Source organism: Rhipicephalus microplus, chromosome 9 (genome assembly GCF_043290135.1).
Source record: "Rhipicephalus microplus isolate Deutch F79 chromosome 9, USDA_Rmic, whole genome shotgun sequence".
NCBI classification, from domain to species: domain Eukaryota; kingdom Metazoa; phylum Arthropoda; class Arachnida; order Ixodida; family Ixodidae; genus Rhipicephalus; species Rhipicephalus microplus.
In genome coordinates this window covers 126,317,237-126,389,325 of record NC_134708.1, presented here as the reverse complement: position 1 = coordinate 126,389,325, position 72,089 = coordinate 126,317,237, and the positions used below count along the sequence as shown (strand labels likewise).

Genomic DNA, 72,089 nt, shown 5'->3' with positions numbered 1-72,089 from the left:
ACGGCCATCATTGCGTTCTGATTGATGGTCTGCCCACCCACCTATTTGTGCACTACTTATTGTAAGTAAGACGTTTTTGTTTACGTGTACACATAAATTAGATAAGAATAAAGAGCAGAGTTTGTTTGAATGTTTTATTGCCTAAACGTATGGTTTATGCAGTACAAATACAACTTGAATGTTTTACGCTTTTGGTCGCATACAAAAGTGGACAGCACCTGCCAGCATGCTAATAACCTAGTATCAATCCAGTGCACATTGCCACACATACGTATATACAAAGACAAAAGAAAAACAGTAATAACTATATACAAGTTCACAGCACGTATCCCGATATAAAATCATCCCATGAGTGGGACAAGATAATACGGCACACCGCAGACTTAGGATGCTAGAGGAAATGATACAAAAACCATAAGGTACCGGAGTTAGACAATGCTACATTTTTTATTCAGCATCAGGTTTCTTTATAAAAGCTGAAGCAAAAATTTACAAAATACTGAAGCCACTATAGAGTGTTCTCATAAAATAACACGAAGGGTTTATGCTTTCTTCAGCGTAACATACCTATATTGCTTAATGAAAAACACAAAAACAAAATACAAGCAGATAAATAGTACACACACATGTCCGCTTCAGAGGCAGAAAATGGTGACCTCAGCTATAGAAGTAGCGGTGACTCAAAAATATGGAAGTAGCGCCTACTTTTGCGCATATGTGTGTCTTTTTGTCGTCCGTGTTTTCTGAGCGCTCAGATTTTCAAGACCTCAAATATGCAAACAGAATCCTAAAAGTTACAAAAACTTCCGCATTTTTCGTGCTGCAGTAGATTTTCTGGTGCGCTGATTAGCCAAGGAGATGTTCACGAAGCGAATATGCCACAACAGGCGAATCCTTGCAAAGAGGTGCACAAAGGCTTTCTTGCATTCTTCAGAGCAGAATTTTTGCCTTCCCATACAACTGTGCAAAATGCCTGCCAAAACTTCACTCACATTAGGCAGGTGCGCCACAACACCGATATATTTCAAAAAGCAAGCTTCCATGGCCTTAATATCCTGAAAGCAATCGTCAGAAGGCATTGTTACATTGCCAAATAAATCTGAGGAGATGTTGCTTGCCTTAAACATAGCAAAATACTGGTGTGATGCACAAAGCTGGCGGTCGGCATTCTTCAAAAGGGTGTTGCACACACAGTGAGGAGGCCTGTGCAACAAAAATTGCCGTACGAGATATCCCCCAACATAGTAGAGAACGTTGTCCTCTACTATATCATGGCTAACGGGCTGTTCCTCATCAGGAAGCATATCGACTGTTGGTGCTGCATCACAAGTAGTAGGAAGCGAATGAGGTGGCTCTGACATTTGTGACAACACAGTGCTGCGATCCTGTTCACAGTTTCCTTCTGAAAAAAGGGCAACCAGTTTGCCAACAGAAATGTGTTTCAGACCTGATGTGAACTGAAGCACATTTGGGTTGTCATTGCAGCCATGCTTTAGCCTAAGAAGCCCGAAAAGGTTCTCCAGGAGGTCCTGCTGTAGCCAGCGAGTCAAGAGAACACGAAAATCAAAATCTTGGAAGAGGTCGTCCCAGAGGAGAAGGATAGCCTTTAAGGTGACCGACCTTCCATGCCACAACTGTGTGTGGTTGCCGAGGCCCGTCAAATTTCCACCTTTCAACCCATGACAGGCACTCCCGCAAAAAGGCTAGGTATTCGGACCCTTCCGAAATTGCATAACGTAACTTGTCACTGGCTTTTTTTTTTTACAGAAGAGCTATTCAGACAGTCGAATAACTTATCTATATTCTCGAGAAAATCAGCTGTTGGTTTGGCGGATGCAGGCAACACGCCAAGAGCAATGAATACATCAATGGCCACTGAGACCGATTCGCTCATCACCTGGCTGGCATATTTAAATTTCATGTTATTGAAAGGCTTCCGGTAAATGTGGTTGTCGGTTAGTTTCTTCGCCAATTTGAGTTTGAGAGGATGCGAGCTTTCGTATAGTTGCGTAATGAAAGACCAATCCACAATTTCTTGCCCGATATGGAGCTTGTGAGGTGCGCGGAGATTATTCCTTGTGCATTTAAGTAAGTGTGGTGTGTCATATAGGAAATAAATCTTGCGGCCTTCAAGCACAAAAAACGGCTCTTCAGGCGTCACACCTAGCTTACTTGCCAAAGTGATGTTGCTTCCCCCCTGGTCGCAGATGAGCGCCTTCACAAACAACCGGGCTCCCTGCAGCTGCTTGATTAATGTTATGATCAGATGATGAAGAGTATCTGCGGGTGTTTTGGTCCTTGATACTGTGTAAGCAACAGGCTGAATCCACGTTTTGAAATGCCTGCCACAAGTATCAGGAGCGCTGAATTTGCCACGGCTGGTGTTCTTTGCCTACCGTCATCAGAGAATCCCATCACAATGTCATGCTTTGCATCATACTGCAGATGTTCCTTCTAGGACATTTAGTCAAATATTAATGTGCACGCATGATCTGTTAAATGCCAATTTCGGGTAGCTTCTTCGAGGGCTTCAATAGCGGTTGGAATAACTCCGGGAGTCATCGGAATATTTGATAACCACTGCTTTAGTGACCTCACAGTTGGCATGTCAAGCAGTCTTGACAGATGTCTGTACGCTTTCGGACCATGAAAGGATAAGTTTAAAGCAAACTGGCGGTGCTCGGGCGACCACCTCCATCCTCTACGTTTCACGCCATTAATTTTAACTTGAGTCTCAACCAATCTAAAGAATGTCTTGCGGACATAGGGCCTCATAGCATTCAACGCCTCGGACTGGGAAAGCTTTTTAACCTTTCTCTTGCCAATTCTTGACAGTGCCTTCCGAAGCTTTGAATTTATCTTCTCCAGGTTCTTCATTTTTCTGGCTGTCCTGGGCGAGCACCTAGAAGGATTGTGTTGTCGACCGGCTGGATTGAAACCTGAAAGATTGAGGAAAAAAGCTCATTTATACTGTGTTTTTGTGAAAGCTGACCATGATCTTTAAACCTAGTAAAAGTTCTAGCGGCTTTTAAAATTGAAGTGATTACTTCCATGAGTAATCAGTTGGTCATATTTAGTTCTCGATCCTTCACTTATTCAAAGTTGGGGCATTGGGAACAGGCCTCTGATAAGCACACTGCTGGGCATTGAGCCTACTAATGGCATGTATAAGCATCGTGGGCAACATGAAGCGTCAACTAATTTTTCCTAATCGTTAGCATACTCCTTGTTAACAAACATTATTGGTTATACGTTTAAAATAATATGTTTTGGAAAAAAACAACGAATTCATAGCCTTCTTTAAAAACACTAATCCCTCCTATAATATTAGTAATAATATCTGGGGTTTAACGTTCCAAAACCACGATATGATTATGAGGGACGTCGTAGTGGAGGGCTCCGGAGATTTCGACCACCTGGGGTTCTTTAACGTGCACCTAAATCTAAGCACACGGGCCTCAAACATTTTAGCCTCCATCGAAAATGCAGCCGCTGCGGCCGGGATTCGATCCCGCGACCTGCGGGTCAGCAGTCGAGCGCCATAACTACTAGGCCACTGCGGCGGGGCACTAATCCCTCTTAGGAGGCAACAAACAAGCAAGAAAGAGATCGGACAAGCACTCGTCTCGTCCTGCCTTTCGGTATACATCGCTCTGGTTCTCGTCCGCTAGCAATGAACTAGCTCGCCCAGCTGACACCGTAGTGCACTTTAGGATCTGTTAAATGGTACGTGACATTAAAACGATAGCTGCAGGGCAATAATTTATCTGGAATAGTTTTAAAGAGCTTAGAGAGCAATACAATTTGCGTACATGAGGGCTCAGTCTGTTGAACTTCTTCATCGGCGCTGTGAGCGGGCATTGCAGTGGTATTGGCGGGCCGAGGAGAGCCTGTGAAGAGAAATTGGCGGAGCACAGATTTCAGCGTGACATACATACAGCTGGTATAAGGCATCACATTAAATATTTGCAATTACAATCACTCAGGGCGTTTTCTCACTATTAATTGGTCTCCTCGCGTATTATGTCTCAGTATGAGTAATAAAAAAAGTGCAAACACACAAAAAGAGAACGCTACGTGTCACTCACTAAATATATGGGTATCCCAACTATCCTAAACCAATATTTTAAAAATCTTTATGTGATGTGCCTAGAACAGGTTAACATCGGGGTGCCCGTGATGAGCTAACGCGTAACCGAACTCTTGCCAATTACACTTATTTGGCCCATTGAAAATAAAAGTAATTTTGTAATAATAAAGCTAATAAAAATAAAGTACCTTTGGGATTATTAATTTTAAAAGTGACTTTGAACTAGGGTGTCGTAGAATATATATATATATATATATATATATATATATATATATATATATATATATATATATATATATATATATATTTAAAAGGCCAGTTCTGTTGCTCCCACTGTCAGAGCTATCGCGCAATTTTTTTTAACAGCGACACCAAGTTGGCCACTACTCACTCGCCATGTGCGAAATAGCTGATAACGCGCCACATGGAGTAGTCTCTCAAGTTATGAGGTCATTTTCGCCTTTTCCTGTAAAACGCTACGCCACGGGTAAAATAGCAGAGACAACTGAATCAGAATCGAGGAGGTTACATGTAGAGCATTCTGAGTGAGACGTTTGCTCTAAATTTAACGATTGTAAAGCCGGCAAATTTTTTACTTAGCTAGTTATATCTACCAGCAAAATCATGCCGGCGAATCCATGGATGCTGTGTACACCATGCGTTGGTATTGTTGGTGTAATCTGCGCGAGAATCTTAAAAATACTGAGTCATGATAACTCGGACAGGTACACATATCGAGTATTAAGGCATTTTTGTAAATAGATGTAGAGGCATGAAAGTTTGTGCTGTTGTATGATTACTTTACAGTATTCCCACCTGGACTTCAGACGTGTGTCTGCCCATCGCCAAAGATGGAAACTGTTGGCACAGCACATCTTAGCAGCCTTGTCTGTCCAGGGTCTGCGTAGTCTCTGCTGGTGAAATGGGCAGAGCACAGGCGGTAGCTGCTGTAGCTCTGACGAGGTGGTAAATGAGCCAGGTCCTGCCGTCTCGCATACTGAACCCAAGCGCGAGATCTGGAAAATCAATGTGTACGTGTGTAGTATTTGGGTTAGAATGGATTTATTTCTTTTTTCAGGCGTAGATGGATAGCTTTGAGTGAAAACTGGCATCTTTATTCGAACTAAGCGTTATTTGATACATTTCTCATCTTCCTTTTTTAATTGAATTTTTGTAACCAAGACGACTTGTGATAGCAATCCTAAAAGCAAACTTTAAAATAAAATCTGTCTTTATTATTAAGAGACGCGGATACATGCTTCTACTTGCGCGATAGTAATGTTTGGTGGCAACGACCCCAGCTTTCCTCCTAATTCAAAATATATTTTTGCAGACAATAGCAATCATCTCAAACCAAAATATCTAAACAACTATTCGTACATATATACCCTCGCGCACTGCGTATTCCTCGGGTGTTTCTCGCGCCCTGCTGCAAATCTTTCATAAAAACCTTATTAAAACCGGTAATAAATTAGTAGAACACGTAAGTTTACATTGTCCAATTAGTTATGGGCTTTTAGCTGCAATTGCATTCTTGTAAATATATCGTATTTGTACTTAAGGCTGAAACTGAAAACATGAAATTTAAGTATACATTATACATTATTACTTTATAAATTTATTGCTAAATTCCTCTGCAATATGCCGTGCATTTACGTTAGGCCAAAATGAAAACACACAATTGAAACGCAATAATGTAATAACATCCGTCTAAACTCGCAAGTGTAATAATTTATGTACTCAGTACTTAATTAACATAGTACTAACAACACATGCTATGAACGTATATGGACCCTCCCTTATAGCCAAAAGATTATGGGAATCGCCTTCCTCTAGCTATGGACATAAATAGGCTGATAATATTCAAGAATAATAATAACGCATGCAACGAGAACAGACTGAACGCAGGCAATCAAAAGGTAATAAAAAGAGTGCGGATAAGCTTACACTGTTCTATTAGTTACTGTATATGCTGCTACAAATACATTTGTGACATGCCTTGCATTGCCTTCAGCCAAAGTGCAACATCGAAATGCAATGCACGATTGAAACTCATAAAATTGAAAACGCAAGTATAAGCAATCGTGCGTAGCAAATGTATTCGCTGGAATAATTTCCAGATGCTCTGCTGTGCATGTCATGTATAATTGAAGCTGAAAAGCAGACAATCAGAATGTAATGAATAAATCATGTACGTGTAGCTCAATTAAATTACACAGCTACTGCAGCAACCGCATCCTGATATGCCGTGCAAGCGTAGAAAGACAAAACGAGCAGCATGCAGATCGTACCTTTTGTCCCCCGGGATCCGAAAGAATTTTATGCCGGTGTGTCGTGAAGAATTCCGACACCACTCAGCGCAGCACGATTTGTGATGACGGCGAGAATCCATGGATGCGTCTGTTTGGCTGAATCTTGCATGGGTTTCGCTAAAACAAACTTTACAGCGGTAAAAGCGGCCTTTGGGACACCGCAGGCTGTAGCATACATGGGCGCGCGAAAAGAAACGCCCCTTTTTCGCCGTGAGAGATAGGACGACTGCGCAGTTCCCGTTTTCCACTTTGGGTGGCGCTCTTATTTTCGCAATCTCGAACTGCAACCTTTAGGTTCACTTGTGTAGTAAAAACTCCGGAGTTAATGAGTAACCTAGTAATAACTATAAAATAGAACAAGAACGTTCATATAGGTAGTACAGCCCCCAAACGTTCGGATCGCTGTGGTCACGGGACAGAAAAACCGCGAAGTTTCACCCCCCTGGCTCGCCGTGAAGGTGGGTGACGTCACGGGTAATATGATGAGCCAGGGCTGGTTATCTCTGCTAGGAGGCCAGTGGTGGCAGCGTTGTTTATGGTCGCACAGACGCATCGCCCCAGTGCCCGAGCGATCTTGCGACGCGTCTGTTTGGGGTTTCGCGCATGCGCAATATCGCCGCGCCAAAGTCCTGGGTACGCAAGCCGCTTCAGTACCCAGCACTAAAACTCCCTATTATAACGGCTTTATGGTCGGTAGAGTGGTGGATCAGTGATAGGGTGCAGTGAGATGTTGGCAAGTACGAAGTAGTGGGCAGTTTGCAAAGATGGAACTATAGGTGGTCACGCACAAACAAGGAATGGACACTGTGAGACAATCTATGGTTCTTTAACGCGCACATGGATTCAAGCGCACGACCATGTTGCATTTCATATTGGCTACTTCCTAACTATATTTGCTTCATTGTCGGTTAAGTGGTGAATTGGTGATGGCGCATAGGGGGATGTTTGAAAGAGTGAAGTAGTGGGCAGCTTGGAAGCGGAAACAATAGGCGGCCACCTACATACATACATACATACATACATACATACATACATACATGCATACATACATACATACATACATACATACATACATACATACATACATACATACATGCATACATACATACATACATACATACATACATACATACATACATACATACATACATACATACATACATACATACATACATACATACATACATACATACATACATACATACAATGGATAGACAGACCCACGCCTTTGAAGCTTCGCCTCTAAAATGACATCCCCAGTATGATGACAGTACGTATTTGGCTTTGGTACACGCTGAGGATACTGGTACACGCTGATATTTACTGGTACTTCGCTCAGCGCACTGGGAAATAGCTGTGTCGCACTGGTAGGAACGCTGACTAAACCACTGCGACGCAGGTGCATACCGGGAAGCGCTGGAAGCACTCGAATTTTCACTGGCAAGCGCTGGTGAATACTGGAGCACGCACTGTTTCTACTAGCGCACCGTGCACATTTACGTAGTGTGTGCCATGGTATGATTCGCTGTCGTTGAATATAAAACACTTGATTTGGCGGCACGAATAAATGCTACCCTAACAGATCCGAAGCATACGAAATTTTCGCGGTGCCCGTGCGTATTGAAGCAAATAATGTGCCTTTTTTACATGCCCCCACGTATACCGACCAAATTTGCATCAGCCGTGTATTGCTGTAACGATTCCATGTTGCAGTGTTTATAGGCCTGCAGCTGGACACCACTCCTAAAAGAAACAAGAAACTGCTTATGCTGCCAAGTTGACGAAACGTAAATGAGCTCTCTCGTTGCAAGGTTTCCCAGCGGAGGCGAGAGAAACAGCTGTCGTTCGATTCCTCCACACCGCGTAAATGGATGTCTCACCATGCTTATCCTTCTACTTACTTCAGAAAGCAGTTAAAATTTTTCCGAAGCTCAAATGCAGACACTTCAACTATCCCAACTCATCGCGTCCAGAGTGGTCTTAGCCAGTGCCCGGCCCAACGAGCACTAGACATATCGTGCCGGCCGCGTCGGTTTAAAGGCTACACCGGCGCTTCTTGCTTCGTGTACACAGAATTTCAAAGTGCTGGAATAACTGAGCAATGTAGTTTGGACATCCATGAACCTAAATTGATTATTTTGCCTTGTGTCGATGTCTGGACATGAAGCGCTGATGATCGATGCATCACTCTTTCAGCTACGCAGGCTGTCACTGAAAGCTTTCGGCTGCACTTAGCTGGTATACTTCTCTGACTGATATGTAACAACACGCATTTGCAATTGATAATTTGGTACGCATTTTTTAACTGATCCCTGGCAAACGTTTAGAGTGAACTGCATTAGTATTTATTTGGGCGTTTTTTTAGTAGTTAGTATCCATATACCTGCAAATCTGTACACTGGTACGCCCATTGTATACTGCCAGCGGAAGCCAGAAAAACTGTTGTCGTTTGATATCGCCACTCCGGAAATGCATGTGTGGCAATTACTAAGCTTCTATTTACTCCAGTTTCAGTTTAGGTAACAGTTAAAAATAATGCGAGGCTCAAATGCAAAAAAAAACTTGGCAGATCCCATGTATAAGAATCGATGATATGCGAAGCCCGAATAAGAAATGTTAATATGTCACTTTAAAATCAGTACAACGTTACGAGGTGAAGGTAAATGATGCCGTACATGACTTCCGTGTTATGAGTATTATGTTTGGATGTGTCGTTTACCTTGGTTATCTATTCACCTCAAGTGACACCAAATTTAGTATTTCTTGAGCTAGCGAAACGACCGTGAGCACGCTGTGAGTATGGAATGTTGTCATGTTCTTACATGACGCAAATGTCAGGATTATCAGGTTTACGCCAGTCATATATTTTGTCATCAATTGACGTCAGGTAAAACCAGAATTGTATATGTAGAGCTAGCAAAACGGCCACGAACGCATCATGAAGGGCCCAATATACACGAATGTAGCGTTGACGCGCGCGCACGCTCGGCACAGCGATGCTATGTTCGCAAAACGCGAGCACTCTCTAGTCGGACGCCAGGCGCGACCGGCGCGACCAGCGCGACTAGCGTTCATTGGAGCAGCCCGACGGAAACTGGCGCGAAATGCGACGTACTGCAGTTCACGCCCAAGCCTTACCAAGACAACACTGTGTCTCCCTCATTTAATGGTCGAAGAACGTGGGACACGCTGAAGCGAGCATACCCTTACGGAAACGCCATACATGGCCCATATATAGGTTATATGTGGCCACATATAAGCATATATGGCAGCATATGTGGCCAGATATAAGCATATATGGATGTATATCTGGCGGAGTCGGTTCATGCATGGGGTTATACACGGCCATATATGACGCGGTTGGCCCATAAGGAGTCAAATCCGGCCAAATAAGGCACGGCCACACCATATATAACATATCAAGTAGATCCTTATATGTGGAAGTGCTCCCTTATTTGGAATGAACCACGTATAAATTTAACACCGTGATCACACTATTCGGCAGATTGTAATATATAACAATTTGTACACAAAGCTGGCCGGCTTATTTTTTATAATAATAGGAGTATTAATTATATGTGTTGTTTCTGCCATGCAAAACAAAACCGAAATTTCAGGTCAGCTTTGTGTACGTTATAGTTGCAACTCAGTTGAATGCATATATGCATGCATTCGTGTAATTTAACTTGTACATTTTTCATGGCATTTAGGTTTGAAACAATAAGCTGCAATTATTACGATGTAAATAATGTATACAAGAGCAGACTTGTTTTACGAGGAAGGAATCGTGTCAAGTCACAAAACGTATTGAAGCTTCCGAACCTCGCTATTATTACAGAGCAATCCTATATAGTATTATGTAAAGACAAAATGCATGCAACTTATATTGTTCACAGTAATTCATTGTTTAAAGTGGCACCAAGAAATAGTAATTTCAATGCACTTTTAGCTTCCACATCGGTGGACAAAATTTCTGATTATTTGAAAGTTTTGATGGCAATGTGCTCCCTTCATATAACAAGATTTCAATTAATCCTGTTGAGCCTTCATCGTTACTATAATTGCATGCGCAGTGCAATGTTTAAGGGAGTATTTTCAAAAACAAAAAAGAACTTATGTGAATGCAACTTGCAGGCACTATTATGATTACATTCAAGATGGAAGTTGTACTAATTTATTGCAAAAATACATCTTGCGTTTCCTTTGGCTACGCGTAATGTTCCTGGCTGTGCACATAGTAAGTTTATCGAAAATTTTATGATTGCACTAGTGAACAATTAATTTAGTGTAATGTTTGCAAGCGTGAAACAAATCTCACGTCATAGACATGTACGTTAAGAAAGGTGCAGCTGACTCACACGTGATACATCTTTAATGGACCATGTAATGAAATGCTGAAGCTTTATAGCAACATTTAACGTGGGCTGCCGAATTCACAAAACTTCTATTTTGTGTGGGTGTGTCATTACTTGGTCGAGGTCACTAATGCGCACGTGGCATCATCAGGATTAGCCTAAACATTGCCTTGCGACTACGAGTAGTATGACACATTTTTTGCGGGCTGGCGTGATACCTAAGCCAAACTCTACATTATGTAAACAGCCCCTTGCTGTGCAGGCGCGTAACGATTCAAACTGCTTGCGAGCATATCCTTTCAACACAAACATGGTAGTGCACTTGCTTATAAGATATGTATGCCGGCCGGTACATACCCACCAAACTGCGCAATTGCACACTCGCGTATAGAGATTCATGGGCACCCGGACACTAGCAATTCATTCAATGTGGCCAGATATTTTCGGCCATGTCGGAATGATATGAGTGTATTATTATTATTATTATTATTATTATTATTATTATTATTATTATTGTTGTTGCTGTTGTTGTTGTTGTTGTGTCTCGCAAAACGTACAACGTTTCAATTCCATATGCTGTCAATACTGTGTCGTTATGTAAGTTTTATGAGATCGGTTATCTTGGTGTTCTTTTTGATAGCATGCTGAACTTTTTCTACCTGCATTAAATGGGCTGCCATGCGAGGCATTCATTCTCTTCCTGTTGGCTCAACATCTCTCGAGAATCTGGTTCTCCTACAGCCTTCTACAAATTGTACACCGCGATATGTCGTGCTCAACTTGAGTACATATGCATATCTGATTTGGAATGGCCTTGCTAAATCCAGCAGTAGCGCCACTGAGTGAGTCCAGAAAAATTTCATGAGCATTTTCCCCCATCGTTTCACTAGAATCCTTTCAATACTGGGGAATATTATATTTGCCATCAGTTAACGGCCGGCGAAATTGCGCTGAGCTGTTATTTCTTTACAAGCTAGTTCAGGGTGAGATATTCTGCCCTTCTCGGTTGTAATAATTTTCAAACTTTGCGTAAGTTATCGAGAGAGAATCGACCGTTGCATGTACCTACCAGCTTCTTTCAACACTCTATCCTTTACAGAATACCGAGTCTCTCTAACGTCAACTTTCTTGATTCGTTATGTTTTTCATAGTCACAGTCATTTTTTTGTCAGTGAGGGCTGCCCCGTCCTAACGTAGATTTGAATATGCACAGATTCTCCCCTTTTCGGTCTTTCAGGAAGCCTTCGGCACGGTTGTGTATATTCCACATTATTTTGCAGTCCCATTCCATGAATATCTACACTTTTATTTGTTGTTTTCATTGTGCGTTGATTTTTTTCGACTGCTCAGTTTTGCTCTTTTCATTGATTTGATTTTCTGTGGACAATCTGTAATGTATTGTTTATTTTTGTTTTATTTTTGCGCGCGCCAGCACGAAAAACCCTGTGGTTGTTCTTGGATACGTTAAAAATGATTGATTGATTATTGGTTGATTGAATACTATTATTATCATTACAAATCCTTGCGAAATAAGATGAAAATTTGGCTGAAACGCGTCTTCGTAGCCAGCGTACACGAAACAGCGATTTGAGCTCCACGGAATGCCTGTCTCAAAGATCCTGCACGTGCAGCTTTCTGGGCCCGCGGGAGGAAGTTGAAGTCCATTGTCCCAAAAAACTCGACTGACTGCAAGGTTGCAAGGGGTGCGCACAGTAAAGAAATACAAAAAAGGGCGCCCGTCGGATGGGTGGAAAATTCGGAGAAAGTTGTTCGAAGGAGCGCACGTAGGCACCGTGAAGCCCTGCCGTGGCCTACACCAGTCAGTCGACAGAGCAGGAAAGAGAGTGCCGCGGCCCATTTCAAGTAACGACGAAGAAAATAGTTTGCACAAACATTCAGTCGTATGGTAATAACACTGCGTCAATAATTGTTAAAAATGAAACGTCGTTCGCCAATAAGCTCAGGAAAATTTAGTTCTAGTGGAAAGTGCGTAAACCATTGATCTCAAGGAGTAATGTAATGTTCAATGTGATGTTCATTGTCAAGCCTGCATGCACTGTATCCATCCACGCCATTGTTGCTTTTTTGCTCGCCGGAGTCATGGGTGCCATGCTGATCGAGTTTGTTAATTTTCATTCCTTTCGCTCTTATTTCGTGTTCAACTACTGCTCTAATTTACACAAGATAATCGCGCAGCTCTCAGGAATCTACTTCGCCTTACGTGGCGAAATTGTGGACGGACGTGGAAGTGTTTTTGTGTGCGTGTGCGTCTGTACGCTCCTAGATTGGCGATCGTCAAATTTCGTGCGAGAAAAAAATGGATACCCATGCTTGCGGGCAAGCATTCCTTCAAAACTTCTTCCTGAAGCAGTACGAATGGACGTGGTGGCTTTAAGGTGTGAATAGGTTATCAGGATTAACAGGCTCCTTGAAAGACAAGTCTCGGTTAAATGTTAAGGTAAGTTCATCATTTTCATTAGCTTTGCACGTTGTTCATAAATATTATTATAACTCGAAAACATAGCACATTGCATGATTGCTGAGTAAAAAACTTCATGCTAATCGTGGTTACGTCATTAGGCTGTTTTGTTTAAGCGATACGACAACACTTTCTTTTTTTTCACTTGATCCATACAGTACTGTATTTATTCAAAAAATCTACGCTAGGAAAATGTTTGTTTCGGGCCATTGTACTTTTCACAAACATATTGATGTAAATATACTTGTGTAGTATTTTTCTCATTTTAACGCTTGAAGAAAAACCAAGGATAAATTACAACTTGTGCAATTACAAATATAAAAATAGTTGCATATCTCCAACTCCAAGGGTGTCATGAGATTTATGAGCCCACGTTTGAATTTGTCTTGCGTTTGAATTTATCTTTCTTTGTCTACGTTCTACTTGTTTTTATATTTACGTGTGTTTTAATAAGGACATGAAGTTAAAATTTTGTTGCTAGTTTGATTCTTCAAAACAGGGTGCTATGTCACGGATCCAAGTGGAAAAACTGAATAGCCCGTAATTTTGTTTCCGCCATCTACATTCAGGGTGATATAAGAGTAAATTTGAGTGGAATGCATACATCCCAGGCGACATTATCGTTACTGATGTCGCAACATCGCGTGGTTATCTTGAGGAACTGCGCATACCCGCATACATAGTTACACAGAATAATGTGATGTCACGTTTTAATCTGTGAGCACTGTAGATAGTTTTACGCAAGCCGACAAGTAAACTGGTATGATGCATTAGGGCTTGCTACTGTGTGAAAAAACTGGGGGACCGTTAAGCTCCGTTTTTCATTGTTGAACGTGATAGCAGTATCGATCCTGTTTCTTGTGCGTAATTCAATCACTTACTGTGTACTCGTTATTGCATGATGGTACTTGAACAATTTTAATTGTAGAATAGTACTGTGTAAGTGAGAAGGTTGAAAGTGTCTCAATGAAGGTTTCGCACATGCTGCATTTTGTGTAAAAAAGGGGTAACATAGTTTAAAGAACGAGAAATATTGTGTAATTACTGAGTTGCGCGAAAAAATTGAAATACAAAAGGAAGACACCTAGACGCAGCACGCACTGACAACTGAAACAATGTTGGAGAAAACAGACATACGTATATATGCGGTTACGAGAACACGTGCGGTGAAAGAAAAGGATTAGATGAGCAGACCTCAGGAAAGCTACCTCAGTAGCACGCAACATAAGTGAGAGTTACGTGACACATGAATCCCCTGCTTTGTTTATGAAATACGCCTCTCCGATTTCCCGCGCAATACCGTGTCACTGAATCTATCTTTAACTACCGTATTCCAAACAAGGGCGCGCAGCCACACTCTCTATAATATGATGATTGGTTCGAAAATTGTTGTTCCGTTAGAGAAGCTTTGTGATCTACAATTATATAAATGAATTCTAAATAATACTTCCCACACGACAGCGCAGTGCCGTCGACCACGCGATGTCCACACTGTGAAAGAAAATGATCAGATGTCTGCTCATCTAATCATTTTTTTCCACCTCACGTGTTCTCGTAACCGCATACATATGTCTGTTTGCTCCAATTAAGTTTCAGTTGTGAGTGTGGGCTGTGTCTAGGGGTCTTCCTTTCGCACTTCAAATTTTTCGCGCAACTAAGTTAAGATGAAGTACCAACTCGCCCAGCAGAACGTGCTTCTCAATATAATGTGTGTAAAATGTTTTAGAACTTTATGCACTCACTACGCAGTCGTGAGAGAATACGTGCAGTAACGTGTGTGCCTTTTGTAATGGTTGGCTGTCTTTAGACCGCGAAGTCACGTTGGTAATAACGTGTTGTGATGCCCGATGACAATGCACGCTTGTATCATGCAATATAGCTGCGATATTAAATGTTGCGTTGTGAAACCTGTATGCAGGATACATGTATTTGTTAAGCATGACAGTTATTTTCCTTGCATTTACAACAAGAGGAAGTTATTCATGCTTTATTTCCAAGCAGATGCGTAGCTGTGTGGTAGAGCACTTGCATGCCATGCAAATTGCTTGCATGATTTCGATCACCACTCAAACCCGAAAATTTATAATCTTTGTTTTATTTGCATTCAATCAATTTTTGATCATTGACAAGACGATTTTTCACAGAGAGCCACCGATGCCTACGCCGGAATTTCTGCAGAATGAGCTCTTTACCACTGTTACGTGATTGATGCATTATTGGCAGAATGGAAAGTGGATTACGTTTACAAAGTACATTTTTTAGTGTCCCGTTGGCAAGAAATAATGCTAAGTGCCTCCGTTCACACGCGCACAGAGACCTATAGACACCACTTTTAGCAGTCGTTCTATAGGCCGTTAGTCACAATACTTGTACATAACAAACTTCCATACCAATCACTTCTGGCCGAACTCCTTAAAAGTTGATTATCAACTCATTTAAGTTATTCAATGCACACGCAGTTCATACGGTCAATATAAAGTCAATATTTCGTTTAGACTGACTATGGACGCTCAATTGACTCGCGAGAAAAGTTTTAAACAAACACACTGTGAAAAATATCTTTACAAAACTCAAATTGGGTCCTTTTATGCTATTTATTTTTGTCCAGTCGGAATCGATAAAGCGGAATATTTGCTTGCACCGTACTATGTCTCAGACCGTGTTGACCATAGGTTCAAGATAAGAAAAATCGCATGCAAGACTGACGTGTTTCAAAATAATTTTTTACCAAAAACATTACAAGATGGAACTCACTGCCTTCCGGCATTGCTTCTACACTCTCAAATAATTGTTTTATTCCATGTTAGAATTAGTGCGTTGCATTTTTGGGGTGTGTCACATTTTTCAATTTATGTATGAATTTCTCTTGCAGATTGTGATTCAAGTGCCTTTGATTATTTGTTTGGCTGACCATGTATTTTTTGTATTCTACTTTTCGTAAATTCTCCCCACAGTAATGCCAATTGGTGCTGTGCGTAATGAAATAAATAGATAAATAAAAAAGTGTCAATAAGCAAGCATTAAATTTAAGCACAAAGAATGTATCTCTTCAGAAAAAGTGGACTAACAGTGACATGTTCCCACCACAAACTTTAAATATGATGCCAAGTTACAATTTTAGCAATTAGTTATTGAGAATAACTCGAGATATAATGAGGATAACTTAAATAAACAACAATGTTCAGCGGGGTATGTACTGCCTTTATTTTGGAGATGATGGTGACGGCATGCAGACCTTTCAACAAACAGCTATATTTCTAGCTGAAGAGTGATTTGAGCAGCTATATTTTTTGCCGGCGACACAAGCTGAACTAATATAGATTAATCATCCGAATAGCTTTATATAAACGTATTCATATAAGGCCATATATGAAAGCATCCATATAAGACCTTATATGGATGCTTCTATATATAGCCATATCAGGCCATATACAGCAACACCCGTATATGGGTCTATAAGGCCCATATATGGCTATATCACGAATTAGGCATATGAGGTTATATTGGGCCCATATATGGGGATTCGATATAAAGCCAGATATGCCCAATCCTGATGTAGCCATATATGGGGATTTTTATATAAGTCCATATATAGGATTTTTGTAAGGGTGCGTCAAAGCAACGCAGCACGAAGCGGGTCTGCGAGTACTGGCTGGACCGGCGCCTGACGTGGCAACGCCGGCGGGACGAGACGAAATGAACGCCGGCGAGCACGCACACCACGTCACGTCGAAGTGTATTGGTATCTTGACTGTGGCATGTAGTCATGTTCTCACATGACAAGCTTCTCATGGTTATTATGTTTGCTCCAGTCACATACCTTGGTCATTCATTGGTGTCACGTAACACCAAATATGGCATTTGTGAAGCTAGCGAAACGGCCGTGAAAGCATCATCAACGTGGCATTTAGTCATGTTGACACGTGACACGTATGTCATGATTGTCATGTTTGGATGTGTCATTTACCTATGTAACCCGGTCGCGTCGCGTAATACCGAGTTTGGTTGATGTGCAGCTAGCGAAATGTCCGCACGCGCCTCATGAGCGTAGCGTGTAGTCATGTTGTTACATGACACGGACCTCATGTTTATCATGTTTGAACCCTTATCATACCTTCGTCATCCATTCACGTCCCGTAATACCAAGTTATGTATAGTTGAAGCTAGCGAAACGGCTGCCAGCGCATCATGAGCCTGGAATGTAGTCATGTTGTTACATGACACGCATGTCATGATTATAATGTTTGCACCAGTCGCATACCTTCGTCATCCATTCACGTACTGTAATACCAAATTTGGTATATGTGACGCTAGCCAAACGGCCACGAGCGCATAATGAGCGTGGCATGTATTTATGTTACCTGACACACATGTCATAATTTTCATGTTAGGGTTGGTCCCTTGCGTTCGCCCAGAAATCATGCGATACCGTACCGATTTTTCAACATGCCATGTGAACAAAACAACTGCCAGATTTGCAGGACAATGAATTGTAAATCATGACATTCATGACGTACATGTCAAGATTTTCATGTTATGACGAGTCAAATATGTTCTTCATACAGTCATGTTATGTCATAACAAGTTTGGTATCGATACCATTATCTAAAATTTCGGAAGAGGTAAAAGTCATAGGCCGCTAGATAGATAGATACTGTTGTGACACACGACCGTAGGCGCCATGCTGTCGCTGTGAAACGTAACCGGGTCGTGCTCCCACGCCCAGAACACCAGTTCCCTCGGAACCAGCGTCGAGCGGCGGTGAGCGACAAAAGAATTAGAAGACGGTCCGTGAGCCAATGTCCCTACCAGCAATTCCTCTGGGCCGGCTTGTTTAGCGAAACGGCGAACCAGAGCGATCGCAGAGGTCGCGTCTTCGTGATTGAAGTATCCATTCCTTGGTTGCCCTTCCTGAGAAAGGCGGAAGAAGCAACCCACCGCCAAATTGTTCCTGGAAGGAACCCCGTTTTCCCTCTTCTCAGAGCATTGCGTCTAGAGGTGCAATAACTTTTCGGCGGACCATGTGTTACTGACTGGTGCCCTGTGGGTGGCGTCTTGGTTGTGTGATTGGTGTTCCAATAAAGGAGGAGGAGCCCGACAAGGTTTATAACAATGCTGAAATGTGCTGGACGTTGCTCTTGTAGGGAACTATGCGAACGACGACGAAGCAGCATGAAAACGTCAAGCCACAGCGTTGGTGCACACGCGCGACCCGAGCTTGCGTTTGTTTTTGTATTTTCGGCCTGTTGGCGTTCCTCGCTCTTCTGGTGTTACTCGTCCTTCCAGTAGGTCTGTACGTAAATAAACTGCGTGACATCTGGTGGAGGTGTGTGGACTCCCGTACAAATCTGGAACTTGGCTCCCGTAAGCTTCCCTCTCTACGTGACAGGAACATGGCCACCGAGACGCCTCTCCAGGTGGGACCTTCACCCGTCCATGTCAGTTACGGCGCCGTGTATCCTCAACGAGACCCTCCTATCTTCACGGGCTCCACTGAGTCGGACGTCGAAGATTGGTTGGCGACGTACGACAAAGTCGGCGCAAGTAACAAATGGGACGACCCAAGTAAGCTGGTCTACGTCACATTCTACCTTGTGGACACCACGCAAATGTAGATTATTAATCACGCAGCTGACATTACTACGTGGTCTGCATTCAAGACTGCTATTACGGACGTCTTTGGACGACCTGCGGCACGCAAGCTTCAAGCCGAGCACCGTTTACGTTTTCGTGTGCAGCAACCAGGCGAGACCTACACGGGCTACATTGAAGATGTGTTGCATCTTGGCAACCGCATCAACTCTACCATGCCTGAGGAAGAAAAAATCAGGCACATATTGAAAGGCATTGACGACGGCGCCTTTAAGATGTTGCTCGCGAGAAATCCCCCACAATTTCTGTCCCGTTTCCCTTTGTCAAAGCTTCGATGAATTGCGTAGGCAGCGCGCAATTGCTCGCCAAGCCCTGACGACGCCAGACACGCTCGCAAGCTTGCACCTAGCTGCCCATCCTACAGATCAGCAGCCGCTGCTTTCGACATTCAAGGGCTTCGTCCGCGAAGAGGTAGCGCGCCAGCTGTCACTGCTGCCACTGACACATGAGCCCACGCAAGTTTTCGCACCGCACCTCCAACACGTCATTCGGACACAAGTCGCTGAGGCCCTTTCGCCGATGCACCAGCAACCACCAGTCACTACGCCTTAAGTCGCCAGGTTGGCTACGCTATTCACCGGGGCCAATGTAGGGAACTATGTGAACGATGACGAAGCAGCATGAAAACGGCAAGCCACAGCGTTGGTGCACACGCGCGACCCGAGCTTGCGTTTGTTTTTGTATTTTCGGCCTGTTGACGTTCCTCGCTATTCTGGCGTTCCTCAGCCTTCCAGTAGGTTTGTACATACATAAACTGCGTGACACTCTGAACTATGCAACGGTTCAACCACCACGCTCGTGGTTTGTGAAACTTCTAACCTCTATATCCTGTAAATAAGTTTAAATAGTGCCATAAACTTGTTTGTTTTTCCTATCCTAATCTAGTCAGCATTCGTTTTTTCCAACGAAAGTTACGCCGCGCCAGCACAACAGACTGGGTACACCCCATTAAGCCACAACTGGGGATCATCGCTGGGATTGGAAGCGACTACTCGTGAACAGCGCTGGGATACGAAGCTACAAGTGACAAAAACAGTCGTCCCTTGGGAAGCAGCTGTCTCGAGACATGAATCATGTATGAGAGTGCTTGGCTTTTCCTTTGAGTGAACAAGTTTCTAAAAGAGGGTAAATTTTAGAAGTGGTAATTAAATTGCCGAAAGACTCAGTTTAGCGCTTCGGGAAGTTATTTTTGGAAGTAGCGAGCACTCAGTACGATCATGGACTTACGGGAGCTGCAGAAATCAGACTTGTTTCTGGGATCAATACAAAGTATTTGGCACGAAAACCCATATTCTTTTAAGCGATTAATGATTTGGGGGCTGATGATGAGGAACTAAGCGAAGAATGGGACCTGATTGATAAAAAAAGTGAAGAGCAGCTCAGATGCAAGGAAAAGGAGAAGACGAAAGAATAGACTTAAAGATGAAGTTTCTGAACCAAGATATGAGTAAGATATGAGTTATGTAACAGGTTTCGACCCCGGCGAGGAGTACTTCTTCTCGACAATGAGGCAGAGTTTGAGAGGTCTAGGTGCATGCAGCCATATGAGTTTTCATGGGATATGTGCCTGTATCTTAGATGCTTTGAAGGAAAGTGTAAGCAACTGTCATGTGAGCGAGACACCTGGTCTCAGAAGCTACTGATGGTTCAGCCCTGCGAGGCAGCGGATGTTGTTGCGCGGCTCAGTGAGCAGGACGCGAACAACTACGAAGTTGTTAGTGCAGAGCTAATCAGGAGATTCGGAACTTCTGTTAGCAAAAAGAAAGAAAGACTCAGACTAGAGTCGGAAAGCAAGGCGCGTCGCTGAGTGCCGGAAGCGGAGGTGCGTCATAAAGCGCGACAGAAACAGATCGCGCCAGAGAAGGGCCCGCGTATTCTAGAATCCACCAAGGTAGAGTATGCTGAGAACGAGGCCTTGGCCGGTCTGAAGGTAAGAACGATGTCGAAAGACGCTCCCTGTGTTAATGGGGAGAGTGCCAGCAGCCCTGATGGGCTCAGTAAGGAGTTGGAAACCTTTTTTGTGCCTCAAGTGGACCCTTCGACATCGTCCAATTTAGGCATGGTTAGCGCAGTGGCTGATGAGAGCAAGAACGCCACGCTTCAGCAGTGCAGCGATACTATCTAGCTGGTTTGCAAACATCGCAGAAAAAGAAAGAAGCGGAAGCATTCGGCACCGCGTAAGCCTAGGTCATGTCCCACTCCGTCCGGAGAAAGGCGATATGTTGGGCCGTTAATTAGTCTAAGGAAACGTCAAAGATGACGTTCAGGAAGGCACAAGCGGCGAGCCAAGTGTGGAGGGGGAAAAGGATGTGCGTCACCCTGAAGAAATTCTCGATTCAGTTCGACAACTTCGGGAAAGCGACCTTGTCGGAAGGATCAAAGTCGTAAAGGCACAATGCCTAAGTACCACGTGGGGGAGAACACAAAGGCACTATTACCCAGGCTTCCCTCCTGTTTCTGGCATCCCTGCCACAACCCTGAGGAGAGGCGGCCGAAGTGCCGAATGAGGTATGACAGCAGGACACCGCGTAGTTATTGTGCGTTGTGTAGGCTCTGGCATGCTCGAAAACCGGCGAGACCATTGTGTGCGAATAGAAGAATTTGGTGGGGAAGGAGAACGGTCAGTTCAAGTAACTTTTGCACAGGCGTGTTAAATATGGTTACTAAGTGTATGCATTGGAGATGCATAATTGTGTTTTTTTTAATTTTGTAAGTTACTTGATGCTGAGTAATTTTTTCAGAAGGAAACCCGCTGAACCTAAAGGCTGAAAGTTAGCAATAAAGTGATTTATTCATTAGTGCGAAAATGTTAATGAGGTGAATATTGTGAGAAATGTGTTATTTTTGTAGTGTTTCGTAGGTTTACTGTAATGCCGTATGCCTTCACTGCCATGGGGATGTGAAGATGTTTGCATAAACCAAATAATTTAGTAAAACGTATAAACTTGGTGCGCCACGGTAGAGTTCTCGTTACGAAAAAATGAGAAATGAGAAATGAGAGCCATATATTACATGGTTTTAGCATAAAACCTGTGCAATTGTTTCGAGGTGCTTCGATGAATTGACTTAGGCTTATTTTTTGTTGTAAACGGTATGTTACAACGTAACGTATGGATGAGCATTCAAACAAACTGTGAGGGAGAGTGCCTTTTGTTATTAGTGCCATGTATTTTGCAACGCTGTAAGAATGAGAGTAATTGAAACGCTCAGGAGAGCCCTGTGGTTTTCACTAAGAGGCGTTAGCATAGGCCGATAGCTTCAACGGAACGAACCTGCTAGAAAGCAGTGTTCGTTCCTTATGTTTTAGATGCGGAGCATCTAATACTCGAGGCTTGTAGTGCGGCACCGTCCGCAAGCTTCCTCCTCCTTCTTCCACCATCTGTGCATCCGTTCCTCCTCTACACACCGCGCGCGCTTCACTCCTCCACCATCTGTGCACCCTTCCTCCTCTACACACCGCGTGCGCTTCTCCTCTTCACGAACATTCGCTAGCTGTATAATGTAGCGCGCATGCGTCGTCACGCTTCGAGAACATCGGCAGCTGACGCGCGCGCAGTCGCCGTCGCGCTTCGAGAACATCGGCAGCTGACGCGCGCGCATGCGCCGTTGCGCTTCTCCCCCTTCTCGAACATTCGACAGCTGACAGTGCATGCGCCGTCGCGCTGTATATATACTCAAGGTCGGCGCTCGCTCGCTCAGTTGCCGCTCGTCGGTTGGTTTGTACGGCGCGTCGACGTCCAAGGTCACGGTGAAATGAATTCCAACGAATCCACAAACACAATGATCGACGTCCCTTCGACCAGCGCCGCCCTTTCGCATACGTGTGTACGTGTTCACTCATTTAACACCCCCTCCTACAACCACGTTAACCAATTTAGCCATCGACCCAAGTAAGTCGCAATTTAACACCCCATTTCACAACCACGTTAACCAATTTAGCCATCGACCCAAGTAAGTCGCACTTTAACACCCCGTTAACCAATTATATGCTCCGCATCCTCCCCAGTGTTCCGCAGAGGGAAGCTGCGGGCAATTTTTTTTATTTTCCTTGAAGGCTATTGATCAAGTGATCATATGAGTGGAGCAGTAAGCTTTTGTCTGATGTTGAGAAAACGAAGACTATTTTAGCCACGACATAGATCAAAGGTTCAGGAAAGCTAGATAGCCTAATGTCTCAGTAGCAGACAATTGTTGGTGGCCGTAAACAAAGACGGACGTTAGGACAATTTTAGCGCTCGCTGAATCTGAGTTCCGGACTAATGCTCACAGCAGGCCAGAACCGATGAAAGTGGTCACTGACGAAAAGAAGGAAACTGCTTTCTTAAGCAAAGATGCAGTACTGATCGTCGTGCGGTTTTGAGAGTTCCCTGTTACGGCCGAGAATTAACTGTTCAGTGTTATGCAAGAGATCGAGGCCTAGATGCCGTTCTATGTCAGGACGACTGTTGTAACAAGCAAAGCTGCGCTTTACTTGAGCCAAAAATTAGGCTGTCGTGAGATAACGTACTGCGCTTCAAAAAAGGAGTGCGCTGGCATTGTGTAGGCCATTCATCAGTTGCAGTGTTATCTCGGAGGTGCTAAATTTAAAGTAGGGACAGACCACTGTCCCCTTGGCTGCAAACCGTGACATCGAAGAACAGTCACCTTGTATGGTGGAGCTTGATTCTTCAAAAATATCATTTTGACATCAGGTAAAAGAAGGGCAAATTGAACGAAAACACTGACTTGTTGGTCGCTCTCTTTTACAATTTAGGGGTGCTCTTGATGTATCCAAATTGATATTTTAGTTTTTTTCGTGCATCTTATTATGTGAAATGTGTAAGGTAGCACGTCTGGTTTTCCAGCGCAAGTGAGTCCTGAGAGTTTTCAGTGTGAGCTTTTTGTTAAAGCTAGCCATGAAAATTGCTTTGTCATTCCTCTTTTGGCTTGGTTGGCTAGAAGGGAGCTGAGTGCTTGCTTGTGCATGTGGTCGAGTTTCAGAGACCTTGTCAAAGTTTTCGGCAATTGCCTAGATCATGCGACAAGCAAGGCGAGTTGCTGGCTTTCAACTACGGACTCTTCCGTCACCACTTCGTGCAGCAACGGTGGCTGCTGCTCCTCGTGACTCATCTGACGAGGGGAAGCTGCTGTGACTCGCGGCCGCACATACCATGCTGTAGCTGAGAAACGAAGCCGGGCAGCGCCCCCATGCCCGGAACCCAAGTTCTCTTGGATTGAAGTATCCACTCCTTGGCTGTCCTTCCTGGGAAAGGCAGAAGAAGCAACCCATCGCCAAATTGTTCCGCCAAGAAATCCCGTTTCCCCTCTACAGAGCATTGCATCAAGATGTAGAATAACAATTCGGTGGACCGCGTGTTACTGACTGATCCCTTTGAGCAGTATCTTGTGTGTGTGATTGCCGTTCCAATCAAGGAGGAGAAGCCCGACAGGGCTTATAACGATGCTTCAGAGTGCTGGACGTTGTTCCGAACTATGTAACGGTTCAACCACTACGCTCGTGGTTTCTGAAACTTCTAACCCCTACATGCTGTAAATAAATGTAAAATAGGGCCTTAATCCTGTTTGTATTTGGTATCCTCATTTTGTCAGCGTTCGTTTCCTCCAACCAAAGTTACGCCACGCTACCACAAAAGACCGGGTGGACCCCGGTTCGCAACACTACGCTTAAAGTCATGGAAGTTTGCTAAGAAATGCTTCGCATTTATAATCGAGCATCGCAACTCAGCTGCATCGAGAACAGCCTTATCCAGTGCCCCATCCCAGCGAGCATTAGGCCTATTGTGCAGGCCGCGTCGGTGTACAAGCTACCGGCGCTTTTTCGTTCATGTAGGCACGATTCTAAAGTATAAGAGTGGCTGCAATGTGCTGTTTAGACAATCCTGAGCATAAATCAACCATTTTACCGCATGTACGGTGCGTGCACAAGGAGCGACGACGATCAGTGTGCCTTGCTTTCAGGAACGCAGGCTCTCACCGAAAGCTTCCATCCGAGCGCAGTAGTTGGTGCTTTTCTGACTCATTTGTAAGAACACAGAACTTTGAGTTGGTAACTTGGTACGCCTTAGTGAACTAACACACTGGCATACTTTTTCAGTGGATTGCATTAGTATTTTTGTCGGCGGTTTCTTAGTTGCAGGTATCGATATAGCTGCAAACTGTACCTTGGCACGTCAGATACTATATCGTCGCTTGCACGGGAAAAATACTCAATGTTGAATGGTTGGCGCGCATATGTACCGAAGAAGTCATGCATATATGTTGACCAGTACCAATCGCGAAAAGCGACCATCAAAGAAAAAATTATCGGCAGCAGCCGCCGACAATCTGTGGCTGCTCCTCCAGTCAATTTGAGAGGTTTCAGAGCTAAAATTATTCTTCCAAAAACACAGATTACATTACGATTTGGTGCCCAGGGGGTTCCCTAGCCGAAATGGAGCAGGCTTTGCAGGCGGCCTTCGACGAGACGGAAACCTATCTCGCAGACACGGCTTTCAAGCAGTCCCCCAGTAAATCAGAGCTGTTACATTACAGACCAGCTAGACAAGGGGTTAGGGGTCTAACAGCCCTCAACTAGTTACCTGTGGCATTATACGCAAGTGGGCGAAAAATTGCTATAGTTGACTCTGTTAAGATACTATGCCTGCAAATAGACGCGAGAGGCTGTAATGCCAGAACAATTAGCCACGTTACAGCCAAAATGGAGAACATGCCGAGGGTAATCGCAAGAGAGTCCAACCGAAAAAAGGGTTGAGGGGAGGACAACCTTCTGAGGTTGTACTATGCGTTTCTCATAAGTCATAATAACTATGTCGCGTCTGCTCTACTATGTACCAAAACAGAAAAGAGGAAGTTAAATCACTCATGCGTAAAGCATCGAGAAGGTGCTTGGATGGCCGATCTGTACGAGCACTGACAAGCTAGATAAGCTCAGCATGCACAATAACATCGACGAGATCATAGAGGCGCAGGTAGTTAGGCTACCGTCGACTTTGGCAGGCAGGAGAATCCTTCACGAGGTCGACATGTCTCCTTGGCTTACAGAAGAACGGCGAACAACACTGGTCGGGAAACAAGGGTGACCTACATGGTGGAAACCTTCCTGCGAAACGTATTTTCCCAACATAATGAGGGTAGGCGCAAAGCCGGTGCACGAGCCACCTTGAAGAGAGGTAGGGATGACACCGACTCGGCCGTGTTTTTCGACATAGCGCAGTATGGTAACTGTAGATTCTTCATGTTGTTGGTTATAGACGGGAGGGGGTGCTTCGCTCCTCCACCTCGGTAAAGGCGGCCACCCCGGGTATAGAAGAGCAAATCGCGGTTACGTGGCCTTGTCCAACCCAGAGCGTTCCTACATTTACACCGACTAAAGAGATGCAATTAGAGCTTACCAATCGGCCAACCTCACTCTAGAGCTGGCCTTCATTCTAGAAAAGAAGGCTTATCCAGGTTACCATGTTATCACTGTTATCCGCACACATGGGGAAGAATGTTTTCGAAGACTTCCCGAACCTCAAAGAGCTGGTCCATGATTGTGCACGATACCTTACGTGCCGCGACAGCCTGGTGGCTACGGAGGGGCAGGAAATGACTCAGAAGAACGATGCACTACACAATCAATGAAATAACTGCACATTGCCGACTTACCAGAAGAATCTATCCTCTTTCTCATGCGAAGCTCAACAGAGCACAAACAGCTACCTTGAGAATGTTGAGGGCGGGTTCTTTCCCGTTGTGGGGATTCCCAAGTAAAATATAAGCGAAAGATGACCCTAGCTGCCCTGACTGCAATGAAACCTTCTGCTCTATGGCTCACTTTGCTCTGGTGATGTCCCGCGCTGCGTAAAAACCTTCTCTCAAGCGAAGCCGAATGGGAGGAGGCCATAAGAAGTACGGAACTCAGCAGGCAAATTCAGGCAGTCCAGAGGGCCCAGAAACGGGTGGAGCGTCACGGCGTTCTGTCCTCTACGTGGGCGCGGCCAGTGGTTACAACGGGCCCTCTTTAGAGGATCCTGCAGCAACTCCAACGGTTCTATCAACGTTTTCACTGTCTGTCTGTCCGTCTGTCTGTCTGTCTGTCTGTCTGTCTGTCTGTCTCAAGAATTCGGCACCCGGAAGCTGTTCGCCACTATCGAATCAAGACGTAATTATTATTTGGAAAAGAATATCGCGTAAATCTTGACTCTGCGACTTGTAAACATAAATCCGAAAGGCGCGCTGTTAGAATTAATGGTTGTTTTACAACCTAAGCAGCATGTTATGGCGTGGCTTAGTGGGTGTAGTAATGGAGTTGGAATTCGAAGGTGACATGTTCGAATCTTGTCGTGGGGTAATTTATATGCTTCTCAATTCTTGTATTTATTGTGAACGTGCGCAATATTGCTTTTGAACTTATATATATATATGACGCTACGATGACTGGACGACGTGGCCTGGCTCATACCCCATGTTTATTCTTAAAGCACTTCTTCCTCCTCTGCCTCTACTACTAACTCCTAACCATCGCTACCTTCTTACGTTACAGGATTCCCCCTCCCCCCGAAAGAAGTCGCGTCAGACGAACATAAATGAAAACTGAACATGCACGGCTTAGAACTGAACACTGTCAAAAAGAGAAGATCATTCCAAGTCCGAGGAAGTTTCCGTTAACACACTATAGCTTCACAGGAGAGGATATCAATCCGGGGTATCAAGTACAGCTCTGGAGGGCGAGGTTGGCTGTTGCGCTCTGGACAACATAAGCATGCTTTGAGCGTGAAATCAGATGGAAACACAGTTGGTATTCTTGCGATGAATGAACGTGGTGTGATGGCCTTGAAGCAATGGCTGGATGATTTGCGAAGGTGTCGTGCTATTTGTCTTAATTGGAACCCATGCGTCGCCACCCGTTTGCTTGCTTGTTGACCGAGGCTAGTGCGGTGATTTATGCGTCCTTGCAGATTACAGGGTAAGGTTTGGCACCTTTCTCGACGTTTTATGTCGTGTTGCCTGAGTCTTGATCTCGACTGGAGAAAGTTTACTCGACGTCCCTTGGGAAAATATCTTGGATTCGATGCTTTCTTTGTTTCGAGCGAGAAATCTTGAATATGTCGTTGGCTTGGTTGACACGTTTGTAAACGGCTTTCCATAAACCGCGTGTGTTCTTCCGAAGATGATTCCATTCGTCGTCGTCCTTGTTCGTATAGCCCTTGGAATCGCTGCTGTTCTTGGACTTGCTGGCATTTATGATGTTGCTGCGAAAAGACCTGAGGTGGCAGCCCTTTTTCACCATGACACTGACTTTCTGGGCAATTGAATGTTGTGTCGAGTGAGCAGGTAGTAGTCTCTAGGCTGTTGTGCTGCATTTCGGGTAATGAAGGTAATGCTTCAGAGTTGACAGATACATCATCAAGGGCTTCTTCGCTGTTCGCTGCGAGTGGTTCTTGCTCCTGAATCTGGATGGTAGGTTCAGGGCTTGGCTGAGTATTCTCCGAGCTCCGCAGCTCTATCCCGACCATTGTGAGCGTGCTAAATGTGAGGTGGGCGTTGTGAGCGACGAAAGAGCCAAGCGGCGGAAAACCAGGAGGTAGCCCAATTGTGCTAGATGGAAAATAAGCTGATCTAATGTGTGAAGACTGATTTTCACTCTTTGAGTCGTCATGGCATTGTTCCGCATTTTCCTCATGAGTCAGCTGGTCTACCATGAACAAGGCGTCCTTATGACACGAATAGTGACCGTTAGGAGCCTTTGAAGAGCTGCGTCGTAGAAAACCAGGTGGTGGACCATGTATGCGAGACGACGCATGAAATGCATCAGTAGGGTGAGCGACGTCTGGTGTCGTATGTTGAAGCGAAGACTTCGGAAATGCTGACTTTCGCGCAGAAGGGATGCGCGCTTGACGGTTAGGTTTTTCCGAATATACGCATGGCCTTCTGTAAGTAAACGCATGTGCCACTTCGTCTTGAGGCACTTGTCGATTCGCGCTGGACTTTCGAATGCATGAGGACTGCTTAGGAAATTGACGATAGTGTGCAGTTGTCTCTAGATGGTTGGCAATGAGTAAGTCTTGGTCATAGTCATTAAAACGGGCAATCATCTCCTCTTTGATCTTTTGCCATGATTCGTCGTTTTCGAATATGTGTATCAGGTAAAACCTAAATGCCTCACCGGAGATGTAGTCAGTGAAGTTGGTGATCATTTCCCGTTCCGACCATGATGCAGCGGCGGCATGGAGCTCGAACAGGTTGAACCAGTCCTGTACGGGTACATCGTCCGCTGATCCGGTGTACTTAGGGATGTCAAGGTCGTCTGATGCTTCTGTCATGATTCTCGGTGGTCTTGGTGGTCCGTGTTCTTCTGTGGCCGCGTTCGGTCACTGCGTCTCGTTGAGGTCTTCAATGATGATGGCCGGGCAATGAAGTGGTTGCGAGGTCTTCATCCTGTCGACTCGTGTGACGCTACGATGACTGGACGACGTGGCCTGGCTCATACACCATGTTTATTCTTAAAGCACTTCTTCCTCCTCTGCCTCTACTACTAACTCCTAACCATCGCTACCTTCTTTCGTTACATATATACATATATATATATATATATATATTTGTGGTGAATGGGCGTCACCCGTTAAGCCATTTCACGCAAAATATCCATTGCCTGCAAGCGCTGGTACTGGGACGCTGCCGCTCCAGCATCCCAGTATCAGCGTTGGGAGGTGCCGGCACCAGCACAATAATGGGCCCATAATCATGCATGGCGCTGGATGCAGGTACCAAGTGGCGCTGGGTTTTGCAATAGAGAATGAAGTACTGTATAAGAAGAATTACACTGTAACTGGACCTTTACTGCTACTGGTGGTGCCAGAAAGTTTCCGTTTCTTCGTGTTGTGTGGCATGCATGATGACTCCACTTCAGGCCACTTTCGATCAGTGCGGACTCAGCAAAAAGATAAAGAGCGTTTTAACTGGCCACGAATGCGTCCTACTGCCAGGCATTATGTCGCCAGCTGCCAGAGGTGTCAGTGTCTCAAGCACTACACAAAAATATTCTGGTCAACTCCAGCATGTGCCAGCTGCGTAATCGCCTTTTGAGCAAGTGGCCATTTATATCAAGGGCCATTTCATTGATCCTCCGCGGGTCGCCGTGTGCTTCGATTTCAAAAGTCCCTAGTGCGAGACACCCGCCATCCCCTGTGCGACTGTTTGTGGCGTCTCTCTTGTCTTGCTGCATTTTGTCATCCTCCCACGTGAGCCGCCCTAGTGATAACCGGCGATCTTGGACGCCAGTTCACTGCAGACGTAGTGAAAGAGTTTCCACGCTCGCGTTATTCTAACTTCAAGTATCGAATACCCTGCCAACGTCACAGAAACGAACTTACAAAGCGTGTGAGCCACACACTCGCAAAAATGCCTTCAATGTTCGTGACGTGCAATCATATCAACAGCCACAATATTTTTCCCTTTATTCCATACATCTAGAACACAGATAGACAGAAAAGAAGATGTTATAAACCATTTTTTCTTTCTTACACGCGTTCACATTGTAAAATTTGGATACCATCTTTTCTTTAATGATCCCTGACAACGTATCAGTAGCTCAGCATCTGTCGGGCGGAGGAATCTTGCCGAATAGTGCTATTTCACACGCTGATTTCTCAGACCACGTCAAAGGCCCGCTACGACAGTAAGCACCGTACTGTGAGCTGTGTCCCGGTTGATTTTGTGTTCTGGGAAACCCCATTTATTATGGAAACGTGGCGTATACACCCAGTTCTTAGCATGCTACGATTGTCTGTATGTCATTGTAAGCCAATTGAGAGAGGTGCACTACATAACCGTGCCTGACACATAGCTCTCGACGTTCTGTAGGAACTGAAGTCACGCATGTCGCCTAGCTAAAACCATGCAAACAACGAGGGCACACCTGACTCGCCAAGCGGGCTTCGTCTGCGGGAGGAGACGAGTGTAATCGCGCTTCTGGAGATAAAAAAAGAAGCTGTCAGAAAAAAAGAGGACGAGGACTTTGTTGTCGTATCCTTAGACTAACTCCATTCACTGCTCCGGGGCTAAGTGTCGTCAAGAAACACCTCCTTATTGTAACAGTACGTTCCAACAGCGCAGGCGCGAGCGACATACGTTTTTATATGTGAAGCAGCTTATGGCGGAATTCGATATGGCATGTGGCATGATCACTGTTACTGCGTATGTGCCACCTTTTCCTAATCTCCTCACTTGAGCGCGAGGTGATGAAAGAAAGTGGTGGAGTACTGCCCACGCACCGTTTCTCTTGCCCATTTATCTCTCCACCATGGCTATACGCTCATAGATATTGCTGCGCTTGCTTGCTCTGTTGCACTCTCCTAGCAGTGCTGGGTGTTCACTTTCAGAAACACACACGCTAATATGCACAAATTTGGGGGGTGGGGTAACATACGTAACATACCATTAGCATAAACATAAGTAACATACCATAAACACAACTCTACACTCGAATGAAACATGCATTGAAACACAAACGAAAAAAAAATTGGCAGCATATCCACGGAGTGAATAATGGAGAGTGTGGCGAAGCATTCGTCCGTCCATTCGTTCTTGCTTCCGTCCATCCATGTGTCCGTCTGTGTGACCGTCCATGCGTCCATCCGCCCGTCCGTGCGTGAGTCTGTTTGTGTGTCCGCACGTTCATCTGTGCGTCCGTCCCTGCGTTCGTCCATGCATCCACCCCTGCGTCTGTTCATGCGTCCATCAATGCATCTTCCTGTGTGTCCGTTCGTCTATCTATTCAACACTCCAAGTATCACAGTCTCGCATCTTTTCATCATATACTCCTCATATAGAAGCACCGCTATCCAGCGGACATTCCAAGGACTAAATGAGAGGTGGAACACGCACACTTTTTTACGGCTTGCGCCTCGGGTCTACTTCCCACCTTTAACCACCTTGAGTTTATGGTATATACTAGTTCACTGTATTCATGGCACTGCGGCCCAACGCTCGCTAAACCTTTCTAAAACCAAAGAGGTTATGCCCAGCGAGTATAACATAGCAACTTTTTCCTGTCAGGTAGGGCTCACTGTACATGCCAATGGCTGCTAATGGGAAATGAGAGACATGACAACGCGGCTTTTACTTTTTACTTTCTTACGGCTTGCGCTTCGTATCTACTTCCCACCTTTAACCACCTCGAGTTCATTCATGGTATATACTAGTTCATTTTATTCATGGCACTGCGGCTCAACGCTCGCTAAACCTTTCTAAAAGTAAGGAGGTTTCAGCCAGCGAGTATAATGTAGCAATCCTTTCTTGTCAGATGGTGCCCAGTTTACATGCCAATGGCTACTAATGGAGATCGCAGCGCGCGTTAACTAAAAGCCGAATGCTCCTGTCTCTGATTCCCCATGAGGAGCCATTGGCATGTACATTGAGCACTATCTTTTATTGTTCAACAACGCACAGAAGAAATCTCTCACCTACACCACCTTGGAGGTAAAAATATTATACCGATTACTTACTACAACGGGCACGAGGAACGAACGGGTGCTGTTATAAAAAGTTTCGCCCCAAAAATACTTGAAAGCACAAGTTAAGACGTCCTCAAATGGTTCGCTTTAGTGGGGAGAGGTGTAATTTGTTTCAGTCTTACTGTTATGTGTATTCTTTGGCTAGCACCCCTTTTGCACACCGGATGCCACCCTCGCGCCTGTGTGGTTGCAACATATATTCTTCGTGTAATCACATTTTTATTAAAGCAATTGGTATACCTTGTGATGTGTAGTTCTGTATGTCGGTTGTGTCTTCTCGTGCGACTATATGATTATCAATACCAACTTGCTTAGCTGTACTCTCTTTTTGTCTGCGTGGACTTCTGTTGCGAACATCTGTTTCGTGTGATAAGTGCGAAAGCAGTGATACGGATTGATAGAGTTGATAACAGAGGTTCCGAAGGTTCTATGCCTGCCATCTTTATGGCAAATGGATAACAATGTTACAAATAATGTACAAAAACGCACACAAACGCGGGTTTTAGTCGTCATATTGTTCTTTATTTAAGCATTACAAGCAGTGCACATACAAAATGAACAATTTTCTTGTATTCGACCACTCTTCGAATTTCCTCTTTAATAGACCATGAATGGTACTTGAGTTTGGAACTGGTTGATCATAGGTCCGTGCTCTGTGACATCTGGAAATAAGAGGAAAGCAAGTATATAAAAAGGCGTCAAAATACTACAAATGTTGGGTGAGTTTGTGGTGCCTGCGAAATCAGTTTTTTGACGAGTATTATGTGCTCTTCATCTGAATGCAGCTAAAGGCCACCGAGTCGTAGGATGATGTCTTTGTGGTTAGCAATAGTAAACAAGCTGTTATTGTTTATATGTTATTCTAGAAAACCTTACTGCCTTCTACCACCAACTTTGTATTCAAAATAGACTAGCAAAAGCCTTTGCGACATAAGCAGCCTAAAATACACGATGAAAAGCACAACATGGCCAAATTACATTGGTCGCGAAACTTGGAACAAAAAGTGTCTGAAGCCCATTGCCATCAGCGCCCACCGACGATTGGAGCACGACTAGGTGAAGTGGGGCAAAAACCAAACTGAAGACACAATATATTTTTTTACTCAAAAAGGTGCGATTTTATATCTGTTAAAGTGAACTATAAACTTACTTTACGGTGTATCTCACACCTGGCTAAATACATTTCCTCAATTTTTTTTGTCAGGTCTCTTGCAGGGCCAGTCAACAGGCTGTGACTTTTTTACACTTCCCAAACAAGCTCGGTAATTTGTAGAGTAGGCCACAGTGATCATGCTTTCTGACTATTACAGAGCTGCATGGAGCGCACAGCCTCCATTTTGAAAAACGATTCTCGCGTTCTTTTCCTATGACTGACCAATCTCCTTGCACGCGCAGTCACGAAAACTCGGCGATCAGCGACGTGATGCAGTACGCAGCTCGTCGATTAGTATAAACCAGGTCTCAATAAGCAGAAGACTTTGAAGTCCACGACAGTTACTGTTCCCACCCACAGATACGACCGATCTATTCAATCATACTTGCGAAACTCCGCATACACTCCATGCATCGAAATCGGGACACATCACTGACCCATCTTTGGGACATGGCAGACTGTCGCGCCTCTTGTTGATAGGCACACCAACTATTGGGCGCATTATTTGTGTTTTGTGTTGCTGCTCTCAGATGACATGGCAGTTTGCTCCCAGAAAATTGAACTCCAGAAAAATCAGGCCAACGTCATTTCCACGTTTCGGAACGCAGCTTTGCTGCAAATCGTTTCGGCTGCAAATGATTTATTGATTGATATGTAGGGTTTGAAATCCCAAAACCACCATATTATTATGAGAGACACCATAGTGAAGGGCTCCGGAAGTTTCTACTACCTAGGTTTCTTTAACGTGCACCCAAGTATGAGCACACGGGCCAACAAAATTTCCGCCTCCATCGGAAATGCAGCCACCACAGCCGCGATTCGATCCCGCAATCTGCGGGTGAGCAGTCGAGTACCTCAGTCAATATACCACCACGGCGGGGCGGCTGCAAATTGAGCGTCTGGACTGCAAAAAAGCATCGGCACCGGGTAAACGGAAGACAACCAGGCATAGCAGCAAGCGGAAGTGCATTGCGACTAATCGAGTTCGCCAATAACGTCAATCGCTGACGTCTTGTAACATTGTCGACGTGGGTGGAGCCACGACTACGGACCACGCTTTGCCCTTCCTCTGAAGGAGAATAGAAAATTTGAAACCAAGTGAACGCGATGTTCTAGCTCCTGTAACTTCTTTAATATAGTAAGTATTCGCGAAATTCTTGCGTCAGCATGTTCAAAAAGTAAAACTGCACATATTTCTCTTTACAACAATTTTTCGACCTTGGCGTTGTTTATTGGCCCTTTAAATGAAAAAATAAAGGTAGGGGGAGCGTATCTAGGAAATTTCCTATCAGGGCTTTCGTTTAGTTCGGCATGTTCTTTGGTTTGGCATATTTTCGAGTCAAACAGGCATCGCCCACTCTTCCGTGGTGGTTTTGAGCATACCTTGAGTAGTTTGTTTCCGTTTCATATGCTGTTTATTGGTGTTACATTTAAGCGCAAACTAGCTCACAGAATGTGTTGATAGCCTCTACTGTAACTGCTGACTGAATTCACTGGCACACGGCCAGCGCACCCTGGCCTTTGGTGACGGTGAAGACGACACGCTAAGCAACGAGACGCTGTGTTCTACGACTGTAAAAGCTATAATTTGAAAGCTGCTGTCTCGCTACAGTGGTTTTCAATGATTAGGCAACGTAAGTTTTTTAATTATACACTATTGTGCTCATAAACCACTGTCTCACAATCGCCTCTGTGAAGATTTTTCTCACTGTATATTGTAAGTACGACATTAGACTAGTAAAGCAACTTTGATTCCTCAATTTTTGGTTCTTTTTCTCTCCCTCATGTATTTACTGAGCCACAAGACGCTTTAAAATTGCGTATTAAAAACGGCCCGTAAAAGGTTAGAAACTAAACAAAACTTCAATTTCGCGCCATGTAGGGCGCATTCGCGATGTCAATGCCGCTTCCGGTTGTGACGTCTAGTTTTATTTTTATTTATTGTTTCTGTTTGCTGTTAGTTGGCCCCTCCTCACGTAGATGGTGATGGTGGCACTGAGCCTCCGATTACTGGATCCATGGGCTGCTATAGAAGTTACGCTACAAGTGTACATATACCTTGGGCAAAATGCGACAGGACCAGTGCTGAACGACCAAAAAAAAAATAATTTAATCAACGTTTTAAAGTGTCCCATGTCACCAGCTTGACACTATAACAAGGCACTTTCATTCAATGAGTTTAAATTAGTATTTAAGCACTGATCTGGTCGTACTGTGTTTTGCGTGCAGTATTTCAATCTGATTTATTTTGTAAATGACGCACCGACTTGTCAAGACAAAACCACTGCTAGTAAAGATATGTGACTCCACTAGCTGCACTGCTACACCAGTGGCACTGCTCCAACAGTTGCACTGCTTCGCTAGAGTGGAGAAGTGCAACTATATAAAGCTTCACAGGGAGATCCCAGACAATCCACTGACAATTTAATTTGTACCTGAAGATAAGTAATACACTTTGCTGTGCAGCCGTACCTATAAATGAAGTACGTGGTTTGTGAGCTCTACTTCAGCGACCTTCCGACTTGTTGCAGTAGCCGGGAATTCATAGAAGTGCCACCACAAATGGAAAACGTATCGTGATCCGGCCCTATTTCACGTTAACTAACGCAGAACCATGTGTCTTCTGTTTGTTCTCCAAACCAATTAGAGCGTACTGCTTACCAAAAGTTCTGACAAGCTGCTTCATTTACGATAATGTCGTGTCAAAAGCTCGCTATAAATAAAGATTGTTTGGAATTACTAAGAAAAAAGGAACCGATTTTATCAAAAGTATAACATCATTACGTACATGCGGTAGTAACGGGTTCGATGAGTGCGGTGTCGGTCACTTCAGTCAAGGTGTGAATTGGTACTGGCTGTGGAACTGGAACTTCGAATGGCTGTGGGATAGGCACGTCAACCGTGAATGGCTGCGGTACTACATGAGGAACCGGAACCGGCGCTGGTCTGGGGACACGGTATGGGGCAGGTACCAGACGCTGGCGCTCAAGGCCAACGTATACTGCCTCACTGACTGGTAGGCCAGAGGTGGGCTCGGTGATTAGTCGTAAGTCACCCGGGAACTTTCCACCTTGTCCGCCCAAGAGTCCGGGGTATCCAAGGCTGCTCAATGGGTTTCCGAGTCCTCCGAAGGGGCTAAGTCCTCCGAGATAGCCAATGCCTCCAAGTGAGCTAAAGCTTCCCAGTGGGCTCAGGCTTCCACCATACAGGCCAGCACCACCCAATCCGGCACCGTAGAGGCATGATTGGAAAAGTCCAGGGTATAGGGCCTCAGTCTGGATGCCTGCAAATGTCAAGTGTGCTGTAAAAACATTATCAACCCTTCACGATGATGAGTACAGTATTATAAAAAACAGACATAACAAACATAAAAAACAGCTCCGTCACAATATTCCCACTATCCTTGTAAATAAAGACACAAATAACCAGTCATTTACACAATGCCTCAAGCGCCTACTTAAAAAAAGCCTTTATGGGAAAGCAAAACTTCCTAATAATGCCAGGGTTTGGGATCAGTACAAATTGGCTGCTATTGAATACATTACGGAACTGAAAGCCTCCAAGGACCAATTCTTCTCAACTGACCTCTTATCAATCCTACAGTCTAACCCTCGTACATTCTTTCAACTTCCCGCCAAATCGTTAAATGCAACTCCAGCTGTCAAGCGTAGACAACGAATTAATCGAAACTAAAAAATGTGCTACAGTCGTTAACGACTTCTTTACGTCAGTAGTCTCACCTGCTCAAAGCTTCAAATTTACCCAGTTACCACTCCACTCGCTGACCAGAATGCCTGATATCCCGATTAGCGTTGATGGAATATACTCTCTCATAAACTCTCTCAAATTATCCTCCTCGGCCGTTTGCGATCAAATCAGCAACAAACTACCTAAAAACACAATTTATTTGCCAAGCGCAATACTAACTTTACTGTTCTAACAATCACTAAGCACTGGTGAAGTTCCCCACGATTGGAAGAAGGCACAAAGCATTCCCATCCATAAGTCTGGCGACCGATCACAAGCAACTGATTACCGCCAAAATTCGCCAACCAGCATACCTTCCAAACTACTAGAACACATTGTAGCAACCAACTTAATGAACTACCTTGAATCAATTACCTTCTTTTATACACACCATAATGGTTTCAGGAAACTATTGTCATGCGAAACTCAGTTCTCAGAATTCACCGTTGATATCTTGCAACATAAGGATGATCCTCTACAAATTGACGCCATCTTCCTCGACTTCTCGAAGGCCTTCGACCGTATTCCACACAATCACCTACTTGCAAAATATCTACTTTTATAATCCCCACGAAACTGATTACGTGGATAAAACATTTCTTAAAAGGACGCGTACAATACACAACTGCCAACTCTCATGACTCGCAAAATTCTAATGTTACATCCGGTGTCCCCCAGGGAGCAGGCTTATCCCTCCTATTATTTTTAATCTACGTCAATGACCTGCCATTTAACACAAAAAATGGCAGCATATCCACGGAGTGAATGATGGAGGGTGGGTTGAAGCATTCGTCCGTTCATTCGTCCTTGCTTCCGTCCGTCGATGCGTCCATCTGTGTGACCGTCCATGTGTCCATCCGCCCGTCCGTGCGTGCATCTGTTCGTGCGTCCGTCCCTGCGTTCGTCCATGCATCCGCCCCTGCAGCCCTTTATGCGTCCATCCATGCATCTGTCTGTGTGTTTGTTCGTCCATCTATTCAACACTCCAAGTACCGCCATCTCGCATTTTTTTATCACATATCAACGGATGGATGGATGAATGGATGGATAGATATGGCTGTACCTTTTAGATCGGGCAGTGGCTAGCGCCACTAAGCCGCAACACATAAAGAAACAAAAACTAGATTAATTTTTTTTCTTTAAAAAGTGAGTTTGAGGATTCGTACTTTGAAGTGAAGAGTTTAGTTTTCACTCGTGCCTTGACATTAGCCACCAATCAGATAACCTTTTTCTAGTAAAGTCTACCCGCCTAAAGTCTATTTTGCCCTTTTGGTCCCTAAACCCCAGTGCTTTGAAAAACTCTGCGCCATCATCCTGAACTATAGGGTGAAGCCCTTTACAGAACATTATCAAGTGTTCAGCAGTTTCTTCTTTTTCTCCAAACGCGCTGCATACTGTGTCTACCCCTTCGTACTTGGCCTGATATGTCTTGGTTCGCAGTACTCCCGTCCTGGCCTCAAACAGTAGAGAACTACCCCAAGTATTATCATAGATCCTTTCCTTGGCAATTTTCTGCTTAAAAGTTCAATAGATCTCTAGTGCGGACTTCTTAATCATGCCCATTCTCCACATGTCCGACTCCGTTTTCTTCACTTTCTTCTTAACCGATAGTTCTGTTAGGTTTAGCCACCTGCTGTTTTCTAAGTATTTCCCAGTCAATTTCCTGGTTAGCTTCCTCCATTTTGTATCGACAATCTTCATGTACAAGTAGCTGAAAACCGTCCTACCCCAACGCTTCTCCCCCATTTATCTCAATCACTTCTCAAATTTTATCTTGCTCCTAGCTTCCCTGCCCTCAAATGATGTCCATCCCATATCACCTTGTACTCCCTGATTTGGTGTATTCCCGTGAGCTCCTAAAGGGAGCCTACCTATTCCACGTTGCTTAATTTCTAATTTTGCTTGAACTTCTGATCTCATGCACAAGACTGCATTGCTGAACGTCAGCCCAGGAACCATGACCGCTTTCCATATTCCTCTCACAACATCATACCTAATGTAATTCCACAGTGCCCTATTTTTCATCACTGCTGCATTCCTGTTACCTTTAGTCGTCACGTATATTTCGTGTTCTCTCAGGTACTCGGTCCCATCGCTTATCCATACACCAAGATATTTGTATTTATCTGTTATCTCTAGCGTGACCTCCTGTATTCTAAGCTCTCTACCTTCGTTGTCATTGAAAATCATGACTGCTGATTTTTCCTAACTGAATCTAAAATCTAACCTATCTCCCTCATTACCGCAGATGTCCATCAATCCCTGCAAATCTTCCTTGTTGTTGGCCATTAGCACTATATCATCTGCGTACATTAATGCTGGTAGTGCCTGATCAGTAAGTTTTCCTTGTTTGACTAAAGAGAGGTTGAAGCCCAGTCCACTTCCCTCTAATTTGGCCTCTAATTCTTGTAGGTACATCATGAATAATAAGGGTGACAGGGGGATACCCCTGCCTAAGCCCCCGTTGTACCTCTGCAGGCTTGGATACCTGTTTTTCCCACTTTATAACTACCTTGTTACCTTTATTGATACCCTTTAAAAGATTAGTGACTACATGTTCCACGCCTAGTGTGTCCAGTATTCCCCACAATTCCTCTTGAACCATGCTATCCTACGCTCCCTTGATATCCAAAAATGCTAGCCACAGGGGCCTGTGTTCCTTTTCTGCTATTTCGATGCACTGCGTCAGTGGGAACAGATTGTCTTCCAACTTCCTGTGTTTCCGAAACCCATTCTGCAGTTCCCCCAGCACCCCTCATCCTCTATCCTTGCCTGCAGTCTTTCCTTTATAATATGCATCGCCAGCCTGTAGACCACTGATGTCACTGTTATAGGATGGTAGTTGTTTATGTCAGCTTTCTCCCCTTTTCCTGTATAAATCATGCTCATCCTGTTAAGTTTCCATCCATCAAGAACTTGACCATCGATTATCCCCATACAGAAGCACCGCCATCCAGCGGACATTCCAAGGTCTAAAGGAGAGGTGGCACACGCACACTTTCTTACGGCTTACGCTTCGTACCTACTTCCCACCTTTAAGCACCTCGAGTTCATGGTGTATACTAGTTCATTGTATTCATGGCACTGCGGATCCACGCTCGCTAAACCTTTCTAATACTAAGGAGGTTACACCCAGAGAGTACCACGTAGCAACCCTTTTTTGTCAGATAGTGCTCAATGTACATGCCACTGGCCGCGAGTGCTTTGAATACGACGCTGCTACGTAGCCTACGCCGTCACCGCTGAGGAAGAAACCAGGTTGGTTCCGAGACGTCGGGTTTCTTCAAAATTTTCGGTTGGAGTCTAAATCATCTTTTTTGTCCCAAATAACGTACATGCAAGTAACTAAGTACACTCTGGTCTCGCATTTTTTTTGGCTAGCAACTGAACAAAATGTGCTCTGTCTTGCAGGGGACCTTGGTGTAGATATATTTACACAGTACGCCAACAAAGCACCATGGTAAGATAAATTTTTTTTATATATTACTATGTTCTTAATAACTACGCAGCGCTTAAGACACCCGGCTTGTCTCCTATCGGCTGTATTATTTCTCATGGTGATGCTGTAGTTATTACAAGCTCGAAAAAAGCTCAAAACTAATGCATAAGGAGCTGGCGTACTAGTTGTACAATCGTATAGGCTAATGAAATGAACAAAAAATATTTTTACTAAGTTACCTAAAAACTGAGACAACGCGTCTATAAATTCCGCTTGCTATCTACGTTGCGAAAATGGGGGCGCCACTGCTTCGGCAAGCCCACGATTGCGGAAGTAATCGCCTGGTTCACCGTGCAACGCACTTGTTCGGGTTTCATAGCAGTGGAGCAGTAATAAGGCTACAATTTAGAACTTCACTAACACCTCCGCCATTGCTACATTAGCGCTAAAGTAACCGCAGATGTCTAACTCTTTTAATACATCATATTTCTGCTGGTGACAAAAGAAATTCATAAACATTTCTATGATATAGGTCCAAAAATGCTACAACATGTCTCCAGCTGGGATATTAGAGTTCACAATTGTTAATTCGTTTGTCGTGTGCGTCGTGAGAAGTATCTGTGGTGATCAATCATTTAGATATGCCTCTTCCGTGCTCACCTAATTGCAATGACTAACCCTTTAGAGTGCTCTGTGCTAAAACAACTATGAACTTTTGATCCTACCGGAACTCTTCACACCCTGCATTACAAAAACACCTTTCCCCACCTTTCCCAACTTAAGAGAGAGTAGTTCCTCTATCTAGGTACCTTGTACTCCTCTCATGAGAGCGGTTTTATAAACTTCTCTTTTATTTCATGGGGCTCTCAAAATAGGGGGCAACAATTGAAGGCATCTGGAACGGCACCATAAAACGCTTTGTTGAAGTTTGTTAGCGCTTAGACTAGAGCATTATCAAACCATTCGCACCACAAATTTAGCGGCACCGTATACTAAAGTTTCCACGGACAATAACATCGTACCTTCCATCTGACAAGACAGACGAAGCTTGTGGAATGGTGGAAGCCTACACTGAGAGGTGCCACCATATTTCACCTTCACGTATTTCACATCCACTCAGAACAGCAGCCAGGGTTGATGATTAATTTGTGGGGTTTAACGTCCCAAAACCACCATATGAATATGAGAGACGCCGTACTGGAAGGCTCCGGAAATTTCGACCACCTGGGGTTCTTTAACGCGCGCCCGAATCTCAGCACAGGGACCTACTACATTTCCGCCTCCATTGGAAATGCAGCTGCCGCAGCCGGGATTGGAACCCGCAAAACAACAGCCAGAGTGACGTCGCTATACCAGAGCATGTCGCTCTTAGAATAGGTGGTCGGCAACGCGTTTGGCTGAGTCATATAGATCTGTAGCGATTCGCAGCCTTCTAGCCTTTTAATAAATTACACAGTTTTGAGGCGCCCTCTACACCTGACACCTTGCCTAGTGTCCTTAAGGGCCACCACATGGGTAACAAAGCTTCACCACTACCACCACCACTAGAGAGCTGAAATTGGTCTATGTACAAGCCTTCAAATTTGGTCTACCAGTCTATTGCGTTCGCGAAAATCGGATGAACCAATTCAGGGTCCCTTAAAGTGCTACTTTTTATTTCTGAAGAAAACGGGGCAAACAAGCCAAGGTAAGACGAAGAAACGTTATCTAAATAGACACAGTGGTAACAAGACCAAGTCTGGATTCGGAACATCTTCACACAATAATATTGTTTACCAGTGGCTAAGTGACCAAAAGCGCGTGAAGTATCAATGTGGCTTACCTTGAAGAAAATTCTACACTTGATAGGTTCGCGTAAAATGCATCTGAAGATCTCGTGAAGAGTGTATTTGTGGAACGTTGCACGAGGGAAGGGGAAATTATAGTACACGTCTTATGTCAGAATGAAAGAACTGAAGGATATTAGGTTTCTATTGAAATATTCTCCTCTGGGATTTTTCGAACATTCAGTGTTGTTCTTTTGATTTGTGGAGGAAATTACACGCATACTGTCGATTGCCGCGAACAATGTCACTGTGATTGCAGTCTCTTTCTCATAAATATTGGTATCTCACATACAGTAAGTGGTCACTATTGTATTTAGTCACGTCTCTTCAATTTTTGTGCAACAACTTAGAAGGCACTCACCGCAGTCTGACGCTTTACTCTACGGGGGCAGTATTTATGTCATGAATTACTCATTTGAAAAAAACAAAACAATAAGTATAATTAGAAAAGCTGCTCAACACCTAATAAAGCGGCTTATGGGGCTAGTTAGTTTAGCATATTTAAGGTTTAACAACATGAAAGAAATACACGGCAGACAGGAAAAGGACGAAACAAGCGCTGAATTTCAACTAAAATTTATTGACAAGAAGTACATGCGTAAACAAGCCATCAGTTGCACTGTCAGAAAGAGGGCTATGTTTTTTTGGGGCGAGGGTCGGCGTAGCAGGCTCAGTGGTTGTTGATGACATTTCGTATCTACATCTCTTGTTTTTCACTTCTTTGTTCACTCGGGTATATTAACAGCCTTCTTGCCCATAAACGTTTAGTTGGGAGTCAGCGCTTGTCTCATCCTTTTCCTGGCTGCCGTATAGTTTTTTCGCGTTCTTAAAGTTTAAGTAAACACCTATCACTAGTCTCTTGATTTCCGCAATATGTCTTCGTTGGCATTCACGAAACATCAGAAATGATGCGGTCAGTGGCTACCTTGAAAGCTTCGAATACCATTGGGCATGTTGATGTACCACAATTTTCGAAAGTTTTAGGTGACATCAAACCGCCCCGTAGGTAGGTCAGTGCTTCTTAACTGATATCTTGATGTTTTTAAACCTACTCAGTTTTGCGTAAACATTTGTGAATGTAAATTCTTTGTCGTCGTCTGTTTTGCTCAAGCCAGCACAAATAAATCACAGTTCTGTTCGTTAACTGAGGCCTCGCCTTTTTCAACATGATTCCCTATTGGTCTAGACCTGTCTACTTCACGAGTGCGTGTTACGGACAGGGTCATACTTGATCAACGGTTCTTGATTGATTGATTTGTGGGGTTTAACGTCCCAAAACCACGATATGATTATGAGAGACGCCGTAGTGGAGGGCTCCGGAAATTTTGACCACCTGGGGTTCTTTAACGTGCACCCAAATCTGAGCACACGGGCCTGCAACTTTTCCGCCTCCATCGGAAATGCAGCCGCCGCAGCCGGGATTCGAACCCGCGCCCTGCGGGTCAGCAGCCGAGTACCTTAGCCACTAGACCACCGCGGCGGGGCGGATCAACGGTTCTTACCGCAAGAGTCAAATAACCTTATTTCATTGCGGAGGATGACTGAGAAGCGTTTCGCGAATATGCTTATACTGACTTCACTTGAACAAATAGAATTTCTAGAGCCCTAACCATTACAGGTGGCACAGCAGACTGAATAAAAATGTTTCCACACAAAACTAATGTGCGTTCTACGGCAAATTATAAATTAGATGGTATGAAAATTTTTTGAAGTGGGGCAAAGACAAGATAAAAAGCATTACCCAATGATATGAGGGCCACAGCGACGAAAAGGTTCATCATAGCTTTGGTGAAGTGACCTCCCACAGCAGTGAGTCTCGGCTATCGCTGGAGAGAGGTGGATTTTCTTGGACGCACTCTCGCTTTATGTACCCAGCACCGTTGAGCTTGCTTTCATTTAAGATCAGGGCACCCAGCTAAGCCCCGCCAAGCATTGTTCCTCTAACAATTCTCAAAAGCAAGAGCGTCTAGTGAACAATGAAAATGAAAAAAAAAACAAATTTCTCCATTTTAATTTTCATAAATTTTGTAAATTTTTATTTTTGAGTCAGCAACTGTGTTCAGAGTGTCAAAACTTCAAAACTTCTTTGTTATATATCCAGCCATGCCTTTTGAGGCTATTGTATTGCTTTCTGCAAGGCTTCTCAAGACATATATATATATATATATATATATAATTTTCTAAACAAGCAAAAAAACGTCGCTGCCCTAGGCTCGAGTTTTGTCTGGACCACACCTGCAGTTTCATGCGAAAAATTTTGCGTAAATACTCCAATGCGGATCTGGTCACCTTATATTGCAGGACGACATGCTATTGATTACTGTGCGGTTATAACCACAGCAAATGCGAAATCACTAAAAAGAAGATCGCCATCTTCACGAATAAAGGGCCAAAAAACTATCTTGGTTGACTGAAAAGACAACAACCATATTGTTGGATTATTCTGTGATTCCTTTGTTTACCATACTACCAGCGCTTCGTTTCACTAAGCCGTTAAGCTGGCTGATTCATTCACAATTGTCAAAAAAAAAAACGGTAGCACGAACAAATAAACGAAACAAGCACAGTTATTACTTATTAGCACCAGATACTGACAAAACCAATTCTGGTCGATTCGATGCGCGTGTGAAGAGTTCTAGATTGTAATGCGGGAAATTGGTTTCTCCGATCAATGGACGTATTGCTGGTGACTGAAGTAAACCTTTGCTCCGCGGTGACCGCAGCAATACCACTCATGGCTATTGTATAGCAAGCATTGCCTCGATATTTCGATGTGTTCTTATGAAAGTTTCTAGGTTTTTTTGTTGAAATTTTATCAAGTTAGTGGAAGTGACGTCATCAAGTAAATGAGACATTCATGAATGTGGCCAACGTAATTTTTCTAACGAAGTTGCAAATGGCTAATTCTAGCAAATATCAGCTGGGCGAGAGAATTCTCAATCAGCTGCGCAAAATTTCACGGCATTCAGTAACACCTTTTCCCAGCGGTTTTAGCAAAAGGAAAATTCAGTGCGGCCTGTCGACTCTGAAGATTCGTACGAGCACTTGAAGTGATGAATGAAAGACCGAAAAAAACTAGCGTGTCCTTGATATGCAGTCATACTTTCTAAACGCACCTGAATGTGGTTCGCACAATGGCTAATTGTGTACAATAAATTGTTACATCACACTACCGTCATCCAGCCTTCTGCGCACAAAATATATTTTGAGTATTCTAGAAATTATATTTTAAAACTGTCGCAGAAAACCAAGTGCGCTGTTTTAGGTGCACTGTGCTTACAAACCACGGGTGAACCATGGCATGGCCACGTCGTTTTAAGAGAAACAGCCATGGAGCTTAACCGCAGGGGCCGGTGGCGGCGGCGGGCTTACGGCGTGTTTGTCGCCTGTAGAGACGTGGCTACATGGCTGGCGAGGCCGCGCTTTTCGGACCAAGAAATAAAGGTGGCGAGAAGTATTATGATGAAAGCGCTATGAATGCCGGAGGCGTAGATAACTGCGCGTCGTTGGCTACGGTTCCTCTTTTTTCGCTGCACATGCTCTTTTAAAACCGAGCTCACAATGTATATTTCGCGCTTATCTATGAAGCAGCGCACGGATACAAGCAAAAAAGGAATAAAACAAACACCGCCACACTCGCAACTAGTTTATTTGGTAGAAAAAAAAACGCGTTTAATACACCACATTTAATACACAACAGGCTACAGCATATTTTCCAAAAACTACAATTCGCAATCACCCAAACTAACCGATGCTTAGGTAATACACTTTTCTTTTTGCGGTGTGGAATGCTTCGATAACTTTCATGGTCAGCTGATCTCAGTGAACATAATGTATTTTAGTCTCAGCGAACATCGTATCACAGTTGTTCACCAAAAAAATCACCATTTTTTGGATCTCAGGGGATGGGGATGACTGTAGAAGTGTGCTAAGAGTTAATTTCGGGATCGCTGCTTCGACCCCCATCGTCAGTCTATCGGCATAAAGAGCAGCACTTATTCATCGTGTAGAGATATTTTTTCTAACCTTCAGCCTGCTATAAAAAGTATCTCTTAGCCGAAGCCACTTGCTTATTCGAACGCCGATGTTGGTCAAGCTGCGGGGCACGGCGGCACATAAACAATGCAGTCAGACATACATGGCGAAACCCTGCGCTTGTTTAACGCACTTCTTCTTTTGTGTGCCGCCATGGCGCACAGTTTGACTCAGATAAACGCCAATGGGCTCGCCCGGCGCTCTGTGTAAGCTTACTCTCAATTGAGTCAAGCTTTCGCGTTTTTTTTTGTCATGTATACGAGTGCTATGGCTGGTGCTCATCTCGTATGGCAGGTATAATTTTTCACGCCTTCCCATAATATATTTGCTAGGCGCCCCTGCATCACAATTTATTTCTCGATATAATATTCGGAGCAAATTCTTGCATATAAGCTTTTTATTAGTGCGGAATATAGACGTACTTATTATAAAATGGTCTTTGCACACTCTGGCTTCAACGTTCCGTGCTCGAAGGCTATACCTGTCGCTGTGGCTCTCTTTACAGCCATGGCCCACCTCAATTTTCTGGCTTTGTTTCATTGCAATCGATTCATGCGTTTGACTTTCACGCTCGAGTTGGAGCAGCCAATTGCTGAACAACCGACCATGGTTTATCAGGATGAAGATAAACGGGTGACCGCGTGCGCAAATCCTGATAATTCTGAGGCTTGCGACAGAGCGGTTCGTCATCGTGTACTCTTCTCGAACCGGAAGCCGGCAGCAGACGGTGCAACCCACAATTCCTCACTCTTTTACTGGTCACCTATTTGTGACCACTACGTGAAATCGAGGCACCGGATGACGTGACAAAAGCTGACGTAAAAAAGAAATAAGCATCAGAAGACGCCTAAAGCGCACCTTCTCTCCCCCTAGAAGGTGGCGCCGCCACGCCGACCAACCTCCTCGCATATATTGCCGAGCAAACGCTAGAAACTTTAGTCTTTCTCTTTTTTTTCTTTTCATATGTGCCACTCTATTACAAACTAAGTGCATGAATAACCAACTCGCCCGAGCCACAACACTTATGTTCTATTCTAAATGGTTTCGTGGTGCATATCAGGGGGCCGGTCGACACGTCCACCCTTGGATTCAACTCAGCGATTGCATCCCTAATTAACGGTACAGGCGCCACAAGGGCACACAATAGACCACTGTAGCTGTACAATCTGCAAACGTGGAAGCATGCTTAACGGAGCACCATAATGCATTTTATTTTGCCGATAGCTTTTGATCCAGCCCGGCACAAACTTTTAGGAGCGAAGCTCCTTAAGGCGTGGGCTGTGCGTCGGCTGTATGTAGCCACCTCTCGTTTAGTTCTTGCAGTGTCCACTAGATGGCGGTACCGTCTCCTGTATATCGCCTCCTCTCGTTTAGTTCTTGCAGTGTTCACTAGATGTCGGCACCGTCTCCTGCATGTAGCCACCTCTCGTTTAGTTCTTTCAGTGTTCACTAGATGGCGGAACTTGTAGCTGATGATGAAAAGATACAAGATGTTATAAACTAGACGGCGGTACTTGTAGTTGATGATGAAAGATGCGAGATGTTATAAAATAGGAATGATGTCACATATGGCACGTGTCATTGGTGGAAGGCAATCGTTCGATTTAGTGCGGCGACGTACGCTAGGGGGAGCATTGTAATAAAATCGAGTAGGCAAAATGTACGGAAGATTCATGGTTTACCAGGTTTTCCTCCAGAGCTTCGCCCACTCATCATCATTCACTTCGTGGATATGGCGGCACTTTTTTTTCAAGTTTGTTTAGCGCAGAACAAACTACGTAAAGACCATATCTGCTGCCTAAAATCTTGAGAATATGTGACACTTTGTGTGCATATAAAATTGAGACAGATTTTGTGTTCTTTTCTTAAAAAACGCTATCTTTTTGAAGCTGCTTCATAGATAAACCCCTGCGCACATGTCGAACCAGCTTCTACGCTCATATGCGCAGAACATGCGCAGAACAAGGAAACGCGGAGTCATATGCGCAGGTTGCGCCGTTCTTAACGGTCTAATTATGCCCGGAAGGAAGTTAAGCAGGGGTTTCTCCGATGGCGGATTATATAGCCAGCAAACATAATCTAGCTTTCGTGATAACGACAAGTCTAAGAACTGAAGTTGACCATTTCTTGGCCGTTTGCACGTAGTCTCTAGGCACCTGCTGGAAACAAAAATTGCAATGATAAAATTTGTCTCATTCAAATAACTATTTATTTGCTTTTGATTTAGGTACAAAAGTGATTTTTATTTCAACCACCACATGACGGAAATCACATCTCATAATGGACAGAGATGACTATTTTGTGAAATTCATCATACTTTTTCACGTAAAGTTTAACAGCTTGAGAGTACAAAAAATATTTTTTTTCTCAAAATATACCTTCTGTATAGCAAGTATGCACAGCTAAGTTATAAAGTATCATACTGCAACAGAAAAATACAATTATTACACATATTTGCTGAATTCTAGGAAGCGTGTGAGGCCAAAAAATCTCATTATTATTATTCAACTTAAAAGACCCTACACAAGCCGCATTGTTTAACTTGTAGATTGAATTCGGCATAGAAAGGAGTAGTACTTTAAAAAAAAAGATTTTTTCACAAAAAACACCAAAACACCAAAACGGGAAGTTTAGGAGGCAGCCACATCCCCATAAATTGTCTTCTCTTAGAAATGTCTATCCAGCCGTTCATTATTTTGAATGTAGTAAATCAGCAGTGATTTTTTAATACATTTAAGATGGTCGCCAAAATGGCAAGGATGTTTGGGGTAGAGTGACCCAATAACAATCTGTCTCACTATATAATTGTGTCAATGTGTGCCACCCGAAGAACACTAGAATAATTTGCAATTAAACACCTAACTACACACTACTTAATTTTACATGTTACCTGCACTGGATACCCTATAAATGGGCTTGCCGTCTTGTATGCTCAGTGGCATTGTAATTTTGAGCAATATAGATAAGATGTTTATATGTTGTGGCGCATCACATTGCAATCCTTTTAAAAAAGCAATCCTATATATAATGGCACATCTGCAGAAATACACGTGTACCTGCGTTGATGCACACTTAAGCATAGCCCTCAAAATTACTTCGACTTTGTCGATGCATACAACTAATGGGACATTATCGCCTTGGAGCTGCACCTTTCCATTAACCTGAGCGGGCAATCTAGAAGGGTAAACTAAAATTTTACAGACGTAATAAAAATATGAAAATTCAGCCACAGCGCACTTTTTAGGACGGTTATTGCTCAGCATACCCTTTCTTGCATTGCACAGAGCAGTGGAACTCGATGCCTTTAAGTATACTTGCTATAAACTCCGTTTAAACTTACACATAATTGCGAAAGCAGTTAGTCATGCAGGGTGCATACTGTATGTTGAACTCTTTGGGAAAGATTTGGTCATTCTTCTTTGTGTATTTATTCTTTAGGGTTACGGGATGGAATTTATTGTATACTTGAAAGAACAGCCTGGGTCCAGCTCTTTCGAAAGAACCAGTCATCTCAGCAGCTGAAGCTGGTGGTACAAACATCAGTGACAAGCTGTGCTTTTGCAATCGGAATTGTATTAATGATGACATTTCGCTAATCCAGCATCAATCACACCACTGTGACGAATGCTTCGAATTTTTAATGTCTACATGACATATAGTGGGTTGCAAATAAGTCTGTAGAAATATTACAACACTCGCTTACTATTTTACGCGTTTGATTTTTCTGTTGTATATGTACCAATCAACGCGAAACCTCTGAATCATTTGGCCGGCTACCGCAATTGTTTTTGAACGACGTTGTGAATATTTATTGCATTGAAAACAATGGAGTTCTATTAGATTTCAGAGAAAAAACTTTGATCACGTGGGAGATTTCAAAGTTAGGCAGAATGCTGTCGGAGTCCTGTATGTCACACTTCTTGCAGTTTTTCTATAAATGAAGGCAGATGTGAGCATAAGGGTTTCACTTTTTTACTTCGACGTTATGTTCAGTTGATTATTGCGTTACAGCTTACTGATTGCAATGCTGTGGTGTAGTGCGTGCGTGCATGTGTGTGTGTGTGTGTTAAATGCCTGCCCCATCCTAATGTCATTCTCAGCCCAGTCTACCTACACAATATATACACTGGTGTTGTGCAGCTCATTCAAAACCACGGCACCCTATTGGGTCAGCTGCATAAATGCACGTATATAATTGAATTGGTGACACCAGAAAGAAGTGATTCTTGAAATAGGGGAGGATGTAGAGTGGGGTTAAGTGATGCAGTAACTGTCTCTCAGGAAAGGACACTTCAACCGCGACACTTGGGGGAGAAGAGGGAGAAAGGGTAGGGGAAGATTTAAAGGGAAGTGAGAGGAATGGGTCTTAGAGGGGGGGGGGGGTGTAACAGGGGACAAACAGCTAACGCAGGCACGCGCACAAATTGAAGTTCTTCGCTGTCAGGTTGAGTCGGCGTGGTCTAGAGGCGGTCAGCCAGTCGCACAAAACGATGACGTTGAGGACGGCGCGCAGGGCGCACATGATGGGCGAATCCTACCGGGTGAGGAATGCCATGCACTGAAGCAGACGACAGTCTCAGCTGCTTGTAGGAGAGTGCGAGCAGTTCGCGTTCACCGAAGGAGGCTGGGCAGGAGAGGAAAAGATATGCCGAGGCATATACACTCAAAAAAAAAATCGAGTAAAAAGGGCGTCTTTTTGCCCCACAACAATAATCGTCAGCAGGCTTGCGTGCGCTTCCTCTCTTGAAAACTCGGCGCTGGCCACTTTCCTATGGAGAATGCAATGTAACCCTTATGATGGGCATGTTGATCGAGACCGGAATGTACCGGGCGCGGGGCGATAGCGCAAGGATGGAACGCAATATAGATGACGATTATTGTTGTGGGACAAAAAGACTCCCTTTTTACTCACTCTTTATTAGAGTGTAGAGAAGGCGATGTCAAAGGTTTTTCTTTAATCCTGGAGGGCGAGGGCGCACTACGGAGGTGTTGTCGGCGATCAACAGGTCAAACGCAAACGGTCCGGAGCACGAGGAGGAAGGAGCGCTCTTTTGTCGCTAGTGTACCCTCCGGTTGAGAGCATGGTGAAGAGCCGGCGAAAGAGAAAGCCAAAAATTTGGAAGAACCAGGAACAAAAAAAAAATGGCCCTAATCTACATGTTGCACTGTAAATGTCGTCGAAAGACGATAGTCTTGCGTCGGGAGACAGTGAACAAAACGTTTATTTTATGTTCTGCGCAAGAAAACCGGTGAATGGTATTCTGCAGGCGCGGCGTTAGAGTGCCTCGAGCATGTTGCGGAGGCGAACAAGCACATCTAGGCATGCTAGGCACAAGTGCCAACTGGCAGTTATCTTCAAAAACGAAGGCGTGCAGTGCGCGGAGAAAGATGCGTGCCAGTCTCGGAGGTGATAAGGTGTAGAATGCAAAGCGACGAGCAGGTGCCACCACCGTGACGTCGTAGCAAAGCGTTGGAAACACCTTTTTGAGCATCGCGTTGCACTGTCAGCGCAGCGCGATTAAACGCTACATTCCTTAAAGTTACTTGTGTGTGCCTCTTCTAATATAAAGGCAGACAGAAAACATCGAAGCGTTGTTGTGGCACCTCAGGTATGCGCAATAATTGATTTTTAATTGACAATCGCACAACATTGAAGGCTAAACCTTGAGCAATATTGGCGGGCGCTGCGGATGGGGTTGGCCGTTTGGTGCCAGGTATTGTTAGGGTGGACAAACACACAAATGTACTGACTGACAGACAGACAGACCAAAATTTTCCCATCGAAGGTCCCCAAGATTGTCTTTAAAAAAGTGGGAAGCGATTGAAAAACGAGGCTTCATGGGAATACAGACAAGCAAAAAGGTAAGAATGGCCACACGATGAAGTGAACCAAATATGAGAAATAAATTTAGAGGAAAAAATTATTGGGCACAAATCGGTCAACCCAAAAATGGAGATGAACGTGAACGCTGAATGATGAAGATTCGCGAAAAGAAAAAGGTGGCGCCTAGATTATTTTAGAGCCAACAAAAAGCACTAAGTAGGAATTCCCCAAACGGAGCAGCATATGGCACTTGAAGGAGGAAATAAATTTGAAAGGTATGAAGCACTAGGTTAAATCCAAAATGTAACAGGAGATTCGTTTGAAAAAGTCGCCCAGAAGGCTTCTCTGGAGAGTAAAAGTATGAATAATTGTGCAACGAAGAAAGACATAGTACTTGAGATTTTCAATTGTAAAACGCCGAAGGAAAAATTCCTAAGCACACTATACTCCGGGCTGCGATGGGGTGCCCATCTGCCTCATTATTGATTTAGGACATAGCACTAGAGAACCGCTGCTGAAATCCGTAAAGAAAAGTGCTAACGGGAGAAGGTAATACCAGATACGTGGCGGAAAAGTAGAATCAACTTGATCTTTAAAGGCAAGGGAGAAAAAGATAACATTCGCTTTGCTCATTACATCTGTACTAAACAGGTTGGCGATGCAGGTAACGAAATTAAAAATAGCAACATGGACAGATCAAAACAATATTTTTGGGAAACTTCAGGATGAATTTCGAGTCTGCAGGTGGTTAGACGACAGTGTCTTTGTTTTACTCAGTGTGAATAAACATTTACCATGGAAAACAGGCCCTTATACGTACCTTATCAGGACATCACTGGGCCGTATGACAAGGCTAATCAGAAAAATTTGTAGGGCATATAGCAGGAAGTGGAAAAATGTGATGACTGCAGACAGTTTGGAGGGACATGCGCCGAGAAGTTACAGTTTCCATACAAAGGGAAAAAATAAGCGGAATTTACAGCGTTGGAATTAACAAGGAGCTGAGACAGGGATGCTTTTTGTACCTGTTGTACATGGTCCGGATGCTGTACATGGTGAGGTTAAAAAAACTCTAGAAAGTACTAACGTTGGGTTTATTCTGTCACACAAACAGGCTGGCGCGATTCTTGACCAGAAGCTTGTAGGCTTTCTTTATGCCGACTATATTGTCATATTTGCGGACAGTCACGACGATATACAGCGGCTGGCAGATATATGTGGAATGCCAGGCTCTAGAACTGGGATATAGTGCAACAAATTGTTGATTCATGATATTCAATGATCACAAAGACCAGGTGATGTCAATACAGCACCAATAAATACCGAGTGTAAGCGAGTACCGGTACCTCGGAGTGTTACTAAATTATGAAGGTAGATATGTGGAGGTATAGAAAAAAGCATCAGTCACAAAGGGGATGAGGAATGTTGCAATAATCAAACACAGAACGTTATGTGCATACAACGGGCGCGAAGGGCTTCGAAGTCTGTGGAAAGGCGTAATGATTCCAGGGCTTACATTTGGGAACTCAGTGGTGTGCATGTGAGAGTTGCAATAAGGAATGGATGTAAATCAAACGACTGTGGGACGCCTCGCGTTGGGCGCTGATAGGAAAACGACTAATGAGGCTGTAAAGGGGGATATGGGATGGGCATACATTGAAGTAAGGAAAGCTCAGAGCAAAATGAGATTTGAAGAGAAACTTAGGAAAATGAAGGAGAGTAGATGGACAGAGAAGGTGTTCAAATAAAAGTAATGGAAGAATGTGAACATGAAACAGAGGAAAAGAACAAAGAGGCTAACCAGTAAATATACGGCTGGCTATGTGGGCAACATGGCAACAAGGAGAATGAAGCCAAAAGTCAGAGAGGCGGAAAAGATTGCTTGGATGACAGCGATGAAAAAGAAGCCGGCCCTCAGTAACTACCGAAAGGGCAGGAACGAAATAAGGTGAGAGATGATTTGTGATAATTCAAGAAGAATCACTTGACTGTTCGAAGCGAGATCAAGTTGCCTTCGAACGCGTAGTCGTGAAGCGATATTCAAGAAAAAAGAGGAAAAGGTACATGTTCTGGGGGAGCTAAGAAAACGTTGGAACATGTCCTGATCGAATGCGGTGATATACACCCAGGTATACGTGTGCGTACAAGCCTACATGAGGCTTTGGGCTTTAGGGACAAGCATGGAAACCTGAACACGTCCGCGATAGAAGCATGTAAGAGACGGTAAGAGTATAGGTGGCAGAGAGGTAGAGATAAAAGACAAAAATAGCGGGAAGATGAGGTCATTCTGCATAAAGACGCAGAGAGATAGAACATAAATTTACATTTTTTTTTTTGCTTCGATAAGTTCGATATATTCGAAGTATATAAGGCATTAGGCCAAAACAAAAAGTTTTCTTTTCATTTTTTTTCTTGCTAGGCTGGAGACACTCATGTAAGACCCGTATTCACAAACGCTCCTCCACTTGACCCTTCACTCGAAACGCTCCTTAAGTGGCGTTTTCCCATTCACAAACCGCCCTTCACTTGAAACACTTCCTTCACTTGAAAAAATCTTGAGCGTTTCCTCGAGATTGTCAAGGAAGCGATCGAGCTACCTTGAATCGTCCCTCGAGTGAAATATTTGCGCCAGCATCGAGTCCATGGCGGAGCCCGTCTCACTTTCACGGCGTTTCTCGATCAAGTAGGCTGCCACCGCCGCGTTCTTTCGACAATGACGGTGCGCGTTTACTACGGAGCTGTCTTCGAACGGTTCAGCAACGGCTACTGTGGCGCCGGGACAAGCGGGCGTGGTGTCAAGAGGAGCACTCACCAGTGCCGTGATGTGTTGCGTTCCTTGCATGAGCCAGTGGATTACCTGCCTTCGGGTGTGCGTATACACCTCGTGCGAGTGCTCCATGACTTACTGCAGATTCCAGTGCTTTGGAGTGTTTTGATGAAGCTCGCACACCGCATCAGTTCAAGCGTGGTGCGAAAGCTCGACAAGCAAGCGGCATAGCAAACTTTTGATGCGCTGGGTTCACCGTACCTTAGAGTGGCTTCCTCTCCGGTGAACCTTTGCAGCCCTAGCCGAAATTTACGACGAAGCACACCTCCGTTAGACGACCATCTGTACCAATGAGAAGGTAAGTTTTTCTGTGTTTTTTTATTTTTTTTCTGCTTCGGTCAGATTACTACTAAAGACAGTTTAGGAAAAGCACAACACAATACATTGGGCGCAATGAGTGTGCTGCTGTAGCTACTACGCGTGAAACATAGCTTCTTTATACAGTGTCTATGCAGCTCATAATACCAATGAACAACCAAGTACACATTTTGGGGATCAAGCAGATGATCATGCTCTGTGAAACCTGCATGTACGCAAAAGTGCGTCGAGTGTCGTATGAAATGGCAAACATACGAAATATAAATACAGCAGATACATAATGAGATTGTTTTTTAACCCCATTCCTACTTCCCGAAGAAGAATTGCTGGCTATGGCACTGATTCGTGCAATTAGATAATGAAATTATATACCCATATGCCTGGTCAGCTGCCCAAGTGCCTGAGCCAAACATCTGTCAAAATAGTCAAAGCTCAATACTTCAACCATGTCTGTTCTTGAACGCAAGATATACCAATGGATGTGTGCACAGCTAGAATTAAAGAAAAATGCGGCTTTTGTATCCAAGCTTTTACGTTTTTCTAATAGTATTTTTTGCCTCTTTTGTTCAGGGGACCAGCTGCCGACAGAAGAACACAGAGAAAAGGCCTCCTAGAATCTGCCGTATTATCAATGCATTGCAGAGTTTGCATGACTGTATACAAAAGCACAAAAACAGCAGTGGATGCGTGCAGCTACACTGCATTAGGCGCGCTATGGTGTCTACTTCCTGAATCTTATTTATGATGTCCTCCGACCTCGTACTTTATTGTACATTGTGTAGGTTGCATATGTTTGATTGATGAAAACTTTTCATTTGCATTCTTATGTTTGCCACGTTGCTCCTCATCAGCCACATGTAATAAAGGTTCATTTGCCATTCACAACTTCTGTTTTGTTCATTTATCAATACATAACTATCGTCGTGTTTGTCTTTTCATGATGAGACAGGACTGCAAAAACCACTTTTCCGATTCTACAGAAAAGCAGTTCTAGGAAAATCAAACTTGTTTTATATAAAGCAGCACCACTCCTCTTCCACGGAACTGAGATGGCGTGGTTCTAACGGGTAGACGTGCTAATGATGCAGCAATAGCCGATATTTTATTTACAGGGTTCTGACCAGATGTATCCGGGATGACTGCAATACTCTTGAACATTTTTCACTGCTGTGTTGCACTGGTCTTCAATAAATCAGCAGAGTAAAATACTCTGTTTCTTGATGACACTTTCTCGAAGGTTTAGAGAACCCACAGGATCGATTTTAAAACAGAACAGCGTCAAAAGTCAGACGCGGCTTCAATTTTATGATTTCCAAAAAAATAAAACATCCCCTATAAATTATGTTGTGCCGGGGCTTTGGAATGCAGCACAGACACCACGATCCTTTTTAAAAGGTATTTGCAGTAATTATGTTCTGCAAATAAAATCCAAAACATTAGTGTGAAGGTCATTCATGCACTTACGAATGTGCTTCTGAGCACGCAGATTAATGAGACGGAAAAAAATTTAAGACTTTACCACTGTGCAAACTTGGAGACAAAAGCTACACAGATTTAAAGGTTACGTCTATGTGAATCTGTCAAATTAGACGCATCCACAGATGCAGGGCAAATAGACGAACAACGCAAAAACAATAACTGATTCCTTGGGAGTTTAAAATGTTAACGTTGACATACACACACAGACACACACCAGTCCCTGTTAACCGACTATATATGCTGATAAATGCTCACAATGCAATTTTTTGCCAATAGCTAAAGAAATGCACACGATCGTATTTCCAAACTTGCGTAGCAATCTAATTCCAACGCTAACGCTCAGCCACGAGTATAACATGCCTAGTTTTTAACGCTACCCTGGTATAACCTTGAATAGCAGGTGCGAGCATAGTCTTCCAAATTTCCAATTATACACAGAGGAACAACTACGAAAGCTCCACGTTGAAATTCTCAGTAAATGCGAAGAATGAACATTGCACAGGCCCCTAAAATTAGGAACTGTGCACGTACTGCCGTAGCGAAAAGGAGTTTACGTACGAGTAATCCTTATACATAATGTGGTGGTGAATACTAAAAGTACGCCAATATATTCTGATATGTAGTAAAAAAAAACTCACCCCACCACGTTATACATCCGGTGGCTACATCAGTGATCAGAAGGCTCTCAGTAAAGCGAAAGTAAACAAAGCAACAAACCATATGTTCTGCCTCCTGTCATCACTCACGTAGTTCGTTAGTCACCCCGGCGAAAGTAGGCTCTCAAACGACACACACGAAGACACTACCGTAAGTATAAACTGCAATTAATAGATGCATACGAGACGAAATAAACTAAGCCCATAGAAACATTCAGCAGCAGACAAAACGCCATCAGCTGTTCGTTCAGCTGCCTGGGCGCAACCGTTGCCAGACTTGAAGCGGGGGTTTCGCTAACTATACCGGCTCAAGGCTTAGGGAAACCACGCTACCGCTCTAAATGCATGAATTTTGCTGTAATGACAATTTTTAAGAAAGAATAACTAGAAAAAGCGTCCTTTTAACGTACAGATATAGGTAATTAACGTACAGGTATAGGTAATTTAACGTACAGGTATAGGTAAGGTGCGGCGATGGCGTAGTGGTTAGAGCATCCGCCTCGCATGCAAGAGGTCCATGGTTCAAATCCTGGTGCCGCGCAGTTCCCAACCAGAAAAAAAAATCCGCGTGTTGATGGAACTGCATTGAGAGGCCAGGGGTGCGGCCTCACCGGTAACCATCGCCGGGAACGCACTCCCTCACCATAGAAGGATTGCCCGCCCTGGTGCAGTATCTGGCCACTACCTCCCACATGCATACGTCAAATAACTCACGGCCCTCAGTTCCCAGCAGCTGCGAAGCAACTGACCATGGCGGCGGTCAAATCTGCAACGCAGCAGAGGGTGCTAAGAATCTCTGGAATACAGGCCACCTTTGGAACCTGAACTTGGCAACGTTTAACGCTAGAACCTTATCTAGTGAGGGAAGTCTAGCTGTACTATTCGAGGAGCTAGAGGGTGGTAAGTGGGATATAATAGGGCTCAGTGAGGTTAGGAGGACACATGAGGCCTATATGGTGCTACAGAATGGGCACGTCCTTTGCTATCGGGGCTAGGCAGACAGAAGAGAACTGGAAGTGGGGCTCCTAATTCACAGAAACATAGCTGGCAACATAGAAGAATACTATACCATTAATGAAAGGGTGGTAGGTATTGTAAATAAACTGAATAAAAGATACAAGATGAAGATAGTACAGGCTTACGCGCCTACATCCAGCCATGATGACGCTTCAGTTGAAAGCTTCTATGAAGACGTGCAATCGGCAATGAGTAAGGTAAAAACACAGTATACTATAGTGACGGGCGACTTTAATGCAAAGGTAGGGAAGAAGCAGGCTGGAGACCAGGCAGTAGGAGATTATGGCATCGGCACTAGAAACGCCAGAGGAGAGCTACTAGTAGAATTCGCAGAACGCAATAATTTGCGGATTTTGAATACTTTCTACCGAAAACGAGAAAACCGAAAGTGGACATAGAGGAGCCCTAATGGCGAAAATAAGAACGAAATAGACTTTATAATGACTGCACAATCAGGAATCGTGCAGGATGTGGAAGTGGTTGGAAAGGTACGATGCAGTGACCATAGAATAGTACGGTCTCGAATCCGCCTAGACTTGAAGAAGGAACGACAGACACTGATACGCAAGAAGCCAATCAATGAGCTATCACTGGGAGGGAAAGTACAGGAATTCAGAGTGTCGCTGCAGAACAGGTACTCGGCTCTTAGTGAGGAAACCAACCTTAGCGTAGATACAATGAATGATAATCTAACGAGTATCATTACGGAGTGTGCAGTGGAAGTTGGAGGCAGGGTAGTTAGACAGGACACTGGCAAGCTTTCCCAGGGAACGAAAAACCTAATTAAGAAGCGTCAAAGCATGAAAGTGTCAAGTACAACAGACAAAATAGAACTGGCAGAGCTTTCAAAGTTGATTAATAGGCGTAAAGTATGCGATGTAAGAAGGTATAACATGGAGAGAATTGAACACGCTCTGAAAAACGGAGGAAGCGTCAAAGCAGTTAAGAGGAAACTTAGGATAGGCAAAAGTCGGATGTATGCACTAAGGGACAAAGAAGGCAAAATAACTACCAATATGGATAGGATAGTTAAAATAGCGGAGGAGTTTTACAGAGATCTGTACAGTAGCCGGGACAACCACGACCTAATACTATAAGAACTAGCAGTAACCCAGATGACACCCCACCAGTAATAATCGAAGAAGTCAGAAAAGCTTTGGAGAGCATGCAAAGAGGCAAAGCTGCTGGTGAGGATCAGGTAACATCAGATCTGCTGAAAGATGGAGGACAGATTGTGTTAGAAAAACTAGCCACCCTGTTTACGAGGTGTCTCCTGACGGGAAGGGTACCGGAGTCTTGGAGGAATGCTAACATCATCTTAATACATAAGAAAGGAGATGACAAGGACTTGAAGAATTACAGGCCGATCAGCTTGCTCTCCGTAGTATACAAGCTATTTACAAAGGTAATTGCTAACAGAGTAAAGAAAACATTAGAATTCAATCAACCAAAGGAACAAGCAGTATTTCGAACAGGCTACTAAACAATTGACCACATTCATACTATCAATCAGATAAAAGAGAAATGCTCAGAGTATAACCAACCACTATACATAGCCTTCATAGATTACGAGAAGGCGTTTGATTCAGTAGAAATATCAGCCGTCATGCAGACACTGCGGAATCAGGGCGTAGATAAAGTATATATAAACATTCTGGAAGAAATCTACAGGGGATCAACTGCTACCATAGCGCTTCATAAAGGAAGCAACAGAATACCAATCAAGAAGGGTGTAAGGCAGGGGGACACAATCTCCCCAATGCTATTTACCGCGTGCTTACAGGAGGTTTTCAGAAACCTAGAATGGGAACAGTTAGGGATAAGAGTAAATGGAGAATACCTTAGTAACCTGCGTTTCGCCGATGACATTGCATTGCTGAGTAACTCAATGGACGAATTGCAACTCATGATTACGGAGTTAGACAAGGAGAGCAGAAAGGTGGGTCTTAAGTTTAATCTGCAGAAAACGAAAGTAATGTACAACAACCTCGGAAAGAAGCAGCGCTTCGAGATAGGTAATAGTGCACTTGAAGTTGTAAAAGACTATGTCTACTTAAGGCAGGTAATAACCGCAGAGCCTTACCACGAGATTGAAGTAACTAGAAGAATAAGAATGGAGTGGAGTACATTCGGCAAGCACTCTCAAATTATGACAGGTAGATTGCCACTATCCCTTAAGAGGGCGGTATATAACAGCTGTATCTTGCCGGTACTTAGCTACGGAGCAGAAACCTGGACGCTTACAAAGAGGGTTCAGCTTAAATTGAGGACGACGCAGTGAACAATGGAAAGAAAAAGTGTAGGTGTAACCTTAAGAGACAAGAAGAGAGCGGAGTGGATTAGGGGACAAACGGGGGTTAAGGATATCATAGTTGAAATAAAGAAGAGGAAATGGACATGGGCCGGGCATGTAGCGCGTAGACAGGATAACCGCTGGTCATTAAGGGTAACTAACTGGATTCCCAGAGAAGGGAAGCGGGTTAGGGGGAGACAGAAGGTTAGGTGGGCAGACGAGATTAAGTAGTTTGCGGGTATAAATCGGCAGCAGCAAGCACAGGACCGGGTTAACTGGCGGAACATGGGAGAGGCCTTTGTCCTGCAGTGCACGTAGTCAGGCTGATGATGATGATGATAGGTAATTCTTAACCACAATTACGAATACTCTCGTTATCAGGCACTTTTCTCAGCGCATGCAGTTCACTCATGTGAAGGGAGCATTCCCAAGGCCTCCCTTGGCGAAGGAAATGTGGAGGAGCGTTCATGAAACGCATTGGCCCCTTGAGTGGAGGAGCAAGCTCCACCTTGACTTTGTCAAGTCAAGGGGAGCCCTTGAGTGAAGGAGCGTTTGTGAATACGGGCCTTAGGGAAACCATGCTACTAGTTTAAATGCGTGTTTAAATGCATGTTTGTTAAGAAACAGTGCTGCAGTGCGAATACATCAAAATTAAAAACAGCTATTTCACATTTTAAGGCCAGAACAAAGCAAGCAAAACAACATTTCTTAGAAGTAACGCTACCGTTATTCATTACTGGTAACCCACAAAGGTTCTGGAAGCATTTCAGCCCTAGAAAAAACAGCAGTCCTGAACTTTCGTTGCAACAGAAAACGGCGAAATCTAATATGTACAACAACTATTTCCACTCTGTTTTTACTTAAGATGACGGGAAAATTCCTCAGCTTGCACACATGAATAATATTGGAATCAGCCCTATAGATGTAGTTGATGAAGGAATACTTTCTTTTTTGCTCGACCTAGACCCCAAAAAATCTTTGTGACCAGATGACATGCTCAATCCCTTTCTTGAGCGATATACCGAATGGTGCAGCAAATACCTTGCATGGTTTTCCGCAAATCTCTCGCTGTAGCAAAACTTCCAGACGACTGCAAAAAAGCTAAAATAGCACCGATTCCCAAAGCAGGAAATAGCGATAATTCTTCAAACTTTAGGCCAATATCTTCAACCAGCACGTCATGAAAAATATTAGAACATATATTTTTGAAACACTTGACCGTTTTTTAGAAGGTAATGGTGTTTTGTCATCTTGCCAGCACGAGTTTCACAGCAGATTATCGACTACCACGCAACTAACAGAAGTTGTTCACGATTTAGCATTACCTATTATTAACTGCACGCAAACGGATATCATACTATTAGACTTTGCAAAAGCGTTTGATTCCGTATGCCTCAACAAATTAATTGCAAAACTTTGAAGTAATATTGGAGATGAAATATTAACAAATTGGTTAAGGACTTCTTAACTAATCGTTCACAATGTGTCCTGTATGACCATGTACTATCAGAAAACTTGCCGGCTACGTCCGGAGTACCACAAGGCTCCGTTTTGGGGCCTTTGTTATTTCTTGTTTTATTAACGATATCACAGACAGTATCTCTTGCACCATTAGGCTTTTTGCCGACGACTGCATTATAGACAAAGAAATTAACAGTCATTCAGATCACCTTGCACTAAGCGATTCTTTATACAATCTTTCCAACTGGTGCGACATGTGGCAAATATTGATCAACACCAAAAAAACAGTTTGCATGACGATAACCCAAAAAAAAAGAAGCTATCCAGAATGACTACAGCATTAAAGGCACCAGGCTTGAAAAAGTGAATGCGCACAAATATTTAGGCGTCACGATAACGTCAAGCCTCAGATGGGATGCGCACATTTCTAACATTACTTCGATTGCTATGCGCAAGCTCTTTTATCTTCGCAGATGCCTTCGGTTGGCCCCTCACTCAACCAAGCTTTTAGCCTATACTACTTACGTAAGCCCGGTATTAGAATATGATAACACAGTATGGTTTCCTTATACAATCACTAACATTCAAAAGCTAGAAAATGTACAGAGGAAGGCAGCAAGATTTATCTGCAACAAATATAAACGAACTGATTCTCCTACAAATACGTTAGCAAGCTCTGGCCTCCAAACACTTGCGATTCGAGAAAAACAAGCGCACCTTGAATTCTTTTTTCAGCTACTTCACAACCATTATAAAATTGACCCATCATTGTAAATCTGTCCGTCAGACTCCCGCGTTATTAGGCACAAACATTCATACACACTGAAAGAGTACTCTTACCGCAATGACACGTTCAAGCACTCCTTTTTTCCACTTGCCATAAGGGAATGGAACTGTTTGGATTCCTCCTTAACTAGTGCGAAATCGGTATCCGACTTTGCACTAAAATTAGAAAATATGTTCTCTTAACACGGCAATACTCGCATTACCATAAGCATTGCGCCACCAGTGAAAGCGTATTAGTGGAGTGCACAAGTGTTAGCTGGAGTGTTTGGAAGTTTGCTATTTGTTTGCCTGTGTACCACTGCACTTCATGCAAAATTTCTCTTCTTTTTGGTGATGGTTCTTTTGTCTTTGCAGATGTAAACAATTTGTATATTTTTCGCTCTTATACTTTGTGATGACTGTCGTTTCACTACATTCCTGTTTCTGTTTTCTGCGCTGTTAATGTACCACCTGCATGTACAATCTGTACGCCCACCTGCTATGGTCTCGGAATGAGACTGGCAGTATTAAAAATAAATGAATAAATAAATAAATTGATAATTGTATTTTGCTGTAATGTCAATTTATAAAAGAAGAATGGGTAAGAAAAGCGTTCATTTATTATAGAGAGATAGGCATTTCTTAACCACAATTGCAAATAGTGTCGTCATCAGGCGGTTTTTTTTTTGGCCCATGCAGTTCACTCAAGTGGAGGGAGCATTTCCGAGGCCTCCCTTGGCGAAGGCAGTGTGCAGGAGCGTTTATGAAATGCAGCGGCTCCTTGAGTGGAGGAGCATGCTCCGCGTTGACTTCGTCAAGTCGAGGGGAGCCCTTGAGTGAAGGAGCGTTTGTGAATACAGGCCTTAGAATTTGAGGTCAAAAAAAAACTTGACGAGTTAGAGAACAGAAGTCGACGAAATAACTTGATTATTCTTGGCCTAGGGGAAGAAGGTAACGAAACGACTGATGACCTTACTGAAATGATAAAAAAGGACTCATTTGAAGGAAACCTAGGAGTGAATGTCAGTGACATAGAAAGATGGCACAGATTGGAGAAAAAGACTGGCAAAGAACGCCCAGTAATTATAAAAATACTTGATTACCGAGACTAGTTAGCTATTCTACAGAAGTGTTCCAAGCTTAATGGCACTGAGCTGTCGATAAGTGAAGACTTTTCCGCTCGTGTTCGTGATATCAGAACAAAATTGTGGCAAGTTCATCGCGCGAGCGTGCAAATGGATCTAAAGTGAAGTTAGTTTTTCATATATAAACGTTGATGGAAAGTTTTTTGTTAGGATGATAATAGGAATAGAAAATATAAGTTATCTAACCAAAATAAGGTTCGGGGAACCTAGATGAATAATGTTTAGTGGTGTTAAATGTAAATTGCCACAGTATTGATAATAAGGCTGGGAAGTTGGAAGGCATGCTTTTAGCACATGACCCAGATATTGCATTACTAACTGAGACATGGCTACGAGATGATGTTTTTGATAGTGAGTTTGTGCCGAAAAATTACAGAGTGTTCCGTAAGGATCGAGATTCGTGGGGAGGGGGCGTTGCTATTCTTTTTTCGGAATAATACACGTGTTTTAAAAATGCCAGACGTTCAAGACATAGAAAGCATCTTTTGTAATGTGCATATAAGCAACATTGAATATCTTATTGGTGTCGTTTACAGGCCACCAATTGCTTCTCTTAATGTTATTGCAAAGCTTAAAGATACCTTCATTTTCGTGTAAAAACCGAAGATAAATTAATCATAGCGGAAGATTTTAATATGTCAAATATTAAGGGGTAAATGCTTATATCAGACCCATGTCAAGCTGTGGATACCCAAATATTCGATATCATTTATCAATACGATTTGACGCAAACAGTCACCGACCCTACCAGAATAGATCAGGGGACGAAATCTATTCTATATATATATTTTGTAAGTGGCAATATAAAATAAACCATGTTGAGCAACGTCACAAATGGCATATCAGATCACAAGGCTGTGGTACTGGAGCTAATGGGAGTTGCACTTAGCCAGCAAGAATGGTGAAGAAATTTCCCAATTTTTCCAAAGCAGATGATGAATCTATAATTGATGTTCTGGCCTTTGAATATGATCGTTTCAATACAGGTAATCGTAGCGTTGAAGAACTGTGGCTTTGCTTTAGGAGAATGATTGAAGATTGTGCGCAGCATTTCATCCTTTTAATTACAAAGAAAGTAGAAAATCACAATCCCTGGATAACAAGAGAGATGTTACAGCTGAAGCGAAAGTTGAAACGGTTAAAAAAAAGATTGAACAAGGCTAACAGTCCTAATTTAAATTTAATCATTTGCAATATACGTGAAGAAATCAAAGAAAGATCTTTTCGTGACAAAGAAATGTAAGTTAACGAAAAATTGCCGTCATTTATTGAAACATGTCCAAGAAAATTTCGGAAAGAGGTCACTCTGGGCACGTGATCTACCGATGTATTTCTCTTAGATGGAAAATTAAAGAGTGCTGAAAAAGCTGCCTGTATGGCCTTTAATAACTATTTCAACAGCGTCTATACAAAAGATAATAATCATCCCCCACCTTTCGATGCAAACCTACAACCAATATCAGATGTGACTATTTCTGAAGAGTATCTTTAATTTGGCTGCTGATGATGATGATCTTTAATTTAATGCTAAATCTGGATGTTAAAAGATCTGTTGGACTAGATGACATACCGAATGCCTTCTTAAAACGGTACGCAGAGTGGTGCAGGAAATATTTGTTGGTGTTGTATACTAGGTCTTTGAACGAAGGGGTACTCCCTGAGGACTAGAAAATTGCCCGAATAAGGCCTCTACACAAAGCAGGTGGTCAAACTCAAATAAAGAATTATCGACCAGTTTCGTTTACCTCCACAGCTTGTAAAATTCTCGAGCACGCACTTCGCAAACACATTGTTACATTTTTGATGAACACAAAGTACTAACAAAAGCGCAACATGGATTTAGATGTGGCTATTTTACCACTACACAGCTGGTTGAAACCATCCACGATTTTGCTACCGCACTAAATGAAGATGAACAGCTAGATGCCATTTTTATCGACTTTCAAAAGGCCTTTGATAAAGTTTCGCATAAAAAATTACGTCATAAATTGCAATATATCTTGAAAATACCGAAACTTAAAGTATGAATATGAGCGTATCTTGAAAACAGGCAACAATGTGTTTCACCTAATGACAGCTGATCAAGCAAATTTCCCGTGGATTTTGGCGTACCCCAGGGTTCGGTCCTCGGACCTCTTTTATTTCCATTATATGTGATTAATATAAGAAATGACCTTTCTGTAAGTGTAAAGCTTTATGCTGATGATTGTGTGTTATACACAAAAGTAACAGCTGCTGGGGATCAGAGAAGGCTCAATAATCAATTTATCAAGGTCGTCTCTTGGTGCCAGGAATGGCAAATATCAATTATTTACAACAAAACTGTTTATATGAAAAACACACTAAAAGAAATTTTTTCATGTTATCAGTACGGCACAAATAGCGCCAATCTTACAGGAGTTACAGAGTACAAGTACCTTGGATTATGGATAACTAATGATCTAAACTGGAACAAGCACACTGACATAACTGTGTCGTGTATGCTACGCATGCGTCGCATGTAGCAGCTCCAGTGACAGACTGCGAAAATTAGCCAGCACGTGCCTGTGATATCGCCTTGTGTATATACTAGGGGTGTTACCTCAATAAACGTTGTTGATTTTTGCATTCAATCTCAACAATACATGGTGTCAGAAGTGGGATGGCTTGATGAGTACGACAGGTTGTTGTTGGCGTACGTATTCAAGGCAATGGAACAACTAGTTAAGCCACCGGAGCACCTGCAACTTTTCGGTAACATTGCGAAGAATTGGGACTTGTTCCTCCAGACGTTCGAGCTGTTTCTTCAAGCGACAGCATCAGTGAAAGAGCCAAGGTCAGAAGCTGTGAAGGCTGCGCTGCTGCTCAGTGTGACCGGCGACGATGCACTCGAAGTGTTTAACAACTTCACCTTTCTGGAAACAAAAAGCAAGGATGACTACACGACGGTCGTGTGAAAGTACAAAGAATACTGTCAAGAACAAGTAAATGAAGTCCATGAAAGGTACATATTGCGGTCAAGAACCCAGGACGAAGCCGAGTCTATTGAGCATTTTCTGCGTAATCTGCGAAAATTGTCCCGAAGCTGCAATTTTGGTGAGTTGGCCGAGTCAACGATACGCGACCAGGTGGTGTTTGAGATAAGTCACCCAAACTTGCGGGAGAAGCTCCTGAACGTTAAAAACCTTACGTTGGCTAAGAGGGAACAAATTTGCAAAGCCACGGAACTGGCGAGTCAACAGAACGAGACGTGGGCTGAGGCCGAGAAACATGTCTCGTTGGTAAAAAAAACGGCACGAAATGCAACCAGTCACATGAAAGAAACAGGTGCCCGGCGTTTGGAAAGACGTGTTTTGTCTGCGAAGGCACAAATCACTTTGCACCATGCTGCAAGAAAGGGCCTACAATAGGCAAAGTCGTCAATTACCCAGACACCATCGACATCCTTGACGTGAAAGCTTGCAGCGTGCGAAGTTCGACGGACTGGATCATAAATGCTAAGGTGGCCGACCAAGATACGTTCTTGAAAGCAGACAAGGGCTCCCAAGCAAACTTGCTGCCATACTCGGTTTATCGAAAGTGCAAAGGTAGGCACAGCTTGAAGCCAAGCAGCTCCACTCTACGGTCCCATAGTGGTGACGCTATCAAACACTTCGGTGTTGAGACCTTGCCGGTGGCCATTAGGAATCGGTCTGGTCACTTCGACTTCTTCATAGTGAAGAAAGGTGACCAGGCAATACTCGGACTGCGTGCAAGCGAGGCGCTGGGATTGGTCACGAGAACGGTGGATGCAGTCGACGTCGGCGCTTATGAAGTATTGCAGGAATTTCCTCACCTTTTCCGTGGAACTGGCTGTGTAAAACGGCAGTATCGGATGGTACTACTCACTGGATCGGTGCCTGTAGTCCAGCCAGCATGACTCATGCCCTAAACACTGCAAGAACTACTGCGAGAGGAATTCGACCGCATGGAACGGGGTGACATCATCACGAGAGTGACGGAACCAACAGACTGGGTAAGCCCGCCTGTGATTGTACGTGAAAAAGACGACTCACTACGGTTATGCATTGATCCCAGGCATATCAATGCATGTCTGAAGCTCGAACACTATTATATGCCTAAACGTGAAAATATTGAGACCGAGCTCACTGGCGCTAAATATTTTTCCCGCGTCAATGCTAATTCGAGATTCCACCGAATTCCTTTGGATGAAACCACATCAAAAATTTGTGCATTTGGTACACCTTTCTGCCGCTACCGCTTTTTGAGGCTGCCCTTCGGAATCGCGTCGGCTCCGGAAGTGTTTCTAAAAATACTGAGCAATGTTTTTGATAGGGCTCCTTGGGTGCGGGTGTATGTAGATGATATCCTTGTCTGGGGGTCTACTAAACAAGAACATGACATGCGCCTTCGGAATGGATTTTAACTTTCGGGAAATGCTGGTTTCACATTTACCGCGAACAAGTGCAGGTTCGGCCTAACTGAAGTTGAGTTTTTGGGTGACGTCATCAGCCAAGACGGCTGCGGTACGACGATAACTTCAATCGAGTTGATAGTGTATCTCGGCGTTAAGAAACTGTTAAAGAAAGGGAGGTGTATCGTGTATGCTACGCATGCGTCGCGTGTAGCAGCTCCAGTGACAGACTGCGAAGATTAGCCAGCACGTGCCTGTGATATCGGCTTTTATATTGCTACGTAGCTGACATATCAGCAGTCAGAAGACGACAACGAGGAAGTGGTCTGTCGGTTGTGCGTGCTGTCTTCCATCTTAGGCTAGCGCCATCCTTCAGAGGTCATCAGCATCAGCATCAGTCGACGCTATACGCATCAGTTTCAATATAGATTTTAAATAGACACGCCTTGTGTCATTTTTACGTAACATCTTTGTGGTGGACGTGCTGGGTACTTCCCCGTGTTCATCACGAAGCTCCGCAACGGCCGCATCATAATAGGTCCAACCATGTCACAGGTTGAACCACCATCGTCTTCACCACCTGCCCCTACCGTGACTTCTATATACGTCGTTCTACCTCCTGCTCGTGATCCCGGTGTATTTTCCGTACAGGATGGCGTTGACGTCGACAAATGGATCAACCGGTACGAGCGGGTCAGCGCAAGCTATAGGTGAGACCCGACTCTTATGCTTGCCAATGTGCTTTTTTACCTCGATGGCCCACGTACCGCGAGTGTGGTTCGAGACGCACGAAGCGGAGATTACAAACTGGGACTCCTTTAAAAAGAAGATCCGCGACCTTTTTGGCGACACCATTGGGCGGCAGATCGCAGCGCGGAATCAACTGGAAGCTCGTGCACAGACGTCGACGGAGTCGTACGTCGCGTACATTGACGACATCATCGCCCTGTGCCGCCAGATTGATGAGCACATGACTGAGTCTGAGAAAGTGGTCCATGTGCTGAAAGGCATAGCAGACGACGCATTTATTCTTCTAGTTTACAACAACGTTGCCACCGTGGACGCCTTCATTAAAGAGTGCCGGTGGTTCGAAGAAGTCAAGAGCCGCCGTATTACTCAGTGATTCACCCGGCTGCCCAACATGGCCGCAACCTCATCGTGTGAAGCCGCCCGTCAGTTTCCCACGTATGACAACGTCACACGCATTGTTCGTCAGGAAATCGAAGCCGCCTGTCCGGCTCCTCTTCAGCCACCCGTTTTCACAACGCTCGCCTCTGGCCAACAACAGCCGTCAGTGGTGTTAATTCAAGCTGTGGTGAGGCAGGAGTTTGCGAACCTCGGCCTTCCATCAGCATGTCCCTTGACTCGCCCTGAAGTCCCGTCTTACTACCGAGGACACGCTCGCCGTTCACCTCCAACAATGCCCTTCCGTAACCCTTCGGAATGGCGAACACCCGACGACCAGCCTATTTGTTTTTCCTGCCACCAGCCTTGGCACGTTTCTCGCTATTGCCGTCGTTGTTGGTCAAACCAACCACGTCAGAATTTCTCTGCCTCGGCGCTCATGCATCCGACGACCCCTCGACGTTCAGTCGCTGCACCCTTCAATTTCTATTCGTCGTCATCTTACGAGCCTTCCACTGACGCCCTTTTGCCCGGTCGCCGCTACCCTGACGGCCCTTCGTCCGGTCGCCGCCGCTCTCGCTCCCCGTCGCCGCTACGTCGCCAATCCTGCTCTGCACCACCTCGGCGCTTTTCCTCGCCGAGCTTCTCTGACGACTGAATCAGGAAAACTAGATATTGCAGCTTATAGAGGTGAAGCTGCAATACCAATGACGGCCGAAAATTCTCTACTGACGCTTCCCACGCACCATAGGCTGCTTGAAGTACAAGTCGACCATGTTCCTGTGACAGCCGTCCTCGACACAGGTGCGCACCTGTCTATTATGAGCGCTTCTTTACGCTGCCGCTTACAAAAGATTATGGCGCCATCTACGACGCAGGCAATACGTGTTGCCGATGGCGGTACTGTACCAGTAATCGGAATGTGCACTGCTCTTGTCAGCATTGCCGGTCGTCCCGCCATGGTCCTTTTTGCCGTGCTCGCCTGCTGCCTTCATGACCTCATATTTGAGGTCATGAAGGCAGCAGGCTAGCAAGGTTGATTTCCTTTCGGCACACTCGGCTTTAATTCATTGTTCGTCTGGTAACCTCAGCCTTGATCTACCAATCTTTGCCGACTACTCTGCAAAGCGCACCAGCCGCTTGAGCCCAACCACTTTCGTTCACCTGCCACCTCGAACCATCACTTACGTGTCATTGTCATCGACCTCTCGCGTTCCTGACGGTGATTATATCGTTACGCCAATTACTGACGTTCGGCTGACGCGCATTGTTACTGTGCCCCATACCATCGCGACCATAGCGGATAACTGTGCGTTACTTCCGCTCCTTAACTTTGGTTTCACCCCTCAAGTGTTGCCGTGCCAGATGCCTCTAGCCCAGCTAACTGCCATAACAGAGGACGATGTTAGTGTTGTCGCTGTATCTGCTCTTGATCAAAACGCAGTCTCACGGTCACCCAGCTCATACGATGGTATTTTTCGAAACATGATTGGATCGGAGCTGTCGCCTCACCACGCCGACGCTCTCTGCCAAGTTTTGGCCTCATACAGTGACATTTTCGACACTGACGATTGTCCCTTTGGCCTGAGTGAAATTGTCACTCACCGAATGAACACTGGTGACTCTGCGCCCATTCATCGTCGGCCGTATCGCGTGTCAGCGTCCGAGCGAGAAGTGACTCAGAAAGAAATGGTCAAAATGCTTACGAAAAACGTAATCGAACCATCAACGAGCTCTTGGGCATCTCACGTGGTATTAGTAAAAAAGAAAGACGGCTCATGGTGTTTCTGCATTGATTATCGCCACCTCAACAAAATTACCAAAAAAGACCTGTACTCTTTACCATGCATTGACAATGCCCTTGATTGCCTCTATGGCGCCACCTTCCTTTCATCTTTCGACCTCCGACGTGGCTACTGGCAAATTGCTGTAGATGACATGGACCGAGAAAAAACCGCCTTGGCTACCCCTGACGCTCTTTATCAATTCAGGGTCATGCCATTCGGGCTCTGCAATGCTCCAGCGACCTTCGAGAGAATGATGGACACGCTCCTACAAGGATTCAAATGGTCGACTTGTTTGTGTTACCTGGACGACGTGATCATTTTCTCACCTACCTTAGCAACCCACCTTGAACGCCTTTCGACCATTCTATCCATATTTTGACGAGCCGGCCTGCAGCTCAATTCCTCCAAGTGCCAC

At 44.1% G+C, this 72,089-nt stretch overlaps 1 protein-coding gene across 2 annotated transcripts; it reads right to left on the bottom strand.

Moving 5' to 3' along the window:
• Positions 1-32,884: 32,884 nt before the first annotated feature.
• Positions 32,885-44,446, bottom strand: LOC119163049 (uncharacterized). 2 transcript variants are annotated; one of them, XM_037414984.2, is made up of 3 exons: positions 44,291-44,446; positions 36,326-36,820; positions 32,885-33,046 (listed from the first exon to the last, which is right to left on the bottom strand). In XM_037414984.2, exons 1-3 carry the CDS (start codon positions 44,328-44,330, stop codon positions 32,982-32,984), a joined length of 600 nt encoding a protein of 199 aa, XP_037270881.2. In that variant the 5' UTR covers positions 44,331-44,446; the 3' UTR covers positions 32,885-32,981. The 2 variants fall into 2 exon arrangements, with proteins under 2 accessions (XP_037270881.2, XP_037270880.2); XM_037414983.2 differs by having other exon boundaries at positions 36,326-36,838; positions 44,291-44,420.
• Between the last annotated feature and the right edge of the window lie 27,643 nt (positions 44,447-72,089).

What these genes read in the sequence shown, in the direction of transcription:
- LOC119163049 (XM_037414983.2), bottom strand. Translation starts at nt 44,330, where the DNA reads ATGATGAACCTTTTCGTCGCTGTGGCCCTCATATCATTGG. An exon ending in TGTGGCCCTCATATCATTGG is followed by an intron (nt 36,839 to 44,290) that starts GTAATGCTTTTT and finishes ATGTTTTTACAG; the next exon opens with CACACTTGACATTTGCAGGC. An exon ending in CGAACCCGTTACTACCGCAT is followed by an intron (nt 33,047 to 36,325) that starts GTACGTAATGAT and finishes TCTTATTTCCAG; the next exon opens with ATGTCACAGAGCACGGACCT.